This window comes from Tenrec ecaudatus, chromosome 12 (assembly GCF_050624435.1).
Source record: "Tenrec ecaudatus isolate mTenEca1 chromosome 12, mTenEca1.hap1, whole genome shotgun sequence".
NCBI lineage: Eukaryota > Metazoa > Chordata > Mammalia > Afrosoricida > Tenrecidae > Tenrec > Tenrec ecaudatus.
Genome location: NC_134541.1, coordinates 65,218,911 through 65,290,999, shown reverse-complemented (window position 1 = coordinate 65,290,999; position 72,089 = coordinate 65,218,911).

The window sequence follows — 72,089 nt, the reverse complement described above, 5'->3', positions numbered from 1 at the left end:
AATGCCTTCCTACTGTGTATTCGTTGAGCAACAGGTAGGGGGACCTCCTTACCAGCAAGTGTCAGGAGTAGAGTATGTGCTCTGGACCCAAATCCGTGCACAGTGAGCCTCCTGGATCCAGATGGCAGCTATTCCATCAGAGGAATAGGCAGAACCAGGAGCCAGAATATGGATCATAGTGGTGTACACCCTAAATCATGGAGCAAGCAAAGCTGAGTGCTTTTGTGCAGAAGGCTGGTTTGTGGAGTCGTGTGCCTCTGGACACTTAATTGGGAAAGTTGAACTTTTGGACCTACAGAAATGAGTGCCTCAGGGTTGAGGTTACAGCAGAGTTATGTGTCTATTTGGACATCTCTTAGCAGACCTGACACTTTGTACCGTGACCTAGTAAACAGTTACCTTGAACATTTCTCACTGGCATTACAACTTGATACATCCTTAAAAAAATTAATCCTGAATTTGTCTGTGAGTTCTGCATAGCCATTGCAATGGATATTATAACCTAGGGATTATGTATAGAAATAAATAGTAGAACCGTAATTAAGACAACTTAGGGTGTTGGTGCAAAATATGGAATAAAGCCACGACTGTCAGAAGAATAAACAAATCAGAAATACAAGTAGACTGATCCTTAGATATGAGGAGAAAAAGACTTCAGCTGGTTTAATTTGGACACATCAGCAGGAAGGACACATTTCTAGAAAATGCATGATCTTTGATAAATTAGAGGGTCAGGAAAAAGGCAGGGAAATTTTAAATGAGGAGGAGTGATAACAAAGGAGTCTTAACAATGAACTCAAGCATGAACAAGCCTGGAGAGGGCACAGAACTATACTCATTTATTTGGAAGGGAGGGATCAGTTTGAAAGCTACTAACAACAATAACAATACAACATCAGTATATCTGAAGGAAAATGTAAATGTAAAAGTAAAACTTGTTTATTCCTCATTCACTAAATTCATTTCTCCTTCTTTTTGGAGTCATTGCTTTAGTTGAAAAGGAATATTTTGCCATGTATGCTTGTGTTTCTAGCTATAGCTGAGCCACAGAGTTCAAGGGGAGTTTGCTTTGTTTTCCATGTGATTACATCATTTGAAAATATTTTTCCAGGCTAGGTTTGTGTATTTTTCTGTTTGTGTATGCTACAAATTAAAATATTTTCTATAGAGTTGCCTAATTATTTTGCCCACATCTAATGGCATTTACAAATGACCTCAGTCATTAACACCCATTATTCATAGCATTGATTTTCAGCTTTATAAAATGTAATTAGGAAAAATGAGAAGCTGATTCCAGGGGCTCAAGTAGAAAGAAAGTATTTTGAAAATGATGGTGACAGCATATGTAAAGATGTGTTTGACAAAATGTAAATATGTATGGATTATGATAAGAGTAGAGTCCCCAATAAAATAAAATTAAAACTAAAAAATGTAATTGGGAAATGGTTTAGAAGAGGATTCAGGACTCCTTCCAACAGGGGAAAGCTGAACTTTGAGCTTTTCTTATAATTTTAACCTATTTTTTTCTGAATGTATAATCATTCACCGCCAACGACTTAATTCTGACTCTTAGTGACCCTATAGAGCATAGACCCTATAGACCCTAACTGCCTCAGTGGATTTCTGAGACCTACATTTTATGGGAGTAGAAAGTCTCATATTTCTCCTAAATATACACTCGTTGCTATCAGAGAGGTTTAAATTCGTGACAACCCCATGTATGCCAGAGTAGAACTGTGCTGAATAGGGTTTCAATATTTATTTTTTTCTTCAGTAGATCACCAAGACATTCCTTTTAAAAAAAATTTATTGGGGGCTTGTACAACTCTTATCACAATCCGTACATACATCCATTGTTTCAAGCAAGTTTGTACATTTGTTGCCATCATCATTCTTAAAACATTTTCTTACCACTTGACCCCTTGTTATCAACTCCTCATTTCCCCCTCCACCCCCCATCCTATCTCCCTCCTGAACCTTGATCAAATATAAATTATTTTTCATGTCTTACACTGACCGATGACTCCCATCACCCATGTTTCTGTTGTCCGTCCCCCAGGGAGGGGGTTATATGTAGATCATGTGATCGGTTCCCCCTTTCTGCCCCCCCCCCCCTTTCCCTTGCCCTCCTGGTATCACTACTCTCATTATTGGTCCTGAGGGGTTTAATTGTCCTGGATTCCCTGAGTTTCCAGCTCTTATCTGTACCAGTGTACATGCTCTGGTCTAGCTGGATTTCTAATGTAGAACTTGGATCATGATAGTGGAGGGAGGAAACATTTAAGAACTAGAGGAAAGTTGTATATTTCAGATTACACAGGCTGGTGTGCTTATTTCATGTAGGCTTTGTTGCTTTGCAGCTAGATGGCCACTTGTTTATCTTCAAGCCTTTAAGACCTAAGACACTGTATCTTTTGATAGCTGTTCACCATCAGCTTTCTTCACCACTTTTGCTAATGTACCCGCTTTGTCTTCAGCTATCATGTCGGGAAGGTGAACATCATGGAATGCCAGTTTAATAGAACAAAGTGTTCTTGCATTGAGGGAGTGCTTGAGTAGAGGCCCAATATCCATCTACTACCTTAAAACTAAACCTATAAATATATGCACATAGATTTCCCCATTGTTATATATAAATATATTTACATATGTACATGCCTGTATTTAGACCTCTATAAATGACCTTTGCTTCCTATTTCTTTCCTCTATTTCTTTTTACTTTCCTCTTGTCGCACTATCATGCTCAGCCTTCATTTGGGTTTCAGTAATTCCTCTCGGTTACATTAACTTTGACAAGCCCTTCCAGGCCTCCTATACCCTCCTCGCCATCGATTTTGGATCATTTGTGGTTCCCTTGTCCCTGGGTTTGTTAACACCACTTCCTTTCCCCTGACTCCCCCTCTCCCATGGCCCCCGAACCATTGGTTAAGAGTTATGGCAAAAAATAGATATATGTACAACCATGTAATTCACAGCATTGCTCACAATAACAAAACAGACAGAAACAACATAAATGCCTATAAACATATGAATGGCCATACATCCTATGATGCATACACACAAAGAGAAAGGACACAACATTAAAGATAATGACGAATCTGCAAAACCTCTTAAAACGTGGATTCACCTGGAAGATATTATGCTGAACGAAAGGAGTTCATCACAATATAATATTTTATTGCGACTACTATTATAAAAAATCAAGAAAAGGCTTTCACCCTGAAAGAAACACTCTTTGAAGGGTGCCAGGGCTGGAGGTGGAAAGAACATTGAATTGATGGCTGGGTCTGAGGGGACTCTCCCACCCCACGCCCCACCTCAAAACAACAACAACAACAACTGGGAATTTTTGTTTCAAGCTATGTATTTGATTTTTTTTTACAAAGCAACTCTTTCACCTTCAAAGTACTCTCCATTACACTTAATACTTTAGTCAATTCTCTGATTCCGTTCTTGGAAATATTTTCAAACTCATCGCTTTGGATGGCTGACAGCACCTCCCTTGTTTTTACTTTACCTCTTCTACATATTCAAATTGCTGTTCTTCATTTCCCTTGTCATTTATGCTTAGATAGTTAAGGTTTATTGTGCCACCCTGACCCCCTTGCCCTTTTGGTTCCCAGGTCTCTTGTTCTCGGATGATCTGACCAGTGTGCAGTTGCCTTAGCTGGCAAGGCTCACTTCCTGTGAGATATCCCTGAAGAGAAGACACATGGATTTACCCTGATGCAGCCCTAGGTGCTGGAAAAGCCGCGTGGAGACCCCTGCCAGCGCTGAGATGCTGACACTGCCACTGAATTCGAAGACTTCCTACCCACTGGCCTGTAATCCTTCTGCATTCAGCATCACTGTGTGTTTTGTGAGTTTAAGGAGGACTTAGTAGACCAATGTCTGACATATGGGCTAAGTCAGACTTATGGGCTTGGACTGGACTGGGATGGGATACTTTCTGAATGTACACTCACCCTATATATAACTCTGTCTTATACATATATGAGCTTCTACGGATTTGTTTCTCTAGTTTACCCAGGCTAACACACACGGAAACAAAAGGAAGTCAAGTGAGCAAGGTGTGTAAAGCAAAAGAGGCATGCTGTTTTGCCCCAAACAGGCACATTGAGATGGATGTGTGAGCAGGTGCATTATGGTGGTGGCAAAACCAGTCCCCTGTCTGTCACTAATCAGGCCTTTTTTGGTTTCACATTGTTGTACAATATTTTCAGGAACCTTGATTAATAGTCTGACGTGGTGGAACAAACTCCAAATGCACTATGAGTTGACGGATGTCTAAAATGAGGTTTGTCATCAATTGACATTTCACTTTTTTTTGAAATGAGAAAACCACTTGTTAGCTTCAATTTTTCCCCTCCCACTGTCCTTTTAAGCTGTGTTCAACATCACAATAGTCTCTGTGGCATTCCACCTCCCATCCCCAAGCAGGAAACAAAGTGTCACACACACACTGCTCTCTTAAATTTTCCATCACAATAATTGAGGCTCCAGTGAAACTGCTCTTAAGAAAAAATTCACTCTGACTAGAGAAACCCTTCCCAGGCAATGCCACTGGGTGCACTAACTCAGAGTCAGCGGCTGGATGCTCACCTAGCTAGAAAAATGCATACTACGAAAGCTCCACCCAGTGGAGCTTTTTCCCTTTTTCAGGAGGTTACTAACTTGGATATATTTAAGCGGGGGAGGGGAGTCAGTAAAAACATAATTAAGGCCAAGAAAGTTTGGGAGGGGTACAAGAGTTAACAGCATAAGTGACAAAAACTATATAAATATACTTGCTTCAATAACAGTAAGAAAAATAATCTTAGTATATATGAACTCTGGCGGCATAGAACATTATGCATTGGTCACCATGAGGTCAGCCATTTGACACCAGTAGCTGCTCCTCAGGAGAAAAATGAGAATTTCCGCTCCCATAAAGAGTTAGAGTTTGAGAAGCCCACAGGGGCCATTCTACTTTGTCCTACAGGGACACCATGAGTCAGAACTGACCTGATCTCAGATCGCTTTCTCTGTTTGTAGATCTATAGATAGGTTTAAAATCTGAATATGTGTGGGAAGAAGATTGGTATTATACCACTGTATCATCTATATGTTAAGTGTCATCAGGTCAGTCCTGACTCAGCTCATAGTGACCTAGTGTACAACAGAACAAGACCCTTCCTCATCAGTGCCATCCTTATAACTCGGTTTTTGTTTGAGCCCATTGTTGAGGTCACTATGCCGATCTATATTATTGAGCGTTACATTCTCTCAGACAACACTTGCTACTTTTTCAGCTGCTGAGTTTGATCAGCCATGGCAATGGTCTCCCCGAACTTACAGACAATAGTCATGATGAAAGGGTTTGCTAAAGAAAATAACAGCTTGTGCAACACAGATAAGAAATGCTCAGGGTACAGTTCTTCAGTCAGGGCATGTTACAAATTTTCTTTAGGGCTGCTAATAAATGTGCAAAAGGCATGCCATTCTGCACTAAACCTCAACCACAAGGTACTGAGTTCAAGTTCTGTGGGTCAGCAAACCCAACCCAATGAATTAAATGCCCATAGGCAACCACATTGCAATAAGCCTCAGTCTGAAGGGACTCAGCTCCACCACCATGGAAGTGCAAGCCCAGATCCCCCAGTGAAGGGCTGAGAGTCACCCCATTCCACAGGCCAGCCTTCTGCCCCCAAGCCCTCAGATTTACTTGCTCAGTGAGCTGCAAAGCCCACCATTCTGATTCACGCTCGGGCTCTTGTTTCTGCTGTTGCTTCCCTGATGTCATAGCCATCTTCTGGATGCAGGAGGCTCACTGTGCAAAGATGTTTGGGTCTAATTGATGGTGGGCTCCACTCCTGGCTCTTGCTGGTAGTGATATTCCATCCTCCTGCTTCTCGGAGGACTCATTTTATACACAGTAAGATGGCAATCGAATGAATCATGTTAGGAATTACTCATATTTGAGTCCTATCAATGCACTCTTCCAACTTTTTTACCTAGATCCATGCAGGAGCAGGTCATTTGGTGGGAGTTAGACTTTAGCTATAAAGATCACATTGACTAATTCACTGCTCCTGTATAATTTTCCTCTTTTTCACTATCATCTACCAAGCATGAGTTCCACTTTGAGGGATTGGTCTCTCTTACAACTATTCCAAAGTACATGAGAAGAAGTCTCACCATAGTCTCTTCTAAGGAACAGTGTGACATACTTCTTCCAAGACAGATTTTTCTTTCTTCATTCCATGGTACTTCAATATGCTTCACCAGGATGGTAGTTCAAATGCATCAAGTCTTCTTCATTCATCTTTATTTAATGGCAAACTGGCGCATGTGTTTGAGGTGATTGAAAATACCTCGTCTTTGGTCAGGTGCACTTTAGTCCTCAAAGCGATACCCTTGCCCTTCTGTATTTAAAGAGCACTTGTGCACAGATTTACCTAATGCTTTACTCTAAAAGAATTTTTTTAAATTTATTGATTGCTGCTCCTATGAGAATTGATTATAGATCCAAGTAAGATGAATTTCTTGACAACTTCATTTAGATCTTCGTTTATCATGATGTTACCTATAGGTCCAGTTTTGAGGATTTTGGTTTTCTTTACATTGAGTTGCAATTTATATGGAAGGCTGCAGTCACTGATGATTTTCAACAAGTGCTTCGAGTCCTCTTCACTTTCAGTAATCAGGATTGTATGATCTGAATGTAGAAGGCTGTTAATAAGTCTTTCTCCAATCCTGAGGCTGAGTTATTTGCTGAACATACACATCGAATAATTATGATGCAAAGATGCAACTGATAAAAACTATGCAGTACTCCCTTGTTCAGGTCGAACAATGCCTCTTGATTCATGTCTGGTTTCTACATGAGCACAGTAAAGTATTATGGAATCCCCATTCTTTTTGGTGCTATGCACAATTTGTTATGACCCACACAGTTTTATGCCTTTGCATAGTCAATAAAACACAAGCAAACATTTTTCTGATTTTCTCTGTGACAAGATCCAGTGGCTGTCATCAATAATCCACCTTGTTCTGTATCCTCTTCTGAACTTGACTTGCATTTTAGGCCGCTTTCTGCTTTCAGCATTCCTGTCAACGCACTGCTGCACCGGTTGCTGAATGATCCTTAGCAAAACTTCACTTTCACTGTGGTATTGATCATATTGTTTGATAATTTCCACATTGCGTTGGGTCACCTTTCTTTGGATTGGATACAAATGTGGGCCTCTTCCAGCCAGTTGGTTAGTAGCTGTCTTCCAAATCCTTGGTATCGGTGAGTGACTGCTTTCAGTGCTTTCCGAGTCTACTGAAACCTTTCTGCTGGAATCCCAGCCATTTCTGTGGATTGTTTTCCCATGGCTTCCTTGAACACCTTCAGTGCTGCTTGGACTTCTTCCTCCAGTCCCATCAGTTCTCAATTATATGCTACCTGTTGAAATGGATGGATGTCAACACATTATTTTTGGTACAGTAACGATAATATTCTGTCTTCTTGTAATATTTCTGTCTGTCTTCTTTTGCTATCTCCTGTATGGTTATGTTGCCTATAGAATCTTGCAGTATTGCAATTCAAGGCTTAAAGCTTTCTTTCGGTTCTTTCAGCCTGATATATATGCTGAGCATGTTCTTTTTGGCGTACTAACTCCAGTTTAATGAAAATTATAAGACTTTACTTTTTCTTCTACAGTTTGCCCTTTGAAATTGTTTGTTAAGCTCATTTGCTTCTTCATTTTTTCCTCTTTTTATCTATTCTTTTTAATATCCTTCATATATTATGTTTTTTATTTTGTTTTTTTTTATGTCATCCTGCAGTTTGCTAGGTCTTCCGTCATTAATGTTCAAGGAATCAAATCTATTCTCGAGGTGTTTTGGAAATTCAGTTGGGACATATTCAAAGTATTATTTTTCACTCTCTTGGACTTGTTTTCATTTTCCTCAATTTCAACTTGAACTTGCATATGATGATTGGTTCCACAGTCCGTCTTTGTCTTCATTTGGGCTGCTGAGATCGAATTTCTCCATCATCTCTTCCCACAGATGTATTCAATTGATTTCAGGGGGTTCTGCCATTTGTCTTTGAGTTGGTCATAGTGTAGTCTAAAGCTGTGATTCTGGAAGCTACGTTGCTGGTATTTCAAATACAAGCAGGGTTACCCAAGGTGAATAGTTTTCAGCATAGCTTCCAGACTAAGAACAGTTTGTGAAGAACTGATAAACTATCTCCTTCTGAGGAATTAGTCACTGCAAACTTTACATAGTTTTAGCAGAATATATATACATGTGTGTGTGTGTACATATATACAGTTACCCCCAAATAAGATGGTGTCTTATATTAATTTTTGCTCCCAAAGATGAGCTAGGTCTTATTTTCAGGGGATGTCTTATTTTTCCATGAAGAAGAATATGGTACATATTTATTGTTTATTGTTTTATTAAAAGAGACCTCGCACTTCCTGTCTGCTCCGGCTGCACTGCGGCCAACAGTGAGCTGCGCAGTGGCGCCCGCAGCTACAGTCCAGAATCCAGAGTTACGGTAGCTTTGGGGGGCTTATTTATGGGGAGGTCTTATTTTAAGGGGATGCCTTATATTTCAGCGAGCGGCAAACTGTAAGTAGGTCTTGTTCGGGGAATGTCTTACTTGTGGGGAAACAGGGTACATATACATATATTGAAAATATATCCATGACAACAGTAGGACATATAGGGGACAGCGCTATGAAAACTTCTTAGCCCCAAACAAGCATTTGGAGAAGTGTGTCCCTTGGATTGAGGCCTCAGGACCATGGTATAATAAGATTATTTTGTTCAATTGACACCAACTAGTTCAAAAAGAAAATTTCTTACAACCTATTTGGTAGTAACTGTGATCTTCAGAGCAACCCTCTAACGTGCAGCTACTCATTTCTCCCTTTCCAGAGCGAAGAAATGTGAGGAAAATAGGAACCATATGGAAAATATTCGCTCCAAGAATGAATGGACCACAGGAACCTCAGCCCCCCCAAACTCTGAGACCCTAAGAAGTAGATAATGCCTATCACTTTTACTAACTCTTAAGAAAACGGCATTAGAAATCCACAAGGGCAATCAACTGTACCCTATCCTGAAGGTAACTATGAGTTGGAATCAACTCAATGGCAGTGCGTTTAGCACTATCAACCATTCAAGGTTGAAATGTCAGCATTTGTCCAATGACCAAGTTCAGACGGCAAGGGGGATTAGGAAAGAAGGAAGAGCGTAAACAGAAAGCAGGTTAAAATTGGAATAAGTGAAGTTACATTATGGGGATTGCTACCAATGGCGTGCCACAGAATCTGTTTGAATTGCTTAAGGGAACATCGATGTGTTATGTAAGCCTTCACCCAGGTTACCAGGCAAAGTTTAAAAAATAAAACCAACCAAACATAAGTGCTTCTGCTGGGTTCAATATGGCTTTCAAAGAAGTTGAAATCCAACTTTATCTCTACGACCTTTAACTATTAAGGAGACCTTTTATTTCTCCAGGGGAGAACGCGTCTCAGCTGGGGAAAGTTTCTCATGAGTGAGGGAGTGAGCGAGGACTGAATAGTGTGTGTCATGTTGGATGGATGCTGCTACTTTGGTGACCGAGAGCGGGGTGGGGACGATGTGTCTGTCTCTAAGAAGGTGCTTTTATAGATCCCGACCCACCCCCAGCCCAAGGGGTAGAATCTGCCCTCCTCTGTATGGCTAATCATGAAATGTTAACCAAGCTTCTTTTTAACCCTTGATGACCCAGCCCTCATATTAATAGGCTACTGATCTTTAGATTTTATCTTCTCCAGGTTTATTGCAACTACATAGGCTGCGTCACAGAATCTGGGTCAGGAAAGCCCACTAAGTATATCAGACTTTCCCTTAAACATCCCTGTTGCCGATTAAAGGAACCAATATGCTCCTTTGTACTTAAAATTGTAACAGCCAATGGGAAGAGGAGATCTACCACCCCAAGGAGGTGGACTTCGGAGTCATTGGACTTTGGTTTGAGGTTTCCCAATAATCGGCAACTTGAGACTACTATATATTTGCCATTTTCATATTTTTTAGCTTTAAAAGATGTTTTATTTCTGCATTGTCCTGCCGTAATGAATTAATGTTAATGAACTGGGTGTCCTGTGTCAAACCATCATTGTTTCTTAAACAGGATCCAGATTTTCAATATATGTAAATGAGCATACCTTTTATTTTAGTCTTAAATGCCTTCTCGTGTATGAGTAGATTGTTTTCTACTTTCTTTTGCTTTAAATCATTTTATCGGGGGCTCATACAAGTCTTATCACAATCCTCCTACCCATACATCCATTGTGTCAAGCACATTTGTGCATTTGTTCTCATCATTCTCAAAGCATTTTCTTTCTACTTGAGCCCTCTTGTTTCCCCTCTCTCCTTGCCTCCACCTTTTTTGCATTGTGACTTTGGGTCTTATTTTGTTATTGTTGCTGGTCTTTTTTATTTGTTTTTTTCTTTGGCATGGTTTTATTTATATGTAATCCAAGATAGATTAATCTGTAAAGAAATTAAGTAGATGAATAGTTTCTTAGAGTTATGGCAGGGGATGTTGGAGGGAAATGAGAAACTGATAACAGTGAGTACAAAAATGAAGAAAATATCCTAAAATTTCTTTTGATGTGGCTTGCACACTATTTTTAATATATTCAACTTATTGAATATATGGAATATGATTTATATGTCAATAAAACTGTTAAAATAAAACAAAATTAAGGAGTCTTTGAGATAAAATGGCTAAGTGCTCAGCTACACACTGAAAGGTCAGGAGTTTGAAGCTACCCGAGGGCTCTAAGATATGGGAGGATGCTTCTCTAAAGACTGGAGCAGTGACAGCCCCATGGGAATATTCCATTCTGACCCATAGGCTCTGTATAGGTCAAAATTGACTCGGCAGCAATTGGTAAACCTCTTTTCATTTTACAGAGCTCTTCCACATGTATCATATCACTAATTTCATACACTACATCAAGGGAACATTATAACAATATTGCAATTGAGAAAATGGAAGTTCAAGACAATTTTTCTCAATTTTATATAAGTAGTATGTTGTGGAGCTAGGATTTGAATATAGATTCATATATATGCATATACATATTCATATGGGCTTCCAAAATTCATGAAAATTTTATTATATTTAATTCCTTTTTCCTATTATTTTAAAATTCCCTTCATGTGCACATAAATATATTTTAATCTTCAAAATAATGACTATTCTACTCTATTTTACAGCTCTATATTTTTCTGAAAGTAAAGACTAGACGTAGCAATTATGTATTGACATCTAATATCCAATGGGTACAAAAATCTAATGAACACATCCTGGTTTTATGTTCATGATAAATATATGATCTTGGAAGCACTACAATTTAATGTATTGATCAAGTATTCAATAATGGTACTAGGAAAATAGCCTAGCTTTATCAGTAAAATATATTTGTTTGTCATATAAAAACAAACATCAAAATGAAATCTAAATGAACTAAAGACTTCAATTAAAAAATAAATTGTAAATGAATAATTATCCAGTCCCCTATGAAACATCTTCATGCTTCAAATTAATTGAGGGTATCTAAAGAAATCAATTGATATACATAATTATATAAAAAATGAGTTTATTTACCTCAAAGTCATAAACAACAAATAATAAAGTGAGAAATTATTTGAAACCTGTATGATGAGAAAGGGATAAGAGTCTTCAAATATAAGATGGATTTGTGACAGTGACTGTGACTATGGGCTTGAACATAGCAGAGTGTGTGAGGATGGAGCAGGAGCAGGCAGTATTGACTTCTATTGTACATAGAGTTGTTATGACTCAGAATGGACTCAATGGCACTGAACAAGAGCAACAATAACAAGACCAATCAGAAGTCTGCGTGATATATTAATTTATTTGTACCACCATCAAAAGGGATTGGCACTTAGTAGAAGGCATGAAGTTGATTATATGTTGGAACTAATCATTGGCTACAATTGCTCAGAATTAGTCAAATAAATGATAGTTTATTCATGTAACTAAATATATTTATTGAAATCATTTGGGGAAATGATATATAGGAAAATGCTTATTGGTGTAACATTTGTGAAGGAATCAACATACAGAATTTTACATGTAGTGTGATAATTATATGCAAATATATACATTTATATATATAGAAAAAAGACTGAAATGTAATAAAATGCTAATAGTAATTATTTCTTAGATTTGGAATTTTTGATCATTTTAATTTGCCTTTAGTAGTCTGGATTTTTTTAAAGGTTCACAGAAAGCATACATCACATTTAATTAAAATGCAAACGCACAGAATAATCTGAAAAGATTATTGAGGTAGTAAGATACTTCCTTGTGTTTGCAAAATTTCCCCAATTACCCTGCTTTATGCTTAATCAGGAAAAGGTATGTTGATATCATTATATCTAAAGATCAACAGTAAAACTTAGACTGGCTATCAGAAAGTCAAAATGAAAGATATCTTGATCAAAGTGTGCTGTTAAGAGCCCCGATACTTCACAATTCCCTGTATTCACTGCCCTTGCTATATAACTTTTTAGTGTTCTCCCACATTTACTCTGGGCCATTTACAATGGTTTATTAGCAAATATGACACAAAGGCAGAGCTTGAAATAACTTGCACTTTGGGGTCAGTAATTCTTGCCGTCGGGCTGCACATTGGTAACATATTCTGCAGTGAATTCACCTGAGATCAGAAGGACCATTCAACTGCTTTAGACAAAATTGCTGATTAATGGAGTTGAGAGGTTAGTAAATAATTATTATAAGCCATTGAATTATAAGTTAACATGCTACACAAACTTACTGTGAAAATAGGTACTAATTCATGGGGTGTAATTTTTTATTGACTGGAAAGGTCACAACAAAATCCTTGTTTGGGAACATGGAATTTAAACGTCATGGAAGTCTGCTAGAACCATTCCTCTTCTTAATCAACTTCCCATCACTTTGGTAGCTCTCACAGCCCATCAAGCACATAGGGCTTTAAAAAATCCTTTTATTAGAGGCTCATACAACTCTTATCACAATCCATACATACATCAATTGTGTAAAGCACAATTGATGCATTCATTGCCCTCATCATTCTCAAAACATTTCCTCTCCACCTAAACCCCTGGCATCTGCTCCTCATTTTCCCCCTCCCTCCAGACTTCCCCCTCCCTCATGAACCCTTGATAATTTATCAATTATTTTTTGTCATATCTTGCTCTGTCAGACGTCTCCCCGCACCCACTCTTCTGTTGTGCGTCCCCAGGAAGGAGGTCACATGTAGATCCTTGTAATTGGTTCCCCCTTTCCAACTCACCCTTCTTCCACCCTCCCTGTACACTTACACCACTGGTCCTGAAGGGATCATTCACCCTGGATTCCCTGTGTTTCCAGTTCCTATCTGTACCAGTGTACATCCTCTGGACTAGCCAGATTCATAAGGTAGAATTGGGATCATGATAGTGGGGGAGGAGGAAGCATTTAGGAACTAGAGGAAAGTTGTATTTTACATGGTTGTTACCTTGCACCTTGACTGGCTCGTCTCCTCCCCGAGACCCTTCTATAAGGGGATCTCCAGTGGCCTACAAATGGGCTTTGGGTCTCCACTCCGCACTCCCCGGCTCATTCACTATGGTAAGATTTTTTGTTCTGATGATGCCTGATACCTGATCCTTTTGATACCTCTAGATCGTGCAGGATGGTGTGCTTCTTCCAAAGCATATAGGTTTTATGAGGTAAAATATATCCTGAATAAAAGACCTGAGCCCTCTCATTCTGGAAAGAATCTCCATTGTGGCTTTTAATAAACTAACATTCAGGTCCATTTATTTTCCCCCTGTGAGTTAAATTACCATCAAAACGTCTCTGTGATTCCAATCAAATTGACACAATGGCAAGTTGTACTTCCTGGGATTAGAGGAGACACGTTAGTTGCCATTGCGTGGGTATAAAAGAACAATTGTTTCCAGCTCCGGTGATCATTGGCATGTTCACACTCATTTCAGTGCCATCTTACTAAGGTTTCCCTCATTTTTATTATTCCCACACTTTCCGCCACTTCACCAATGCTAATGCCCTTTGCTAGTGATTAGTCTTACCTTTTGACGTGTCCAAAGTGGTTGAGCTGAGACCAGACTTTCGAATATGGGCAGTGTTATCACTTTCAAGCAAAGAAGCAGCTGCTCTTTGTCGGGCTCTTGCTATAATTTCTCTCAATGTCATACCAAACACTAAACCAAGTGCATAATTCACAGCAGTGCCAAAAGCTAAAGGTGGAAATCTACTGCTTTTTTTATTTGTTAAACACCATTAAGTTTCTATCCGAACCCTGCTTCAGGGCCCTTGTCAGTTTCACAGACACATTAGCAAGGAACGTGCTCTATATAAATTATAAAAACAGTGATTTAAACAACTATTTATTGTGCACAGAAACAGTATCTTTAATACACTATCCCTGTAATATACATGGCACCATCATATTCCTCTAAGGTCAGCATTAGGTTCTTCATTTTATATAAACTGCAAAATAAACATATTAGCTGGGCTTTAGGGAAGTTATAAAATCACCTCAAATTACAAGCTGTTAAATGACAGAGCCAGGCTTCACATCGAGATCTGGGAGTCTCTAGTCCCTGGATCATTTCATGTCAATACCACAGTCTTATGGAAAGCAGACATCCTGGTTTCTATTTCCCCTGGAAGTGACCTTTACCCTAAAACAATCAATAGATTGGCATATTGATTTGAAATACACTCCAGTTTCTCATTAGCCAGGTTTATGTCCCAGGACATTTTCCATTTTATGTACAATGAAGACTTACTTATTTGTCTTGAATTTCATATCTAATAATCTTCAAACTCCTGAATGTGTAAAATCTTGCCTGTCAATCTGTAGTCACTTTAGTATGAGACCTTCAAGGAGAATGTACTTTCTTCAGTGGGTGCTAACAGACACTCCTTCTGATTCTGTTATTATAATATGATAATTGCAGATTCACATGCTGATTTCATTATAATGTTTACCGTGATCATGTTGGGTTTATGAATGTAAGAGAAGCATAATCCCCATACAGTTTATAAATCTTGGTTAACACCGGAGCAGCCCCAGACTTCCCTTGCTTCATCCATTTTTTTTCAATGTGCCTTTTGTTTCTCTGCCAAGACAACCTGTAGTTAAACAAGGCTCATTACAATAGATCACTCTGTGAAGAGCTTCCTTCTCTACCCCCTCCCATGTCTTATGAACAGAAAGTTATCTGTTGCAGACAAAGTAATAAACTAATCACTTAAAGATATTACGCAATTTAAAACCGTTTGAAATCTTACTACCTCCAGATGATATGGGTTTTAATAATGGCTGTGATAAACGTAAGGAAATGAAACTGGCATTTCTTTGCATCTTAGTACTAATTAAACACTTTTAGGAGATGAAATACTTTCGGAAGTACATCTTTCCCCAAAGCTCACACAGCTTTGTTTTTCTCACTGATTCTGTGTTTTCTTCCCCCCAAAACCCCAGTCACTGCCATTGAAATCAGTTCTACTGAGGGGCCCTATGCAGTGTTTCCAAGGCTGTGAATCTTTCCAGGAGCAGGATAGCCTCATCCTTCTCCCTCAGAGTAGTTAGTGGGTTCGAGTCAGCAAGCATGTGGTGAGTAGTCCAATGCTTTCCAGACAGCATCGTAGAGGTGCCTTTCTTAAACCAGTACTGGCAATCAATGTGGATGTGTGAAGAAGTTTGTAGTGCTTCCCAAAACCATGTGTGCGAATTTGGAAACCAAACTGGAATTCCAAGAGTGTTAATGAAACATTTGAATGCTTGTCTTCAAATTTGTTCCCTGCAATGGTATCATGGTCACATTTAAGAAAGGCATAAGCTTCTGTGCCTTAAGATACAGAGAGGCAAATATAAATACATTATAATTCATTTAATGAAAAATCATTTCAACCAGGGAATTTATGAACAGGAAATATTTTTCACACACGCCCTTAACTCCAACTCCATACCAAAACTCTATTATTCATAGTGTAGGCAGCTTTTTGTTGAATAACTGAACACATAGACACATATATTACATAAACACATATGTAATGATATGCACACAGACACAATCACACATACCCATGCAGACATGGGAATGGGACATACCCTTAATGGGTGGGGGATCGGGGTGGGTAGTTTATATATGATGTTTGCCATATTTTATCTTTTGCCTTTCTCGAAGAGTCTAGCAAGCAAAGGGACAAAATAGTGGAGAATCTTTTTTGTTCTTCAGGAAATTGCATCAAATTAATTGGAAGACTGATGGCTCAATACCCTGATGATACTTGAACTTAATCATCTAAGTGTTTTTGCAAACTGCTATTTAACTATCCTAATCTGTGTGGTCTACAAGTGGCCCAAATATTTTCTCTGAGAAATCAGTCTTGGAATGTTTTCTGACACCGTAGTCTCAGGTTAACTAGTGACCATGCACAGTTTAACTGCCTCCATAATTTTGTATTCAGTCATTTCTGGAATCATGACCATAGGAAAGTAATTTGGAATCAAACTAATTAGAACCTGACTCTCCCATCTCTTATCTCCATCCAATGCTGTGTTCATGTCAATTCAGAATTAACCATTTGCAGTGATCCCTGCTACCAAGTCTTCTAGCTTAGATGAGCATATTCCTGGGGAGAAATGTTAGCCCAGACATAGGATTGGAGACCACAGATTGGAAGACCTGGATTTGGCCTTTGCATAATTCTCTATTGTCAGTATATGACTATCAAGCACTTGGCTGAATAGTATGGAAGAAAATATTTCATTACTGCGACAGATCTCATCGAACATTTTAAAAGATCCGTTGGCTTTGAGTTGACAGCCCGTGTGTGTTGGGGAGAATTGCGCTGTGTGCAGTTTTCAGTGGATGCCTTTTTCAGAAGTAGCTCCCCAGCCTTCTCCGTGGACTTGACCACGGCGAGCTTGAGTTCAAGTTTTGTTACCAATTCATCGTTAGAACAGCGCCGGCAGGCCTATAGAGGAATTCAGTGAAATTCCTAGATGGTACACAGAGTTCCGGTGTTTGACTGGTACCTGAAAAGCTGACGGCACTGTTGTCAAGTCTATTCCGAATCACAGCGTTCAACTGGGCAGGAGAGAACTGTCCTTTTTCCAGAGACCTGAAATCTTTCCAGGCGCAGAGAGCCTCCTATTTCTCCCATGGACCCGTGGGCAGAGCTTGTGGTTGGCAGCTCTGGGCACTGCCCACGATGGCAGGGCTTCTTCCAAAGCAGTACCAACACACTGAAAAAAAAATCCCACTCAAATGAAATGAATCAATTAATAAGCAAACAAATACCTAAAACTGTAAAACTGGTGACTGTGTCAGGAAAAGGTCAGAGGATTTGGGTTTGGGTGGGGGTTGGTGGCAACTTTGAAACATTTTCTGTTCTCTTGCACTAGCTCAGCAGAACTATAAATTCCATTTGAGGTACGGTCATGCTGTGTGCTGGCCGTATGGGGTGCACCTTTGAGGGGGCTGAGGCAGGGGTAAGCTGGCACGCTTTCTCAGTTCCTTCCAGAAACAGATTGGCAAGGTACCAAGAGTTGTTTGTTTCTCTCTGACAAGGTGGGTTCAAAATGGGTGGGTGCCTCTGTGGCGAGTTGTGCATCCTGCCTGCCCTGTGTGCAAAGCAGTAAAAACCCGATTAAAACCAGCTGGAGTTTGAGGAAAGCGGCCAACAAAGCTGCGCTCCTAAGCTGCTCATCCTCGCACCCACTTTGTGGGCGTATTTCTGTTTTCAAATGGGTTGTACCTGGCAAGAGTCCATAGGCTTCCCACGGTGAGTAGAATCAATCCCGGTTTTTCTCTTTCTGGGAGCAAGGCAAATTTACAGAACTGATAACTCATCTAGTGTTTCATTAAGGTGACATGAAGAGGTGAGTCTGAGGACTGACAGACAATGGTTCTCTCATCCAGTGGGAAGCAACAGGTGAGGTGAACGGAAAACGTGTTCTTACTTATAAAGGAATGTGGATATCCTGGGATTTCAACCATAATGGAGTACTCTGCAAGTTCAAAGCGTAACATAAAAATATGGAGTGCATGCAATTTGTTGTAGATTCCTGTTTGATCCTGTGACCAAAAGAATTATTACTCACTCGGGCCTGTCTTTGAAAACAGAGAAAGGAAAGCAGCCAGGTCAAAAAAAAAAAAAGATTTTAAAGGCACACGTTTCCTTTGAGGTAACATGAAAGGAGCACATTACAAATTCTACTAGAGTTTACCCCACTCAGCTCTGTCTGTTCAGGATAATAGCTACCATAGGATCAGGTCTTCCAAGGTTGTTGCTTTACGTAGAAGAAAAATGTCTAATGCTGCTAACTAATGGAACCAAGGCAGGCTCTCTGAAGACAGGGAATTCTTCATTTCCATATATTGTCCTATGTGCTTTAAAAGACTTTAAAAATTGTATCACATTAGTGATTAAAAGATAAAATGATCAGATTTATTTATGGGTATCTCAAGAGACACAAACCATATTTTGATAAACTTTGATATTGATTCATAATAAAAACTTGCTAAAAGGAAACATTCTTACCAAGGGATTCTACCAATACTTATTTCAACATCATATGAAATTCTCAAATATTCTCAATATTCTCCTTACGAAGACAGGGGAAAAAAATCAGGAATATCTGTAACAATCCCCTCTATTCTTAATTGTTTTGGAAATCACACACAATGTAATACGATAAGAAAAGCAAACTGTTAGAGAAGAAAATAGACTTAATTACCAGTAATAAGAGAAAGTCTAATTTTCATAAAATAGACAAAATACTTCAAAAATTTGAATTTAAGGACATCAGTAATATTATAAATTTATTACAAACATTTTGATATTATAATTGTAATTTTAATATAAATGGTAATGCTTTAAATAATACTCAAACCCCACACAAACTTATAAGATAATCTAAGAAATCATCAAACAAAACCTGTGCAACATCTAAGTAGTAAAACCTGAAGCTTAATAAATACAAATAATAGTCTTAATATGATTATTTCTAAAATTCATATGGAATAATAAGAATCAGAAATTACCTAGATAATTTTGAAGATGAAAAGGAGAAGAAATTCTGTCTAAGAGGCTTAAACCCAAACCAATATTTACTACCATGATGTTGATTCTGACTCATAGTGACCTTATATGGCAGAGTAGAACTACTTGAGGTTTTGAAGACTGTACGTCTTTATTGGAACAAACTGGTGGATTTGAACTGCTGGTCTTGTGGTTTACAATCCACTACATAACTCACAGCACCGTCAGGGTTCAACTTCTATTTATAAATCAACCTTAGTGTTTATAGAGATTGTGTAAGAAAATGGTGACCATGAAAATTAATGGAGGGATTATTTAGAATATTTTATTATGCTAATTAGTAAACTATAACTTTACCTCACTCAAGACAAAAAATAATAATCACCTATGGTTTTCATAAAGAGAAAAGGTTAAAAACTTTTATAAGGAAAAATAAGAGTACATATGCATAATATCAGAGTAAAACCAAATTTCAAAAGATACAAAATAATTCTTAAAGGGAATGGAGATATATTCAACCACATTAAAATAAAATTTAAACATACAACAAATACCTGGCAATATTTGCAGTATTAGGCACAAAATTAGAATAGGAAAAAATTATCCATATAGTATATTGGTAACAAGGGTGAGTATTTAGTATATTTAAAGAAGCCCTTTAAAATCCACAAAATAAATATAAGAATACAAGCTGTGAAATAAAAACAATTGTCAAAGTTTTGAGCAAGGACTTTCCAGGACAGGAGATCTGAAAAGTTAACACATATATTAAGAGACACTCCGCTATAGGGTCTCACTTTGAATAGCTATGTAACTGCAGGGACTGATGAACCAGGAAGCAGGAAGCTGAAGCAAGAAAACAGGCTGGTAATGCAGTTGAATGGCAGTCCACTGATAGCTCCTGTGATTGGGAGACAGTATTACCGGTTACTGAACCACATGCAGGATTCAGATCCAGCAGGAATGAAGCTTTCCCACGGAACCTGCTTAAAAAGGAGTGGACCACAGAATCAAAAGAAGAGTCTTTCCTCTGATTGTATCCAGGCTGAGACCTAATGAAGGGGGTTGTATTCCATCACAGCTGCTGCTGGCTGCTCACAAAGTTGATTCCATTATGTTGGCTCTCATCATGGGAGATTGCTGCCTGCCTACTGAGAACCTGAACCAGCCAAGTTGACACAGAACTTGTCCCAGTCCACCCCTTGTCAAAATGACCACTGTACAAATCTTCGAATAGTATGCCAAATCTGTAAGCAAAGACAATGATAATGCCTTGGAAATAGGGAAAATACCCTTTTCTCTGGCGCCAACTTTCCTAGACCTCTATAGAATTCAGCAAGAAAGACTGCTTTGGAATCCCATTTCTCTCCCATAAGTAATGCCCATCTAATCTCCCTTTGGCAACCAGCATCAACCACACCACTCAAAATAGTCACACCTTTCTTTGGTTCAGAGGGACTAGCCAGGAGGAATTAGCTTCCTGTTCAGAGGACTCGGTGCTCTATCTCCAGGAGGCATTCTGGAGGTTGTAGGAGGACTCCTTCCTTTCAAACAGAGACCTCTAGACCAAAACAACATAGAGCCTCGGGGATAAGAAGTACCCCTGGAGGTAAAGCTATAGGTAAAAAAACCAACAGAGTCTGGGGATAACAAGTCCCTTTGAGGTAAAGATATAGGTAAAGAAACAACATAGAGTCTTGGGGATAAGAAGTACAAGAACTCTGCAGGGGACCCTACAAGTAATCCTGAGTGGTGCTACTCCCAATTCTACCTCTTAGTTCCTGGACTTGTGAATCCTGGGATTTAATAAATAGCACTATATATTGGATTCTGCTTAGAGCATACACAGCCTCCTGGAGAACATTGACCCACCCTGCAAGGTACTACCACCCAGGGAGTGCCATAATTGTGTCTGTAAAAGCACACGATTACATGGTAATTTACACGACAAACAAAGATCTTCACATTTTTGGACACGAGAGGATTATCTACATAGTTCTTTCTGACAACTCTATGTCAACAATGTTACAAACATAATTATTCTACATTCTTATCCATCAGTCAAAAAATTAGCCACAGCCTATTAATCAATATACAGTTGAATATTTTGCAATTTATCCTTCTCAGCAAAATTAATATCTTCTTCCACAGTATACCAAGGTAGGTCTGGTACTTCAACTTGACTTAATATATATCATATCACAACCATGCTTTCACAAACCAAACAAATAAACTATTAGATCATCTCATACCTCTCAAGTTGAAACACTGAATGAAGAATCTGTGCTTAGTGTGCCTATATACACAAACTGAAACTGATCCAACTTCATGTGTTTTGCATCATAATCCCACCCCAAAATAAGCAACAAACTCACTGCCATCCAATCGACACTGACTCATAATGACCTTATAGGGCAGGGCTAAACTGCCTCTGTAAGTTTCTCAGACTGTTACTGTTTATGGGAGGATAAAGCCTATAGTCCTCCAGAGGAGTAGCTAGTGGTTTGGAACATCTGGCCATGTGGATCACAGCCAAATCATAACCACTGTGCCACACTGGCTCCTCCGTCCACATCCTTAATAATCATCCCCACACATATTTTGTCTGCACCTATAGAAAACTCGAGCACGTCCTTAGTACTATAGCATACTTCTCTCTGGGTCACCAGCTTGTCTTCACCTTTGGGGACTTCCTGTGATATAGGTCTAGCTGTAGAAGCAGTAATAGGTGTTTCGTGGGAAGTTAAAGCAACATCTGGTGAGATATCTGCTTCAGGAAATGCTCCAGATACTGCTTCTGGTGCCAGATTAACATGCTCCAGCGGGCTAATTTCCCAGAGGTTGGGTGGTAGAGACAATAGTTTACTGAAAGTGGATTACTTTCTTCAGATGAGACTGGTGATTTTGGTGGCTGGAGGAGCTCACTAGAATGTAGGGGCTCAAAGTCCCCACATATCCCTATCTGAAGATTCAGAGACCCATTTCTTCCCATCAGTGCCCTCACCTTAACATGAGTGAAACTTCTCCATTGAGAATTATACTGGAGCTGTAATTCAGCCCTTTGTATAGACTCTGGATTTTGGTTTCATCAGTATCAGTTCTGTTACTGGAAGATTATATGGCTTTCCTTCATGGCAAAAGTGGAAAATTTGAGGTCTTTTATGTGGAGTTCGGATCATGCCTCTGGAACACAATTTACAAAACTTATCTTTTCCATTTTTTTGTCCATAGCCACTCTTGCTGTCAAATGTGTTTAGCTGGGTTCTAGAGAGAAGCAAAACCAATGGTTAGTATATGCGAATGTATATACAAAGAAATTTATATCAAGTAATGGCTCAGACAGTTGTAGAAGTTGCTAAATCCAATCTGGCTCAAATACTTCCATCATATGGTAATCTGGAAAATTGTCCTTTGTGAACCTGCTGTGTCTGATGAACCAGGAAGCAGGAAGACCAGTGTCTGGGGGATACAATTGAATGATTCCAAGTTTGGCAATTGTTTGATGACTCCTGGGGTCAGTGGCCGACAATCAAATACAGGATACAAATCCAACAGAAGTGAAGCTTTCTTAAGGATTCTGCTTAAGAAAGAGCAACCCACACACCAGAGGAGCCTTTCTTCTGATTGCATGGAGTCTATGACTTAATCAAGGCAGCCTGCAATCTTCCACAACTGCTGGCTGCTCACAGTCTTGACCACATGATGTTGGATTACTTCCAAACTTTGGAGAACTCTGGTCCAGCCAAGTTGACACAGAACCTCTTACAACAAGAATTATATGTTCATAAACGTATCCCTCACATACAACTAGGACATTTTCAAATAAACAGAAATTAAAGATATTTGTAAAAAGTAGGCCAACCCTACACAAAATATTAAAGTAAGTCCTTCAGACTGAGAACCAGCAGCAGACAACCTAAGATTTATATACATAACATCACCCAGAAACCAAACCCATTATAGAATTTAAAAAAATAATACAAACATGCAAGACCGAAAAAAAGGCAATGTGACATGTAAATTTGTAAATTATGATAACTACAAGAAAAAATAAGGAATAAATGATAAAGTTACAGGTCTTCCAAATGGAAAAAATATCCAGATAGAATGAATAGTTTTAAGACAATAACATATTATAGGGTAGCTAGCTGTAAAGGGAGAAAACAAAAGTTTTTCATAAAAAAATTCAATGATTCAGTAACCACTAAAATCTCAGAAAAGATCAAAATTACCAGAAAACATAAACAAAATTACTCATCACATAAAAATTATGAGGGAAAAAACCATCAAACACTGTAAAATGATAGCAATAAATTTATAATAATAAAAACTACACCAAATGCCAATGATTTAAAGCACCATTAAAGAGAAAGAATTTTTCAGAATGGAGAAGAAAACATGACTGCCTACTGTGTCTAATGTTTAGAATACAAAGATAAAAATAAGTTAAAACTAAAAGAATGAATAAAACCTATTTCAAGGAAATGGTCATGAAAAAAGAGCAATATTGATTTTAAAAATCATTTTAAGGTGAAAATCACCCAAAGAAATAAGAATATTATATAAGGGTAAAAGTGTCAATGCACTGAGAGGGCACATCCATGATAAATATCTATACATACAATGAGCAAGTTCAAAAACATAAATAGAATTTAACAGAATTGAAAAAGAACCCCACAATAATAGTATGAGACTTTAAATACACCATTTTTGACAAAGGATAAAACAAATAGAAAGAAACTTTTCAAAGAGTTAGGAAATCTAAATACTCCAATCCAATAGAACATTCTTACATATGCCACTCAGGGTAACAGCAGGATGATGCACGTCCTTCACCAGATCATTTGTAGCATTGTCTAGAATAGACCACAACTTGGGTGACAAAGCAAGCAAGGCTTGAGGAACACAATTGAAATTTTAAAATTTCCCTTAATTAGACTTTCTAAGATGTATTTCTCATATATAGACGAGCTTCCTAAGAGGAACCTAAAGTACATGACAACCGGTTTTAATGAAGTACCTTGGATGGAACTCTGGAACCGAATAAAAGGATTTAGATAAACATGTAGAATATCTAAATAGGGCATGGACTTTAACAATAATGAATCAATAATAGCTTATTAATTGAGACATAGATACCACACACATGATATTACAGCGATGGAAACTTGTGGAATCAATGTAAACTGTCATTTCCCTGTATTAAAAATAATAATATTGCATTACTTCTCCATTGCTTTGAAATAGTCTCAATTATTTTTTAACACTTCAATATAATTATATCACCATAGAGCCACTTTGTTCCATGCAGATGTTTATTTATATATAAATAAAAACACCAATAAGAGGAGCCCTGGTGGTGTAGATGTTATACCAATAAGAGGAGCCCTGGTGGTGTAGAGGTTACCATGATCCTCGTGGTCCGCAGTTCAAAATCACCAGCAGATCCAAGGGAGAAAGACTGGGTTTTCTATTCCGGTAAACAGGTACCATCTTGGAAACCCACAGGGGGTCACTATTCATTGGCATTTACTGAAGAGCAGTTAGAAAATGACCCCCCAAAATAAACCAATTGCCATAGAATCCACCCTGACCCACAGTGACCTGATAGGACATGGTAGAACAGCCCCACAGCATTTCAAAGTCTGTGAGGTAGACTGCCACATCTTCCTCTCACATAGCTGGTGTGGTCACACTGAGGACCTTTCAGTTAGCAGCCAAGCAGAGTTTCAGTGAGCTGTGTAACCAGGGTGACTTTGTCAATACGTGTTTATTTACTACCATCTTACAGTCGTGTTAAAACTGGTAATATGGGTCCCTCTTAATGTTGCTTTTTAAGGAATTCCTTGCCTGTGCTCACCAGTTTCTCTTTTTTTGTTGTTTTCTATTCAATTTTAATCATATTAGATATTTTCACAATATGACATCAGCATTATATTTGACTGAGTTTTGGAGGAACAAAACCAATGACTCTCATATGTATAAGACAGCATTTTATATCACGGATGAGGCCCAGCTGGATCGGATGCTAGCTACGGGCCCCTCCAGACTAACACTGCTTCTATTCAATGGTAGAAAGCAGAGGCTGGGAGATCACAGGCAAGTAAGTGGGTGCAAGGTCTCGTGGACTCAAAGTTGACAGGAACATCACAGGGCAGCATCAGCTTTCAGGCCAGCAGCCCACACGGGCCCCCATCACCAGAAGCCAGATGCAGGATCCAAGCCAGCAAGAAAAAATAGGGCAAGAGAGAGAGGCCATGCTCTACACCATCTCTTATAAATAGATCCTACCTCCAAACTACAGGGAACCCCAGACAGGCGAGATGACACAAATACCTAATGATCATATTTTTTATGAATTACATTTTTAGTTTCTTTAGAAATAATAGAAAATTTATCTGTTATTGAGTCTTTCTATGCAATTGTTTGTTCAAGTTTTGACATAACCCTTGGTAAAGTTTTAATATTAAACATTGTACATATTTCCTATTTGATATATTGGTATTTTGGGGCTAATATTGTTCACGGTATTTTATCTTGCTTTTTTTTTCCTCAGAGATTTTTGTTTGTTCTTGAACATTCCATATTCTTTTTGTATGAAATAATTTTATAGTCACCACCTCTTGTATTTTTAAAAGACGTCTAATAGTCTTTTAGTTAACTCTCTTGAAGTGTTCAGGTCTTTAGCAATTACATATTTTCTGAAAATTAAACCAATTTCCTTCTATTTTTCCATTAACCACTTCTATAATCTGGAGTGGTTGCTGCACAAGTATCAATATAGGTCTTGCTTCCCTATTACTTTAAGCAGTATTTTTTTAATCTTTTATCTTCCCTTTCCTGATTTACTTACTCATTTTAATTTGCACTTACAAACTACAGTAATTTTCCTGCAAAAGGTGTGGCAATATATATTTTTAAGACTTTGCATTCTAAAGTGTTTTATTTCTTTACACTAAATTCATCCTTTTGGAAGTGTGATAGGTTTTTTTGTGTGTGTGCCAACATGACACCTCTAAGAAGACATGGGTGGAGTTTAGGCTGTCAATCACATTGCAGCTTTAAGAACTTTGGAGGCGCAAGCAAGATAAATGGCTCTCTGCCCCCCCCCCCCCACCCCTCTCTGCCTTCACCTTCCTGCTGGCGAACCTTGCTGGGACCTTCCAGAGTCCTGTGCTGTTTTCACCACCATTGGATCCACAAGTCTTTGCACCCACCGGCCTATGATCTCCCAGCATGCTGCATCATTGCATGTGACGGAGTGACTCTGAACTAGACCCTCTTGATATAAAGCTTTCTCTTACACATATGTGTCTCACTGGATTTGTTTCTCTAGTTAAACTAGCCTAACACAGGTAGAGTAGCAATTTTCTCTTAAGTTGGATGGTATCTTTACATTGCTGTTTGCTTCTATTGTTGCTTTTGATAAGTTTAAAGCAATTTTTCTCAATTTGCATATGCAATGAATTTTTTATCACTCTCTAAACAAAAGTAAGAGACAGTAATCTACCAATTTCTAGAAGTATTTTCAGGAAACTTAGCCAGTTGAGCAAGACCAGCAATAGTTTGTGCTACATGCCCATTGAGGTATTTAGATAGAAGAAAGTTCACAGTCTCTGTGAATTGTAGTCAATTGTTTGGCCCTTTGAGCCCTAATTACCTTATGTGATATATCATAATTCTGGACCTTATACATCTGTAGCTATGTCCCCACTTTGGAGGACATTATCTGCTAACAGACAGGAACAGTGTGGAATTCAGATGGGACCTGAGTGGAGGGTGTGAACTGTCCACTCTCTATTTAATAGCTATCTTGGTTACGGTTACTTGTAATGGATGTATGAAAAGATAGGCTACAGCTGAAAGGAGAAAAGCTGCTTCTGAAGTGGCCTGGGGAAAAACCTGTCTGGTTATTAGTAGGGGACAAGTGACTCCTGGAACCATCCTGCCTGAGTCATGTGTGTATAAGATACAGTCCAGAGGTGGAGAATGGATTATTATATTTAGGCATTATTTTAAAAGGCAAACAATGATATGTTAATTTGATTGTACTATTGATCTTCAATGTAACTCCCATCAAACAACCTTTCCTTCCTGGAACTGGTAAGAAGATAGGAGAAGATACTGGTCGGATTCACCTGCTGCATACAAAATAAGCCTCCTGAAAGATCCCAGGGATCTCATCACCAGCAAGAGCCAGGACAGGAAGCATGCCCTCTAAACTTCGACTTAACTTTGGGATTTGGGACAGAACAACACCCACCACCACATGTGACATTTCCTCAAACTTTCTTGATTTGTTATGGGAAGATACGGTGATTTGCAGAACCAAGGAATGCGAAGGAATAGACTCCAGGGAGGAGTGGAAGAAAACAATGGAGCTCAATACCATCATGGAAGAGTGGACATTTGGGGTTAGTCTGGTATTAATTCTTCTAAAAGAGATTATTAATCTGTGAAATCTGTTCCTTCATTCTCCTCATAACCCACGCAGTAATGGTAAGGTTCTCATGTTTGTGCAAATGTTCCCTGAACATGCACTTCAAATTGTTGAAGAGTTGTCTGTGGCAAAGCTGGTCATCAATCATCCTCCACAGGGAAAGTGTGCATGCCTTCCAAGGAACTGACTATTATTTAAGAGGGAAAGATTCTATTCCTATAACCAACTTGCAGGCATCAGCCAAACTCCTTAGGCAACAGAATCTCATATAGCCAGACTGAAACAATATGTCCTTGCTTTAATATGTTGATGCTAGATGCCGCTGAGCACAGGGCCCTTTACTACTACCTAACCTCTTCCAGTCTAACTTCCAAGTGTCATGTTTGCCTGCTCCAGGACACCAAAGCAATTGTATAGTAGTCCTGAGAGGAACTGAGAATGTTATAGAGTATTGTGCCATAATGTATACTTAAATTATCTACTCCTGCATATATAATGGAATGGATTACATAAGAGGGAAAGAATGATCAGAAGAAACAGATAGTAATACAACGCTCACTCACAAGATTTTGATAACAAAGCAGAAGTTCTGCAACTGTGTGGTGGTGAGGGGTACCCACTAACTCAACATCTGATGAACATATACCTGTCCTTGGTAGCCAAACCAGAGCACAATGATCTAGTGAATGAGAGACTGAGTAATTGACCACTTTACATAACATACTATATTAATACATTTTACTGCTAGAGTCTGGTAGATCAAGAATATTGAAAATACCATGGACTGACAAAAAACACACACACACAAATCTGTCTTAAAAGAAGTACAGCAGAGTGCTCCTTAGGAGAAAGGGTGGTGAGAATTTGTCATGTACTTGGTGGGACCAGTTCCTGGAGAAGGACATCATGCCTGGTAAAACAGAGTGAAAGTGAAGAAGAAGAACTTCAACAAGCTGTGTTGACACTGGTTTCAACAATGGGTTGAAGCATAAGAGCAATTGTGAGGCTGATGGAGGACGATGTCGGGTTTCATTCTGTCGGGTTACTAGGAGTTGGAACTGACTTGAAGACACCAGCACCTTAACAACCAGAGGGTGACGGTGCCACTTCCAACACTGACCATACCAAACCAAGTAAAACAAAACCCACTGCCGCTGAGTGGGTTCCAACCCTAGAAGAGAGTAAAACTGCTCCATATGATGAGTAAAACTGCCACTCATTAAGAAATCAGACTGCCCATTCACTCCCATCAATGGTGAGTCTGAGTTGCTGGCTGTTCAGGTGGCAGTCCAGGGCTGGCTCTATTGCCTCATCCATGTTCCGCACACTGACCATTTATGCTCATAAGTTAGCTCATGAACAGCTTAGATAAATGCATGGAGATATTAGTCAGACCCTGCTCCTTAGAATTCTTAAGTTAGGAAGAAACGATTTCTGTCAGAAAAATAAGAAAATATCAAGGATAAGTTTTCCTAATGCATGTTATCATTTTTCATTACAAGATGGGAAGTGGTGGTTCTCAGGCTCTTATGAGGATGCCAGAGGACCAAACAGTGCTTTACTCTTAGATGGACTCAACTCAATGGCCATTAACAACAGCAACAATGTGATGGTGAGTAGGCTTCAAGAGAATCTCTAGACTAAGATGGACTATGAAGGAAGACTTGGCAACATACTTCTAAAATTAATAAATTAAAGGCTTAATGAAAATAATTGAATCCCATGATGTATGGAGTTGTCATGAGTCAGAATTAACTTGATGGCAATGAACAACAATAATAAACACATAATACCATTGTGTCACACATAGAGTAAGCATTGGTTCAGAATATGTAGAATAAATATTCCGGATGTCTAAACATAACCATTCATTACTTATATTAGAGTCACCATTGACTCATGGTGACCTCATGGAGCTCACAACACAAATGTTGCCTAGTTCTTTTCATGTGCATGATTGTTGGTGTGCTCAATGCCATTGTTGTGATCCCTGTGCATTGTGAGTATTTTTCATCCTAGGGGACTCAGAGTACAGCACTATTGACTGTAACTCTTTACAGGAGAAAGCCCTATATATTTCCCTCAGACTGACTGGTGGTTTGGCGCTGCTTACCTTGCAGTTCCCAGCCCAATGCATAATCACTATACTACCTGTATTGGACAACAAACTTATGATCCTTAGGTTGTTCACTGGCTCATTTTAGAAGTATGTGACCAGCCTTAGATTCCTGTTCTGACTTAGTCTGGACACTACCTAGTATCGGACTTGTGGACTTGATCTGGACTGGGCTGGAATGTTTTCTCAATATTCAATTGTTCTGTTTATAAAGCTCTTTCTTATACACATATAAGTGTCTATGAATTTGTTTCTCTAGTCCACACAGACTAACACAGCATTATAGTACCATGCAAACCACACAAACTGATACAAACATAAAAAATTAAACTGGTTCCCACAATTTAAATATTGCCTTTGTATTCATTTAAACTCTAGATTATCTCTAGTGTACTTGGGATATTTGATAACATTGTGCCCATGTTCTAATATGTGTCCCAATGCTATATTATGGATAGAAAGGACCCAGAGGGCACATATGTTCGTGTTTATGGTCTCTAAACGTTGACAGAAAATGGGCTAGTTGAAACTCAAGAACTTAATGATGTTGCAGCTTGGAATCAAGTCTAATGTCTTTCAGTGAACAAGGAGACAAACAGAAACTAGACTGAAGTGTCCAGTACAAATGATCACCTATCCTATCTAGATAACAGCTCTAAATGGAAGACTCTTCCAGCATTTAGGTTCTGGGTGGATTTGAACAGTTAAGCTTTCAGCTAGTACTTAAAGCCACCTGAGGACTTTCAGCAAATATTGTGATAATTCCTAAGTAAGTGAAATCCCCAAAGCAAACCTCTACTATCAAGTTGATTCCAACTCATAGCTACTCTATTGAGGTTTTTGAGATAGTCAATATTTTTAGAGGGAGACAGCCTCAGATTATCTCAGGGGGAGCTGTGGGTTTGAATATTCAACCTTGCAGTTAGCAGCACAACCAACAGGAAGTGTCCGCGTGAGTTATTTACATAAAGTGAAGGGGGCAGAAACATAGTTTTGTCTACCTTTGAACCTACTCCTGAGATCTCAATCAAGTTGTGCCAGTCTCCAGAAATATAACCTCTCAGACCTCTGAACCGAGTTCTTTTGTCGGACCATTCATTAGGCATTTTCTGCTGAGAGCCAGCGACTTGGCTCCTTTCCTGCCCGCACCGGAGAGTTTCATTTGTGCTGATTACCCTGACTTTCAACTAGAAGTAATTAAGAATTCTGTTTCAGTGAATAAAAGAATGTAAATGAGGCAATTACGAGCTCCGCTTACCTTTCTAACCCTGTGCATTGTGCGATCATTAATGCTTTCAGACGATCTGCTCATTGGAAAAATCAGGACGATGGAAAACCGTGTCAGGAAAGAAAAGAGTAGGGAGTTTTATTTATATTTGTTGTTGTTGTTGTTGCGGGGGGGGGTCCTTCAATTTGGAGGAGGCATTAGGAGGGGGTTAATGGAAGTTCTAAGAAGAAGAAAGAGACTATTTGAAAAATGACTGTGTATTTCTGCTTTTAGCTCCCCTTCCTTCTAATATATTAACATAATGTTACAAAGGTTTTCTCACAACACTTCACACTTGGAAGGAAGCATTTATCTGAAGATTTCTAAGTTCCACCCATGACTGTTTTCACTTAGTGGACAAATACACTTACCCACACAATATCTCCTCCGCACCTCTGCCTTGTGAACCTACTGCCAGCCTCTGGATAATACTGACAGGTCTCTCAAGGTGTCTCGTTTCTGCTCTCCAAGGAAATATGTTTGGGAGGCTTGGTCTCTAGAACTGAAGAACAGGTTCAGAGACTACTAAACAGCAAGCAATAGTAAACGTTTATTAGGAAATAGGGGACAGGACCCAATGCAGCGGGTAGGGACTTGACTGAGTTGCCACTAAGGGGTTCTGCTTAGAGATTTTCGTACTATGGAATAGTGGCGCACTATGTAACTTCACTGATTCACCCCTTTTTCTTGTGGGGGAAACAGGCCAATACGGGTTCTGATCATGCTCTGTCCATGGCTGGGTCTTTGATAGGTATGGAAAAAGATGTAAGCAGGTAATGGACATGCACTTATTTCAAAATTGTATTAACTGTCTAGAAATCCTATCACCCCTGGGCTTCTGGGGGCCATGGGGGGGGGGCTCTTTTCCCTCTCTGCATGGATGCTCTTTGTATCCAATCTCTCACCATTAGCATCCTTGATGTAGGAATGGGCACCACATCACCCAGTCTGGTCTAATCATATAGTTTCCTTCTTCTTAATTAAGTTCCGTTTAGCAGGTGGAAAAATTTTGTCAGTGTAGAGATCTGGATAGAAATGGCATAGGATGTGGTAGACAGATGGTCTTTCTTTTGGATTGCAAGCCATGCAAATGTAAACTTGAGACTGCCAGGGCCATCTTTCCGGACACAAAAAAGAATCTGATGAGAATGCTTCAGTGTGCAGACAGGAGCAGAGCCAAATGATAGACAGGGAAGAGTCAACCTCGTGGAAGCAGGTTTCCCAGCAATGAATCCAACTATGCCCAAAGCTTGAACCACAGTAGAGCTTTTTGGTAAAACAGGACAGTATAAAATAATAAAAATTACTGAATAGAGAGAGCTTTAAAACATTACGACCAGAATTATTCTCAGGATTATAGGAATTGGTACTTCCAAATGACTTAAGCTAAAACAACAAATTGTCCCTGTTTGGATGAATGTGTGCAGTCTCACATTTTGAGATGGATAATCGATCACCTTTGCCATATAGGTAGGAAGAAACCTTTAACACTGCTAGGTTTCTCTAACTTGTACCAAATGTCCTTCAGGCCAGATTGCTGAGTGCATAGTAAAACACACAAGATAGCAATGTTTCTAATGGCCTTTCATTAGGAAGGAATAAAAAGTATAAACACTGCCCTCAGCCGAACTTTAGAAAAGAAATAGTATCGCCAGAATTTTTCTCTCTTTTTAGGACTCCTAAAAGCCAGATGACAATTGAAAAATGTTTAATTAGTGGTAGTATACTGAAGTTGGTATGATCATAGGTGGGAAAACATTAGGAGATAATATTTACACTGAGAAGGTTAAGAAATGGGAGCGGCCAACTGCACGAGGCTTTGCTCCAAACCTCTTTGCGCATGGTGAATTGTCTGGTAGCCAGCATTCCCTCTGCACAGAATGCTATACTGTAGTCCTCGCTGTTGGCAGAGGGTAAATGATCTCTGGTGGCGTTACACCCTCAGCTGGAATCAATAAGGACACTATTAACTGGAAAGCCTAGCGGGGTGGACCAAGCTTTAAGATCTGCTGATAAATCATAGGCACTCTAGAACTTATGCTCCATGGTATTTCTGGTGTTGGTTAGCGATGAAGGAGAAAATACACCAGCATCTTCCTAGAATTCTCAGATATACATACTGGAATATTTCTCCCCAATTCTGGTAGATGAGGCATTTGACGGCAACTTCTGTATCCTCACTTCTCCATCCTCAAAGAGCAGAACTAGGATCAGCTAGAACTCCTTTGAACAACTATTTTACCCTTCTAATAGAATTCTTCTTTAGTCTTTCTTATTTTTTTAAAACATTTTGTTAGGGGCTCATACAACTCTTATCACAATCCACACATATACATACATCAATTATATAAAGCACATCCATACATTCTTTGCCCTAATCATTTTCTTTCTTTTCTTTTTTTACATTTTATTAGGGGATCATACAACTCTTATCACAATCCACATATATACATACATCAATTGTCATCTTTCTTATTTAATATACAATTTTCACATGTATACAAGGCAATTGAAAATATGATGGCTCTGGCCAGCTGAAAATTAGTCTTCATGGTGACACTTAAAAGAGGTCTTGTATGGCAGATTTACCCAATACAATGCTCACTTTCATTCCTTGGCTGTTGCTTCCATGAATATAGATTGTAGATGCAAGTAAAATGAAATCCTTGACAACTTCTATCTTTTCTCCAGTTATCACAATGTTGCTCATTAGTCAAGTTGTGAGGATTTTTGGTTTTTGAACACAGAGTTAGAATCCACATTGGAGGCTGCAATTTTTGATCTTCAACAGCAAATGTGTCATGTCTTCTGCACTTTCAGCAAGCAGGGTTGTGTCATTTGCATATTGTAGCCTAATAATAAACCTTTCTCCAATCCTGATCCTGTGTTAGTCCAGTGTAGTCGCATAGTCTGAGTTAGTCATATTGTTCAGTTGCTTTGATTACTTAGTCAGCATACAGATTGACTAAGTATGGCGAGAGGAGCACAATCCTAACACACATTTCTTGGTTTTAAACCACCTAATATTCCCTTGTTCTGTTCACACAACTGCTTCGTGAGCCATGTACAGGTTCCACATGATCAGATTGAAGTGTTTGGAATCCTTATTCTTATTCAAGGCTACCCAGAGTTAGTAATGATCTACACAATTGAATGCCTTCATCATAATCAATAAAACATAACTAAACCTTTATTTCCTGGTAGTTGCTTTCAGCCAAGATTCAATGATGTCAGCAATAATTTCTTGTTTCATGTCCTCTTCTGAATTCAGCTTGAATTTCTGACAGCTCCCCCTCATTGTAATGCTTCAAACATTGTTGAGTGATCTTCAGTAAAATATTACTTTCATGTAATAGTAATGGTATTTCTCAAAAATATTCAATTGTATGGGGTAACTTTTCTTTGGAATGGGTACAAACATGGATCTCTTCTGGCTAGTTGACCAGGTAGCTGTCTTCTAAATTTCTTGGCATAGACAAATTGGTACTTCCTGTGCTTCATCAGCATGTTGAATTGAAGCATTTCCATTGTTTTGGGCTAATGCCTTCAGTGCAGCCTGCCCTTCCTCCTTCAGTTACAGTTTGTTTATTATACGCTACCTCTTGATAAGTCTTTCCATCTTCTCTTGATGCTTCCATAATCATCCAAAAATTTGCCCAAAGAATCGTCCGTATTGCAACTCAAGGCTTAAAGTTTTTCTTCAGTTCTTTCAACTTGATAGGTGTTGAATATGTTCCTTCTTTTTGGTTTTCTAACTCCAGGTCTTTGCATTTTTCATTATAATACTTTACTTTGTTTACTTGAGCTTCCCTTTGAAATTTTCTGTTCACCCCTTTGACTTCATCATTTCTTCCATTTGCCTTGAATGCTCTAGGATTAAGACCATGTTTCAGGGTCTCCTCTGACATCCGCTCTGATCTTTGCTTTCTTTCTTGTCTTTTAAATTATCTCTTGTGCTCTTCATAGATGACTTTCACGGCAGCCCCCAGCTCATCAGGTCTTCTGTCATTATTTAATGAGTTGAATCTATTATTGACGTATGCTGGAAATTCAAGTGGAACTTACTCAAGGCTGTGTTTTGGCTCTAGTGGACTTGGTTTAATTTTCTTCCATTTAAATTTACATATGAGCAGATGATGATCTGTTTCATAGTCAGCCTCTTGTTCATGATATTGGACTTCACCAGTGTCTCTTCCCACATATGTAGTCAATTTAATTTCTGTGTATCCCATCTAGAGAAGTCCATGTGTATCATTACAACTTGTGTTGTTAAACAAAGGTATTTACTATGAGGAAGTGGTTGGTCTTGCAAAATTAGTTTGTTATCTTCAGTTTGCTTCTATCACTAAGGTAATATTTCCAACTACTGGTCTTTCCTCTTTTTCCAAATTTGTATTCCAATTGCCAATAATTATCAATGTTTTCTTGACTGTATGCTTGATCAGTTTTGCAATGAAGACAGTGATAAAATTCTTCAATTTATTCATCACTAGCTTTTGTCATTGTTACATAAATTGGCAAGATAATTATATTGACTGTATGACCTTGTACACATATAGATATTATCCCATCACAGAGAGCATTATACTTCAAGATAGATCTTGAAATAGCCTTTTTGATGATGACTGCAAAGTTACTCTTTTTTAGTTTGTCATTCTGGCACAATCAACCATATTATTGCCTAATTCAAAATCGCCAGTATCAGTTCATTTCAGCTCACTAATGACTGGGATATTGATCTATGTGAATTCCATTTCATTTTTATGACATCCAATTTTTCTTGATTCATATTTCATGCATTCCAAATTTTAATTATTAATAGATGTCTGTAGCTGTTTCTTCTAATTTTGTGTTATGCCTCATTAGCAAATTAAGGTTCAAAAGCTTTATCCATGTCTTTATGATCATATCTACTATGAGAAGGCAGCCCATCTTCAATCATATTTTGATTGTCTTCCAACCTAAGAGGCTCATGTCTGACATTATATCTGACAATGTCCTACTGATATGCATGCGGTTTTCAGTATCTGACCATGTTCTTCAGTTACTCATAAGAATTTCAGTGGAAAATTGCCCTGAAGTGGACAGCCTAGTCCTTCTTGGTAGGCTGTGCATAATCTGGAACTCTAATGAAACCTTTTGCTTTGAGTCACCCTGTTGGTATTTGATAAAGTAGTGACATAGCTTTTGGCTTCAGAACAATATGCAAGACTGATCACAGTATAACAAAATTAATAGATAAATAGTGGCCTAAGACTCACACGACTGTGATTAATTTAGATGTGACATGTGATTCATTTTTGGAAATTGTCTTTTTTAGGGGGGTGGCTGCAAAGAAACAGGATTTTTAGTTTGGAAGATTCCATGAAATTTTTCCTTTTCAAGAAACAAACAAATATACCATGTTCTTTCTGGACTGGTAGTATCTGAAGATTCATCAGGATATGAGAGCTGGAATTGCAGAAACCATCTCACTGCAAGTCTGAGGTTGATTCCACCCCTGAAGACGACAAAGCCAAGGAAATGTCATCTGGGTACCAGAGCATTATGACCAGCGTCTTGGTATGACGGAACTTCATATTCTATTAAATAATTAACTCTTGCTGTTGAACCAATTTCTTTCAGAATTTTCTTTTTCTTAATGCTGAAATATTTAAAACTGATGTGCTACCACAAAGTGTACCCCACTTCTACAGAGGGAGAATTCTTCTTTCTTTGATGTAGCAAGAGGCAATGAATTCTATTTAAACTACTGTTACTTTTCCATATGATAATTTAACTGTGATCATTTCCTTTTCTTGCCATTATTAACTACTGTGAACGTTAAAGTAATTCTTTCATTTAAAGTCCTTGGATGTTACAAGTAGTTTTCTCTAGAATTCTTACAGAAAGGGTTCAAACTCCCTCAGCAATTACAAATAAGACATATGTGATGATTTCCTTGTCTAACATGGCTAAGATAACCCTTCGGAGAGATTTTAAATCCTATAATGAATCGGGTTGTTATGAGTTGGAATTGAATTGACAAAATATTTGTTTGTTTCCTTTCTGTTGTTGTTTCCTAGAGTCTAGATTCTAGACAATAGATAGTTAGATTCCAAGGCACTACATCTAATCTTTATTTTATTTATTTTTATTGAGATTTAATATATATGTCATTCCAGAGTTCAGTCATATCAAGGAGAATTGTAAAATTGCTACTACAGTTTTCAGAAATTCTTTTTCTAAGTGGACTCCTTAACATCACCTCCCTTTTACCTCACTGAAACCCCTCTATCTCCCTAGCCCTGAAACCCTTATTCTGCTTGCTGTCCCTATACATATATGAAATCATGGGTTTCATCCACTGAAAAACAGAGAAGCATATAACACAATTTCAAGGGGGTGATGTTCAATGACATAACACCTAATATGAAGAACAACAACAAAAATGCAAACAAAAATACAGAAAATTTTGGAAACCAAATCAGTTCCAGCCTGCATCATAGGGAGGACTACTGACAAAGTTATAACTGTTCTGTTAGATTTATGCCTTTGATCTATACTCGTCTTTCCCAAACACTCTGTTTAGTGGCTCCTTGTCTCCCATCTCTCAATAGGAGAAAAGAGTGGGGATTCTCCAGAGGCTTACTTCCTATGTAGCTCCAGAAATGAATCTTGGGCTCCCATTGCCATCCATCACCTCTGCACACGGGATGGGATGCTCACACTTTAGGTTTTGATACTAATCTCTTCTTCAATTTTGGATTATATAGGTTACAATCCTTTGGTGATTGGTGGTGGGTGTGCTTCTTCCATGTGGACTTAGTTGGCATCTCACTTAGAAAGTTGCTTGTTTGGAGAAAAGCATTTAAGACCCTAGCCACCATTTTTTCCTGATAGACAGGTTGCTATAGCACCTGTATCTTCTGTGGTTTCTTCCTGAGGACAAGTATCTAGCAGAGCCATGCTATATGAACTAGTTGTTTGTGAGTTGGAGCTAGGATTTCATGTGAGTCTAAAACCCATTTCTGTATGTATGCCTTTTGATTTTTTCCTTTTAATTTGTTGTTATTTGGGAGTTAATACATATGCCACGTCATTCCTTAGTTCAAACATATCAAGCAGAATTGTCTGATTGCTTTCATAATCAGTCTCCAAACTTATTTTTCCTTCCTAGACTCCTTGACATCATCTCCCTTTTATTCTTCCCACCTACTCTGTGTAGGACACCTCCCCTCCCCATCCACACACCAGAAACCCTTGTTTTATTTGCTGTCCCTATTGGTTCATCAAAGCTGGGTTTCATTTACCAAAGAACAGGAAAAAAAAACACAACTTAAGAGGATGACCCCCCCAAAGGCATAACACTTCTGAGATACATCCTAATATGAACAAGGATAAACAAAATAAAACAGTATGTCCATCACAGAGTTGCCAGAATAATACATATCTCAATAGATCGTATAGGGCATTGATGTAGCAAGACCATGCTTGTCCACCTACCAACAGTTTAACAATCTTGATACAACCCTCTTCTGCTTCCTCAGACACCATGCATATTATGACTTAAGTCCTCAAATTACAAGCATGTGTCTGAGGTAGAGTTCAGTTTACCCAGTGAAATTTTCACAAGAGATCTCACTGATGTAGCCTCTGGAGCACACCAGGTGCTTCTAAGATCCAGGATCCAGTGTCTCAGCATTCCATGGACACCCAAGTTTAATGTTGCCCACCCACCACACACCAACAAAGACACTCCTCCACTAGGCTCTCCTCCCCACCACATGGAGGTCAGCCCTCCTTCCCCCATACCAATGGACTTGTACCTCTGATCCCCCCAAAGTGACCATTCCCTCCCTCTTCTCCTGTGCTGCCCTCCATCAGTAAGCCTCATCCTGCTAAAAGGGCCACCCCCCTCTCCAGGAGACATCACCACAGATTGACATGGCAACCGCTTAACAGACAACATCTCCCACTCCCCCAACCACTTGATCACAGCTGACCTGAGGTGACTTCGGGCCACAGGACTTAAGCAGTTGATGTATGGTTCATTGAGAGCACTGGCTAGGTTCTCTACTCATTCTTTTCTGAGAAGTGTGTCGTTGAGTCTCCAAGTGTTTGTTTTGGGTTTTGTTCTTTCTATGGTTGATTTCCAGTGTTATGGTGCTGTGGTCAGAGAAGATGGTTTGAGTGATTGGCATGTGTTTGCATTTTCTCAAGCCTGCCTTGCATTCCAGCTTGTGGTGTATTTTCGAATAGGAATCGTGTGCATTGGAGAAGATGTATATTGTTTTGCTATTGGTTGGAAAGTTCTGAAAATATCTAGGAGGTCAAGTTGTTCAATTGTGATTTTCATTGTTTCTTTATTGAGTTTCTTACCTGTTGATCTATCTTTCTTTGAGAGTGATGTTCTGAAACACCCTACTCTAGTTGTTGACCTTGTTATTTCTCTTTTACTTTTTCTGAGGATTTGGGGATGAATTTCAAAGTCTTTCATTGGCCACATACATGTTTATTATGTTTACGAATTCTTGATCTATTGATCCCGTGAGAATTATGTAATGTCCATTCTTATCTCTGGTTAGATCATGTACCTTGAGGTGTGTTTTGTCAGAGATTGATATTGCCACCTTTTTAAAAAATTGCCATTAATTTGGTAAATTTCTCTCCATCCTTTGACTCTCAGTCTATTTTTCTTTGTGAGATTGAGATGTGTCTCTTGAATGCAGTAGAGTGATGGATTTTTATGTCCAATCTAGTCTGAAGCTCTTTGTCTTTTCATTGGTGAGTATAGACTATTAACATTCAGTGTAATTAAATCTAAATGTAGATTAGTCATTGTCTTCTCATACTACTTGTGTTTGATATTTTCCTTTCTTCCCCTTTTATAGGGTAGTATGTATGTGTGAGGAGTTTATTTGTTTCTCCACTAGATATGTAATGCTTTTGGCACTGTTTTCAGTGTGCTAGTTTCCAGGTAGTGTTACTCCCTGTGGTTGTCTCATGTACGTATATTATGGTTTTTGGTTTTCAGCCCATAAAAAACCTGGACATTATTTTTTTGTAATGCTGGTTTTGTTTTTACAGATTCCCTAAATGTTTCCTTACTTGAGAAAACTTTCACTTCTTCTTCAAATTTGATGGAGCTCTTTGCTAGATAAAGGATTTTGGGATTGCATGTGTTGTCTTTCAACTTTCAGAATATGTTGCTCCAATGTTTTCTGTCCTGCATGGTGTCTGTGGAGAGGGCTGAGCTTATTCTTACCTCTTTTACCTTTTATGTGACTATTTTTTTCTCTCTAGCTGCTCTCGTGATTCTCTCCTTTTCCTTGTAGTTGGAGACTTTTACTTCTCTATGTCTTGATGTGTTTGGGGAGTGTTAATCTAATTGGTGTTCTCTCTGTTTCCTGAATGGTTATCACCTCCTCCTTTGTGATATTGGGGAAACTTTCTTCCAAGATTTCCCGTACAATTTTAACTGTAGGTTTATTTGTGACATACTGTCCAGGCACCCCGATATTTGAATATTGTTTTGCTTCTTGGTATCTCACATCATCCTCAGACTTTCTTCAGACTCTTAGGTTTTTTGTTTGATAGATTCTCTCATTTGCTGAATTGGTTACTTCGAATTTGCTGATCCAATTTTCCATTTCTTCCATTCTATTGTTCAGATCCTGTACCTAGTTCTTGATTTCTGCTACATCATTTCTTAACTCCTGGATTTCCCTTGGGTGTGAGGGTTCTAGAAACTCCATTTTTTCGTCTGCTTTCAGCATTGATCCCCTAATTTCTTGTATGTCCCTTACCATCATTTTCTTTTATCTGCCTATGTCTATCTGGCAGATCATGGACTTCTGTGTAATTCATTGGGCTTGGGTAGTCTTAAACAATTGACATTTGTTCCTCTTGATATTTTTTGATAGCTGTTGTTGTTGATAGTTGTTTATGTCACATCTTGGTTGAGCTGAACTTTCTACGTAGGCTTCTGGAATGTGTGTGTGGGGGGGATCGAGGCTGGCTATTTAGGTTAGGGAGGATCAGATAGGTGCTGGAGAACTCATTGTGTGTAGATGAGGAGGGTTAGTTGAGTGAATAAGAGGAATAGGCTATAAGTGCTTGGGGGTATATTTTAAGTGGTGGTATTAATCATAGGAAGTCCTCCTATTAAGTATAGTAAGTTTAATGAGTTGGAGAAGAGGGTTATATGAGATGTAATTTTACTTGCTAAGTGAAAGGAGTGTTAACTTATGTAAGTGGAGGAAGCAGGTTCTAGAGGTTATGGTGGTTGGGGTATGTGAGGGGTATATTTAATCTACCAGGGTCATTTATCAACCCTGTATATTATGTATGGAGAGTGTAGTCCTTCCATTATTGTGTCTATAAAGAAGGCCCCTTTATAGTGCATTTCTTTTTTTATTTTTTTTTATTTTAACAATTTATTGGGGCTGATACAATTCTTTTCACAGTTCATACATATACATACATCAATTGTATAAAGCACATCTGTACAGTCTTTGCCCTAATTATTTTTTTCTCTTTTCTTCTTTTACATTTTATTAGGGACTCAAACAACTCTTACCACAATCCATACATATACATACATCAATTGTATAAAGCACATCCATACATTCCCTGCCCCAATCATTCTCAAGGCATTTGCTCTCCACTTAAGCCCCTTGCATCAGGTCCTCTTTTTTTCCCCCTCCCTCCCCATTCCCCCCCCCTCATATGCCCTTGGTAATTTATACATCGTTATTTTGTCATATCTTGCCCTATCCGGAGTCTCCCTTCCCCCCTTCTCTGCTGTCCCTCTCCCAGGGAAGAGGTCACATGTGGATCCTTGTAATCAGTTCCCCCTTTCCAACCCACTCACCCTCCACTCTCCCAGCATCGTCCCTCACACCCTTGGTCCTGAAGGTATCATCCACCCTGGATTCCCTGTACCTCCAACCCTCATATGTACCAGTGTACAGCCTCTGTCCTATCCAGCCCTGCAAGGTAGAATTCGGATCATGGTAGTTGGGGGGAGGAAGCATCCAGGATCTGGGGGAAAGCTGTGTTCTTCATCGATACTACCTCACACCCTAATTAACCCATCTCCTCTCCTAAACCCCTCTATGAGGGGATCTCCATTGGCCGACACTTGGGCCTTGGGTCTCCACTCTGCACTTCCCCCTTCATTTAATATGATATATATACATATATACACATACACATATACATATACACATATATACACATACACACACTTATATCTTTTTTTTTTGCATGATGCCTTATACCTGGTCCCTTGGGCACCTCGTGATCGCACTGGCCGGTGTGCTTCTTCCATGTGGGCTTATTTGCTTCTGAGCTAGATGGCCGCTTGTTCACCTTCAAGCCTTTAAGACCCCAGACACTATCTCTTTTGATAGCCGGACACCATCAGCTTTCTTCACCACATTTGCTTATGCACCCATTTGTCTTCAGCGATCCTATCATGGAGGTGTGCAGTCAATGATATGATTTTTGTTCTTTGATGCCTGGTAACTGATCCCTTTGGGACCACTCGATCACACAGGCTGGTGTGTTCTTCCATGTGGACTTTGTTGCTTCTGAGCTAGATGGCCGCTTGTTTATCTTCAGGCCTTTAAGACCCCAGTCACTATCTCTTTTGATAGCCGGGCACCATCAGCTTTCTTCTATAGTGCATTTCTGAAGAGGTCAGAAATAACTGCCCCTTATTTGTGGTCCCAGGATGTTAACAGGCTACTGAAGTGGAAGCCCCATGAAGGAAGGGCTTATGATAAGAGGGCAATCTGGCTAAAAACTGCGCATCCCCATGTTTGAAGGCTTTTGTTCTTTCTGTTTCCTCTGTAGGGGAAAGGAGTTTTGTACTCCCCTTTTCCATAAGACAATATAAACAAATCAACAAACTCTTGGATACTGCTGCTGAGCTGAGCTGTGTTTCTGTCTCACTGGGGCCTGATCCCTCAATACATAGCTGGGTTTTCTCTCTAGAGAGCTGGGCAGCACATTTGGACACAATACCCCAGTTACCCGAGTCTCAGTCCTGATGTTAAATTCCATGCATTGGCCTGCTTTGGTGGTTGGGTGAGGCACCCACTACAACTGAGAGGGAGGTTCCCTGGTGTAGAGAAAGGGAGACTCAGCAAGATTCTGTTGCATCCTCTGTCGGTTAGAAACTTAGTGAGAAGTCTGAAGCAACCCTGAAGTCTCCTGTGTCTGAGTCCTGCTTCTAAATTCCTTGAATTGGCCTTCCTTGGTCAGGGAGAGGGAGCCCACCACAGCTAGATATGAAGGGGTTAAGGAGAACTCTGCGGGACTAAGCTAAATTGTTTGTGGACAAGAATCAGAGGGGGAAATCTGAACAGAATCCCACAGTGCCAAGAATCTATGCCCTGTGTCTAAATTCCCAGACATGGCCTCCTTACCAGTTGCTCTCTGAACTACACGCAGAGAGGTCTAACAAGAGCATTCTACCTCAGCACCAGCTTCCTGGAAATCTAATCTTAATATTAAATAGAAACATTATTTATCCTGAAATTTAAAATTGATCATAATGGAAAGAAAAAATTTAATCTCAGATTATCATATGAAAAAATGGCACACTTTTATAAAATTTACTATCTTTTGCTACACCAAGTAATGAAATATTATTAACATTGGAAGTGAAGTATGAAATATATGATATTAAATGCACTGCCAACAAGTCAATACTAACTCATAGTGGCCCACCTTTAGGTTTCTGAAACTGTAACTGTTCATGGGAGTTGAAAGTCCAATCTTTCTCCTGGCAAGCAGTTGGTGGTTTTGAACCACAGAACAAAGCCTAATGCATAACTTCTACACCACCAGGGCTTCTTGATTAAATTGAGTAAAAAGACAGTCTTTGTTGTTCTTCCTTTGGGAATGGTAAAAGAGAATGTGTTTGTTATCATTTATTATATTGTTTACCCATACATTATAAAATAAGTAACAGTTAAAATAGAAGATATTTGGAGTTTTAATCCAAATGATAATGTAGTTTGTTAAACTCTGTTCCTTAGGGAAACAACCAGTCCCCAGAAAATTCAGCACAGTCATACCCTCATTCTTGTCACTCTCAATCACAGACACAATCCTGGAAGAAACAGCTATTAAGTGAAGGTAAGTTAAAAAAAATCTCTACTGGGTGCTAGTCCATACATGAATAGATTTATTCCAAATAGCGTGTGCTTAAGCAAGACTCTATCGGTGAATAGCTATAGACAAGTTATCTCAGTAACATTTGCCTTAGTTTCACTGGGGTGCCTTCAAGTACAAAGATGACATGGATGCAGCGGTTTCTGAAGGGATCTACTTGATCAGTTAAATTCAAGGTGGAGAGGTAATTCTTTTGGGGGATCTAAAATGGGTAATCTTGGTAGATTTTCACCAAGAACAAAGGACAATCACAGAGGCTTATTATGAAGAAGTTGGTGAGAAAAAGACTAATAACTTTTTGTTGAGGAATATATTTTTACTTTTTAACCATGCCAGTGCATCTGCTCATTCTTCATGGGTGGTGATTTAGGTAGAGTTCTCTAGAGAAGCCAAATTAATTTTATATTTATATGTGTATACATATACACACATATGCAAGTATATTCATGCATACACAGGTATGTATGTGGGGAGGGGTCAACACACACACACACACGCACACACACATACAGAGAGAAAGAATTCACCATTTGTCAGCTTGTCATACTGCTGTGGGTTCTTGTGTGCTTGTGTGTTGCTGTGGTGCTGGAAGCTATGCCACTGGTAATTTTGAGTGCCAGCAGAGCCAACCAAAGTGACCAAGTTTCAGTGAAGCTTCCAGACTAAGAAGAGACAACAAAGAAGGAGTCAGCTGCTGTCAACCTAATGTATACCTTTGCAGCATTGTCAGACACTGAAAACCTAATGAATGGAGGTAGAACATTGTTGGAGACTGTGTCAGAGAGTGTTACTCTGGTTGGAGGGAACTCAAGATATAAGCCCAGAAGGGGAAGCTTTCTGGGAGTGGAGTCCTTTCACCATAAGTAATCAATCTATGTGCTGATGCTAAGCAAATCATCAGAGAATCTGACTTCTATGAAGAAAAATGTGGTATTAGGATTGGAGGAAGACGTATCAAAAACCTGTGATAACTTGAAGTACTTGCTGATGAAGATAAGGATTACAGCCTTCAGTGTGGATTATAGCTCAATGTAAAGTTGAGCCCCAAATCCTCACAAATGGCCCAACAGCTAGGAGCATGTTAACTGCCGAAAGGATTTTGTCTTGTTTGGATCCACAATCTATGCTTTTGAAAGCAATAGTCAAGAAATCAAAAGATGTGTTTTAGAAAGTAAATCTGCTGCACACGACCTCTTCAAAGTATTGAAAAGTAAGGATGCTACTTCAAGAATGAAGGTGTGCCTGGTCCAAACCATGGTATTTCCAGTAGCCTCATTTGCATGTGAAAGTTGGACAAGGAGTGGGGAGAACTAAAGAAGACTGTATGTGCTGGGATTGTGGTGCTGAGGAAGAACACGGAAAGTACCATGGGCTGCCGAAAGGAAAGCCGATCTGTCTTGGAAGAAGTATGGCCAGAGTTCTTCTAAGAGGGAAGAATGGTGAGACTCTCTTTTGTACACTTTGGGCATGCTGTCAGGAGAAGGATATTACACGTGGTAAAATAGAGGGTAGTAAAAAAGTGGAAGCTCCTTAACAAGATGGATTGACACAGTAGCTGTAATAATGGGCACAGGCATAGGAATGGGTGGTGTTTTGTTCTGTTGTGAATAGGGCTGCTATAGGTCTGAAACAACTCAATCTCAAGTAACAAAAGCTACATATAAAGAAAATAAATAGTTCATAAAGTTGTAGAAGTGGGCAAGTGTATGTCCACATTGATGGGTAAAATGTTAGGCTGGAGATGTCTCCTTACTCACAAAGCTGTAAGGGCTCATTAGCCCAAGATCAGTAGAAACCACAGGCTGATGGGTGCAGACACAAATGAATCCAAGGTCAGTAAATATTATGACAGGCCAGTGAGGACTCCCAGGCTCAGTAGGCAATAAAGAAGGTTATTGGCTCAAGTCTACCATTGGAGGTCAATGAGATGGATGCAGGATCCAGACTGAGCAAAACTCATGCAAATTCTCTTTCACACCATTCATTTACTTTGCAAGCAATCCAACCTTGCTGACAAACCATTGAGATTCTTGGCCCTGCCAAATTGATACCAAACCTACCCATTGCAGGTAGCAAGGGCTGTCCTGGGAGAATTTTGTTGATAAACTTTACCCCGTTCACCATGTAATTCTGATCATGTTTTACCAGGTTTCTTTTTGTTCTTCAAACTTAAAGAATATATAAAAGAAGAATGATTTATTTCCTTCAAGGATACTAAAACTTCCATTTGACATGGTGTAAATTGAGGAATTCAGATTTGGGGTGGAAGGGCTACAAAAATGGAACACTGCCTTCAGAAATTTGCAGATCTAGATGGAAGACACCCCAAGAAACAATAGTTTCACATTACGTTTTGATTTTTTTAAATTTAATGAAGGTTTTGTTTTGTTTCATTTTTATTAATTTGGTAGTGATACTTTTGATATAGCTTGATACCAGGATAAATCAAATAACACATTGATACATTGTTCCCTTTCTAGAATTGTGTGCATGGTATGAAGATATCCAAATGAAGTAAAATCAGTCTTTACTTGAGGATATTTTATATGCAAATATGTGAAGGGAGATACCCATTGATTTATAGTAGCAAGCCATATGGTATAGAACTGTTTTATCAGTCATCTTTTTTTCCTATATGGATAAAATGGCCCTTAAAGTAAACCCAACACACAGAGAAAAATAGAATGAGAAGAGAAAGAGAAATAAACTACATGATTGGGGGGTGCATATTCATCCTTCCTTAAAAGGTATCTTGATTTGATAATTGGAAACTGTGAGTGGTAAAGATAACTAATGTGCTCTGCTGTTTACCCAAAGATTGGAAGTCTGAATCAACAAAGAAGAGAGCCTGGTGAATTCTTTTAGAAAAATCAGCCATTGAAAACCTTGAGACTCATCGATCTACTCTGACAAACATGGATCATCTTTTGTTACATAGTAAATGGCAATAGCAATTCAATAGTTAAATTATTTACTACATAATATGATGGGGTTAAAACTCTTCTGATTTGGTTTATTTGAAATAAAAACATCTTGAATACTATACCTTCCAAAAAATGTAGGAGGACAAAGGTGAAAATAAGAAAATACTGATAAATGGAAGCACAAATGACATCTTATAAACTTTGTCCTCCAAAATCAGTGCCATAAATGGGACTTCTTTTTTCCCAAGATAACTACATATCTACCTGTTTGGTGTCTCTGCTGGAGTCAATGACAGGGGTCAATTACAGGGACCCTATAGGAAAACTCAGATTAAGAGAAATAAATCTAATGAAATTATTCCCCGCCTCCAAATATTTATCCTTTATAAGTTACTTATACTCACAAAGTACATCCACTAGCCAACATGGACAAGAAAATATCTTAAATAAATCTCTCATAAGAAATAAAATAATTTGTTATCCAATATATGAATAAAAAACAGTTGATGTATTTGATCTCAATACGAAAACTAAATTTGCAGATCAAAGATTGAATCAGATACTAGAAATTATATTATAAAGTTAAAGTACCTATCATGTAACATATATCTACCTCTGTCTCTGTTGTATGAGTATGTTACATGTCTCTGAAAAATCTATAAATTGGACTAGAATTCATCAAAAAGGAAGGAATTTTTCTAGGCCCCCATTTTTATCTGGGTTATGTAAAATAATATCTAAATTTTCTTTTGATAATATTTAAAGCTGCCATTTTAAAATTCCTTGTGTGGGTAATCAGTTTGTTTACAAAGCATAGTAATCACACAAGGTTTTCTTTCTTAAATCTGGTCCATAATGAGACCCCAAATTATCCTTAACCCTTAATATCCATTATTTTGTGACAATTCTATTGCCAGGGAAATTGTTGTTGAGGAAAAAGAGTCAAGAGATATGTCAGTGCTTATCATAGAGACTCATTTATATCCATAGAGATGTTATTATGCACTTACTCCAAACTAGACGATCCTGGTGCCCCCTTTAAACAATGAAAATAATGTAAACTCACTGCACTGAGTTAATTCTGACTCATAGCAACCATATAGCATGGAGTACAACTCCTTAGGGATGCTGAGACTGTAAAGTATGATGGGGCAGACAGTCTCCCCTTTCTCCTGCTGAGAAGGTGATGGGTTCAAATGGTAGACCTTACTATTAGCAGGCCAAAATTGAACACATATGCATTAGGGCCTCATTTTATTCCAGTTACTTATCTAATTATTAATCTGCTTCCCATAGCTTGTGTGAATTTTCTTTATCGTACCATGCTTATTAGGTGTGCGCCAACGTAACATGTCACTCATGTATGTTACAGCCATGTCTAATAGTTCATTTGCCATACAGTCTTTCCCATCTCATCATTGTTGACTAAACCGTCCTTAGCTTTATTTTCCCAGCAAGAAAACTTAGGTTTATTATTCAGAACATGTTCTACATGACACTTTTTGAGTGATGTCATCTACTCCTTCCAATTAAATCAGATTCTATTCTAGAATTATGTTTCTTATTCTCATATGGTCCATTTCTTATTCTTATATGGTCCATACCAAATAATAGTGAGATTCATTTATTTGCATCACACTAACTTGTAATTCACTCTATGCCTAAGGGATTTGAAAAAAATGTTTTTTTGTGTGTGATATTGTGTGGTATCTGGCTCTTAAAAGAGACTTAGTGAAGTTTGCTTAAAGAATGAATTACTTCAAGATGTTGAGGAATACATAGTGTTTGGAGAAGAGATGAGGAGGTATAATTAAAGCAAAGGAGGTTAAATTTAAAAAGCAGGGGAGAACATACAGGCACACTCTGTAAACATTGTAGTTTCGTTTGCAGACCGCCACAAAGAAGTGAATATCAGAATATGATGGGGCCCGTGGCTTTTTTGTTTCCTATAAATACAAAAGTTATGTTTACATTATACTGTAGTATATTTAATATGAAATAGCATTATGAAAAGTTCAAAGTATTGTTGAGAACTAACAAAATTTCACAGTATTATAAGTCATGAGCTGCTATTGGAAAAATAGTGCCAATAGATTTCTGGAATGCAGAGTTGCCATAAAACATCAATTTATAAAGAATGTAATACTTTTGGTGTACAATAAAGTGAAGTAAAATAAAATGAGATATGGCTTACAAGGGGAAGAGAATTGAGAGCAAAGTTAAATATTGTAGGAATTCACATCATCAAAGATATTAAAATTTCATTTATTGAAATCTACTGTGTGCAAGGTATTTTATTTGTCCTAAAGTTTTCATCTGACAACATTTAAATAGTATTGTTAATGCTGTCAGGTGCCATCTACTTAGTTCCACCAGATCCACAACAGAATAACACACTGCCTGGTTAGACGTCAGCCCCCTGTGCTTGAGGTCATGCTTGCAGCCACTGTATCATGAGGGCCTTCCTCTTTGTTTTTAGTGTAGCTTCAGCTACTTCCTTCAGAGCCCTTGGTTCTTGCTCATATGCTACCTCCTGAAATATTGGAATGTAGACTAGTTCTTTTTGAAACATGACTCAGCGTATCTGTTACATCTTCTGTTGATGCTTCCTTCAACACTCAGTATTTTGTCCATTTCATCTTTCCATATTGCAACTCAAGACTTGAAAACGTTCTTCCTTGGTTTCTTACAGTTTAAGACGTGCCGAGAGCATTTTTCTTTCTTGTTTTCTATCTCTAGGTTTTTCCACATTTTATTACAATAGTTTGCTTTGTCTACGCAAGCTGCCTTTCAAATGCTCTGCTGTGCTCTTTGACTTCATCCTTTCTTCCCTGTGCCTGAGCTACTATTTGATTACCTTGTTCTTACAAATTTCAGAGTTCCTCTAACATCTACCTTGATCTTCTCTTTCTTTCTTGTCTTTTCAATGTCTTGATGAAAGATGTTCATGATGTCCTCTCTCAGCCCATCAGGCTTTCTGTCATTGGTGTTCAATGCAGCAAATCTGTTCTTGAAATGCTCTGAAATGCTGGTGGAATAGACTCAAGGGTGTATTTTGACTCCTGTGGATATTCTGTGCCTTCAGCTCAACCTGACTTTACATATGAGCAATTGACAGTATGTTGCACAGTCAGCAATTGGCCTGGTTTTAGCTTCATATTTTCAGCTGTTCCATAGTTTCTTCCCACAAATGCTGTCACTGGCGTTCTGCTTATTCCTTCTAGAGAAGTCAAGGTGTGTAGGCATTCTTTGTGTTGTTGGATAACGGTATTAGCTATGAAGAAGTCATTGGTCTTGCAAAGTTCTATCATGTGATCTCCAACTTCATTTCTATCACCAAGGCCAACTACTATTTTCCAATTACTGCTACTTTCTCTTTGTTTCCAACTTCTGCATACTAATTGTCAACAATTATCAATGTATCTTGATTGCATTGTAATCAACTTTCGACTGAAGACATGGATATAATTCTTCAATTTATTCATCACTAGCTCTCATGATTGATGCATAAATTTGAATAATAACTGTATCGGTTGGCTATACTTGATGGTGAATAGATATAATCCTGTATCTAGACAGCACTGTACTTCAAGATAGATTTTGAAATGTTCTTGTGGACAATGAATGGTATAGTAAATCATGATTTTCTGATTCAAAATGGCTGATAGAAGTCCATTGCAGCTCACTAATGCCTGGGGTGTCAATCTTATTGCATTGCATTTCCTTTTTGGGTGATTCGCAAGTTTTATAGAATCATTATTTGTGCATTTCAAGTTCTAATTACTGGTACATTTTTGCAGCTATTTCTTTTAATTTTGAATTGTGTCCCATCAGCAAATGGAAATCTCCAAGTCCTACTCCCACATGCTTTTCTCTATGCATGTCACCATGGTTACCTCTGTTTTGCAAAAGCAGCTCCCTCTTAATCACATGGTGAATATCTTTTGCGTCAAGGGGCCCATTCTCTGGCCCTAACTTGGAAAATGTTCTCCTTCCATTTATTAGACCTTTGGTAGCTGACATTGTTTTGATGTTATGCATAAGGTTTTCAGCAGCTAATTCTTCTAAAGTAGGCAACCAATGCCTTTTTTTGTAGTCTGTGCTTAGTCTGTAAGCTCTTATGGATCCTGGTCACTGTGGGTGACCCTGCTAGCATTTGAAATGCCAGTGTCAGTTTCTGGCATTGCAGGCATACATGATACCACAGTATGCCAATCTGACAGGCACATGATGGCAAATTTTATTATGATAACCTAATAACCATCGATGATATTAAATTATATATTAAATGATACAGTGAGTATACTAGAAAACAGTGATATATTTTCAAGGCAGAGTTACAAAAAGAGGACTATCGCCAGAATAAATCTTCATAAAGGTGGTAGAACTTGAATTTCATACCGAAGTATGCATAAATTTAAATAGAATCATTAAACATTTAGCAATCAAGTTGGAAAACCTTGTATGGTCATGGAAATGCTTCATGTGTTGTTTTCCATTTAGTTCTCATTTTCTAGCCTAATACTAGGACATGCCATTAACATGGTAAATACTTATTGGGTGTATTAATGGATGTCATTAGCTTAAAGTTCTTGTTTTATCTGAGCATAAATTAAGTTCTGAAAAGTTTGGGTTATAAAAGTTTTTAACCTAATGGGTAATGACAAACACTCCAATGTTAGTGTCTGGGTTTAAAAGATGACTTTCAAAAAAAAAAAAGACTTTTCTAATATTTAAACTCTAAGCCTGTTTTTATTCATAAAATGAGGGTAATAACAGTACTATTTCAATAATTTGAATGCTTTCACTATAACTCAACGTGCATTGAGTTGATTTTGACTCATGACAACCTAGTGTCTGTTATAGAGAATTGTCCCATAGAAGGTTCAAGGGCTGTTTCTGTTGTTTAAGTAAATCGCCAGGTCTTTTTTCCAATTTACCTCTGGGTAGACTCCTATCTCCAAACTATTAATAGCCAAGCACTGAACTGTTCGCACCAACCACTGCCTGCCTAGAGGATATAGTACGCGCTCAATTAATACTGTCTACCCTAAGGTCAACACAAGTCAGAATCATCTCAATGGCAGCGAGTTTGGAGTTTGGGGGATTGCGCTCTTCTCCTGTAATGAGTTACACTCAGCAATCCACAGGGCGAGGGTTGCCCTGTCGAACAGGGTCGATTTTAATTGGCAGTGAGTTTGATATTTGATTTTTAAAATTGTAATAATAATAATTATGTCAGGAATTGAACTAAAATACGGGTCTTATGATTTCTAGTTCAGAGTTATTTCATAAGAAAGTTTGTTTCGAATGAGTTGAGTGTTATCTACTGACACGTTAAAAAACCCCTTTGAAAATCAGTGAATGTAACAGTTCATTGACTACATATTCTACCATCTATAAATGCAATGGCTCTGGTTCAATTCCATTTATGTCAATTCATTTCATCTTATTTCTGTCATCCATACATTCATCACCAAGGTCACAATGGCATATGTACAGTCATGTCGCAAGAATAGCCATCTTGAAGGTGGCCTAGAGTAAAACTTGAGCTGAGGTGAAGAATGGGAAGAAAAGGAACCCAAAGAGGCATGGTGATTTGATTTTTAAAATCTCAAGATCCCAAAGAACTTATGAACTCAGGATTTGAAAGAGCATGGGTATTTTGCACCTATTGTTGTAAGTATTGACATATCTGACATAAGCAAGAAGGGTGAATTAAATTTTAGTCAGAAACGCCAGCAGAAAAGTTAAGATAAATGAAAAGAATCTCAAGGGAAAACAAAACACCAAATAGTTTATACATTTCTGGAAATACATTTTATGGAAGGTATATTAGTGTATTTTAAAATTATTACTAAAATTTTGGGCTATGCTCACTTTGCATTATAAATGAGATAGTAAGCACTCTGTGATTTCCTGTTTGTTTGGTTTTTATTAAGAGAAAAAATAAATTAAGCTCATTAAAAGGCAACCTATTCTAGCTGGACATCGGAAAGCTCCTGAAAGCCAAATTTTTGATGATTCAGGCACAAATGGATCAGAAATGTGTAGTTGCAATTTTCTTTTAAGGTGAAAGTGCTCATGGCAAAACACATTTTGCAAATCTACTGGACCAGAACCTCTAAAAAAATCCTCTAAGGAACAAATCACCTGCAGCTGTGTTGAAGGAGACAGCAAGATTCTGAATGAGAGGAAGTGAGAGTGGGGAAGATGTACTTGCTTTTCAGTCAATTCTGTGACCAAGAAACTCATTTTAAAGATAGCTATTCTTCCACCTGGCAGAGATGTGACAACATAGAATTATTAGTCATTTAGCAATCCCGTAGGAGCAATGTTTTGAAGAGAGCTTTGGAAAGTGCAAATTCTTAGAAATGGCATTTTTACACTAACATGTAAGTGGGCCGGGGCTCGTGTTACCTTCAGCTTTCATAGGATTACGAATATAACAGCGTCAGCTAACTTCAAATTGGTGTTTTAGACTATTCAGAAACAATTTGTGCAGTAAGTATAGAAGACTTACTTAAAGGTACTGGGAGTCCTCCACTAATTAGCCAAACTGGGAATGGAATTACTAAGGTTTTCATTTTCTTCTTCCTAAACCGATCTCAGCTTTCACCAGCAGCAAAGACATTGTACTCAGGCGCATGCGGTACTTGTTCTAATTGGATTTGAGTATGATTCAAACCAAGAAACACATTTTCCCTTTTAGGAGCCTAAACTGCAGGGAATTGCAAAGGACTGAGAATACATACATTGAAGTGATTTTTTAACACAGACTCAAGGCGATTAGTATTAGCTTAAGCCCTCTTCTCCATACATTGTTTGAATGATTTATATAATGAAATCGGGTCTCAAAGGGCATCTTAATTTGCTAGTAATGGAAAACGACAAGGAGGATAAGCCCAGCTCTTTGACATTTGGACGGATTTGCTAGGATTGGTCTTGTGAGTTAGATGTTAAGCTATTAACCCAAAGATCTGTTCTTCATGGTAGACAGCTGCTCCATGGAAAAAAGATAAAGTTGTCTGCTCCGGTAGAGATGTATAGTCTGGGAAATTCTATATCAGGCTGCTATGACTCAAAATCAGCTTGGTAGCAGTGAGTTTCATTGGTTCAGTACAGATTAAAAATAGTATCATAGGACAGATACCATTCCAAGCCAGTTTTCATCAAATGTTAAAATTAGTTTCTGATAAGGGAAGGTAGGAGAATGTTATTCCAGTGATGAGTGGGCAGGAAAAGGAAAGTAGATCTAAGGGTCAAAATTCAAAACACAAAAGATAGATATTTTAGAAACAAATCTAATTTCTCTTGATTTCTGGATACTTACATTATTATTTGGATTATCATTTGTCCTAGAATATGAAATCAACTTCTCCAAAGTATCCTAGAGCCAGTTCCCATTAATAGCAGCCTCATGTGACATGATAAAACTTCCCTATAAAATTTTCTAGACCGTAATTTTTATGGGAACAAATTGCTAGGTTTTGTCTCTAAGAGACACTGGGTTAGTTTGAATCACCAACCTCTCAGTTTTCAGCAATGTACTTAACTGTTTGTGCCACTAGGAATTATATTTAATGATGGAGCAAGATCAAAGTAGAGAAAACAAAACTTTCCATTTTAATGAAAGAAATGGAAGAGATAGCTGTCACCAAGCCATGGCATTGATAGATTATTACAGGATATATTAGAAGTAAAATAGCATCTCTTTTTAAAGTTTAATATGACATATTTCTTATTTTTTATACGAGAGACAAAATTCTAAATATTCTGACTCTGGTTGTTACATAATCTGCTGTAAATTAAAGAATTAAGAGTGAAGGGGTGGAGTTTGGCCTGTCAATCAGTTCACAACTTGATGGATTCATTTGGAGGTGCTAAGGAGATAAATAACTTGCTGGAGGTGGAACACACACTCACTCTCTGCGAGACAGTACTGAGAAAGATGGAATTATGCTGATGCAGTCAGAGCCCTGGGGGCTGGAGGAGCCACGGAGAGACTCCTGCCAGCGCTGAGATGCTTATAATGCCACTGGATCCACAAGACTTTCTACCACTGACCTGTGATCTTCTTGCATTTGGTGTGATTGCATGTGTTGCGTTAGTTTGAAGATAAATTTATAGATTAGTATCAGATATATGGGCTAATCTCAGACTTCTGGACTTGATCTGAACTGGGCTGGGATGTTTTCTCAACATTCAATTGCTCTTGTATGTAAAGCTCTTTCTTATACACAGAATTTGCTTCTCTAGTCTACCTGGACTAATACACTGACATTTGAAATGTAACTACAACAGGAAACTAGAAACAACCGAATTGGATTTCAGTAAATATTTCATTAGACAGAATGAATTTTAAATTATATTAAAATGTCATCTACACACATGTAAACTCACACACACACAGCGAGCATAGGCAAATGGATGACACAGTGAGTGAGATATTGGGTACAATTTCCAAGGCCTTCATCTACCTTGGTGGTGATAATAAAAAGTGTTATAGAAAAGAATGGATAATTTACATTGACACTAGGCTCTAAAAATGTGGATTTTTATAGTGTAATTATCTCTATTTTCCCCCATGCTGGATTAATCCAGGGTGCAGTCTCTTTCTAGTTTAGCAACTATGAAGCATTTTCATTTCAGAGAAGTATATAGCGCAATTTATAATACGGTGCCACTGAATCCACAAGGAAACTCCAGGAACACAAACATTTTATCTTAAAAAAAATAATTTCCAACTTTCTCCCCAAATTGGTGTCAATATTTGACTACCTACTTTCACAGAGAAGAGGAAGGTATAATTATCCTAAAGTCAGCTATATTTGGTATTAGAGTAGAATGACCACTTTTCATCGCTTCCCTTCTTTTTTGTGTATTTTTTGGTATAATATAAAATAAACTGTGGTTACAGGAAACATATGTAGATTGGATTGCAAAAATAAAAATGGTATAGTATTAAAATTTTGCAATAGATAATCTATGATGTAGAAATTTTAAAATGGTTATTATGACATTCAAATTTGGAGAAAAGTTTTGTGCTCCTCTTATGGAAATTGGGTTTGTTAGTTGACTTAATTGGGAATCTTCTAGGGATATCAGAGAAACCTAATCATGGTATTCTAAAATTTAGCTACTCTTTACTTTCTCAGAAGAATTGAGTTTGAGGGTTTATGTCATTTTTGTTTGTGTTGTGTTTTGAGTTAGAAATCAAGCCAGCAGCTATCCAGTAGAGGTACTGGAAAGTACATCTAAGGGTTAGTACATTGGATCATACAAGATAAATTATAGCAATGCAATCTTACTACCAAGTTCCACATGATTATTTTCCCTAAAAGGATCATCTTGCCCTGATTTCTATAGCATTTATTGTTCTGCTTTAGATGCTGTGTTATTCTTGATAAAAGAAAGTAGAGCAAAATCGAGATAGCTAGACCAGGGACAGAGATGGAAGTGGTTCCTCTGTAGAACACAGTGGGACAAGAGCTCAGAGAAACTCTTAGAATCAGTCCTTCTCTCTTTCTTAACAAAACCTCCAAGCGGTTTTTCACAGATATTGTCTCAAAGATTAAGACCTAGGACCAGTCTGTGACCTATAGTCCCCAGAATCCCTTGGATCCATTGTCATCTATTGAGGAAAGAGCAAACTTGGACTGAAGTTCCCAGAGACCTTCACACCCATTGGGAGCTGTTAAAAGTCCTCCGGGAAGAAATTAAATTTTCTCAGTCATACTAGTTAAGACTCTATCCTACTAGTATCCTAGCATTGTCTAATAAAATTCTTCAAAATTGCCTATATGTCTGACTAGAGTAATCATTTTTCTTGGTAAAAGACAAGAACCTAACTCCAGTAATACTATATTTTGGTGAGCCAAGCCAGGAGAAAGAGGTGATGTTGCCAAAAGATACACCCTTCTCTGCTTAGAGTCCGGGCTGGAATATTAACCAGGCAAGGAAAGAAGTGACCAAGAGAATTCTTTTTAATCCTGTGTTGCTGTGCCCATTGTCTCATGTGCTATCAAGTTAAAGCTTCCATCAGGCCCAAGTTAAACTCAAGTTGGCCAAGTTGAACTCTTCTCAACTGAGCAGAGTAGACGGAGGTATTGGTTACACAGTAAGCACAAGTTAGCTCTGGAAACCCAGGTTGCAGGTTTCACAGTAAAGTCTAGTTAGTTTTGGAAAGGTTTTAGCATCCTAGGGTATTAAGGAAAAGGCGGTGGCATTTGCCAATGAAGCACACGTCCAAAGTGGTTATTTATTGGACTACGTTCCCCATAGGCGACAGTTCAAAACTGCTAGCAACTCTGCAGGAGAAAAACCAGGATTTCTTTCCCCATAAACATTTGCTCTCAGAAACCCGCAAGGGGTTGCTAAGAGTCAGCATTAAATGGATGGCAGCTAGTTTGGTTGGGAAGGCCAGATACAATATTGTAAGCAAATCCCCACTGCTCTTCAGATTCAACAGAGGGGAGGAGCCAAAGGACCCCAGGCTCTCTGTCCTTCACAAGGAATGAAACATTTTCAAACCAACTAGCTAAGACAAACTAGCAGTCATTGTCCAAGGGCTTCAGGAGAATCCAATGACATTCTCCGAAAGGACACAGGAGTCCGGAATTAAAACTACCAGCCTAGACTCTGAGGTTTCGGTGGGAATTTTAAAATACGAGTTGATAATTCATTCTGTCCTAGACATCAGACAGAAATGTTAAAACTTATATATGGGTCCAGGACCCAATAGATATCTTTAAATATTTTGAGGGAGCAAGGAGGAGTGTTTTACTTACAGGAAAAAAGTTTAATAGAACTCTGCCTGTTTAGCAACAAACTTGCTCCTTGCGGATTTGGGGGGTGGGGGGGACTAAAGTAGTAAAATATTCCTTTAAATTGAAACCAGACCCAGGCAAGGAGGACTATCCAAAAGTCATTGAACTCATCAAGGCTCGACATTAATCGACCTTCATCTGTATCTCAATTACTTCCAAGTTTGTACAATAATTGATCATTTAGGTTTATCACCCGTTTTCCATCTACCACCATAATCCTTGCTTATTATCGTCTGCTTTAGGTCATACAGATTGTTATGTCTTTGTAAATAAATTTTAAAAATGGCTAACATGCTATAAAGTCACAGGGCATAAAATCCTGGGTGTATCTTTTTCCGTTAAAGAAGACTAAAGTTCCTGATTGGGTGGGCAAACCTGTCAGTCGCGACCCCTTTGGGGGTCAAACAACCCTTCCACAGGGGTCACCCAACTCATAACAGTAGCAAAATTACAGTTATGAAGTAGCAACAAAAATAATTCTATGGTTGGGAGTCACTGCAACATGAGGAACTGTATTAAAGGACCGTGGCATTAGGAAGGTTGAGAACCACTGCCCTAGAGGATTGAATGAGAAATTCAGGCACCTTCCTAAACCAACCATGGGGCAATCTCGCTCCTGGTGGTTGACTCACCTGAAAGTACAACTTTATTGTAAGTTGTTGCATCTCTCAGTCAGTATTGATAAAGTGCATTTAAGATTATATGGATGTTCTATTTAGTTATCCTTTGCCATAAAGAAGATGGATGCTTGGACAAAGAATGCTTTTGTTGGAATGCCACATTCATACCGAGTACTCAATCTAACACAGTGTTGGGTTTGGGCACAAGAAGCCCCATTTGGTTACTGAAAACTCTGACCCTTCTGGATTACCCTGTTTTAAACTATAGTTTAATTCTGCCTCTTATTTTAAAATTGAACAAGATTTTACCTTGTTAAATTAAGATTAAATTATGAATATCCCTATCATTAATCCAACTATTTATAGTACCATGTTTTAATCTCACTTGAGACTAGTTAAATTATTCATTATGTGATATCCTGTTACTAAACAGTACCCTCATTTGCCTTGTGGCGAAATAAAATATCTTGCAACAGTGTACCCAGCTTTTCTAGAGATGCTGAGATTTAGGTGAGTGATAAGGAGAATGTTATGATGAGACAGTTGAAACTATAGCCGATCACCTGTCACTGCTACCTTCTGATGATGATAATGAAGGATGGAGTCAGTTCAGTAATGTAGCATTGCAATTGGGCAGACTATATACTTGTGATAGCTCCTTAATGGAACCTTGACTGTCCCATGCAACTATTTCTATATGCTTAGGATCCACAGAAAGAGTTCCGTGTGCCTCTTATGGGGACATTGTACCTGTATAGAGGATCCAATTATACCATTTTCAATAACCCAATCTGTGTTCGTGTAGGTTGACTAGAGAAACAAACCCAGGGACACTCCTATGCATGTAAGAGAGAGCTTTATATCAAAGAGCCATTGTATATTGTGAAAACATCTTGGCCCATTCCAGATCAAGTCCATAAGTCTGATATTAGCCCATATGTCCAATACTAGTCCATAAATTAATCTTTGGACTCCCAGAGCACATGCTGTGATGCTGAATGCAGGAAGATCAAAGGTTGGTGGGTACAAAATTTTGCCGAGCCAATGGTGATGGAAGCATCTCAGTACTGGGGCGGGTCTCCATGTGGCTCCTCATGACTTGTTTACAGGAAGGTGAAAACAGAGTGTGTGGCCCGCTTCCAAGGAGAAAAAGAGGTAGTTCCTAGAATCTGCATTAGGTCATGCCCACAAGGAAGCATCATCAAGCTATGACCTGATTAACAGGCTAGACTATACTCCATCAATCTTAATATCCTCAAGTTGACAGGAAATTAGGTAACTACCTATGGACCGATTTACATGGACAATCACTTGCTTAGTTTCATGGTGAATGAGTGCACAACATACTTTGAAAACTAAGGGATTACCTTTAGTTATTCATAGTAAAATGTTAATAAGTACTGGAAGATTGGTATCAAATCATCCTATGTTGTGAAAATGGCAGTCAGGAGGAGCCCTCTGTAGTCCAACACTCCAGTTAGCTTGCTCATTTTTCTAAGAGATCCAATCCCTAATGATGGTATAGTTGAATTAGAACCGTCTTTGAGGAATTTACCAGTCACCATGGAACAAAGAGCAGAGCAGAAGGTCATGCAGAAATAAGGGCAGCACAGCTTTCCTAAAAAGCTTTAGCCAAAGTCTCACTGACAACTGAGTGGCTTTGGGGTTTCCTAACAGCACAGGAAAGTGGACTCTGTGAGATCACCAATAGTTCTCAATGCACATTGATAAATAATACAGGGGGAGTACAACAGGATTAGAAAGCAGCCAAATGACTATACACTTTAACATGATGACAGCCACCACTTATTTGACTGGCTCCCATTAGGAATAGACATGTGAGCTAGGTCAGCTTTTAAAGGGATAGTAATAATTTTAATTTGAATTCTCATCACAGTATGCATAGTCAAACTTATTTTTCACTACTGCCTCCCATGTGGTAGGGGAAAAAGAATGACGTGAACCAAAATGATGTGCATAAGGCTCTGATTAGCACTGTACGGTACCTGATGGAGACCGTGCTTACATTTCAGTCCTGGTGATGAACTGGAGAGTATCTGATGAAAAGTCTGCACTGTAAGTTTAAAGAACCCGGCGCGACTGCATGCTCGGCCCAGCGAGGTTCAGCCTAATCATCAGTGTGCTACCCTCAAGCTCTAATCACAAGGAAGAAATGAATTAGTTCCAGATACAAAAACACATTTATACTACAGAAATGTATAGCCTGCTAACAGAGCCCTATTTCCATCTCTAACCTTGAACCATCCAAAGCCAACTGGAGTACTATATCCACTTGTTACTACTAAACTACAAAGGCAACAGGACAAATCCCGGGAGGCAGGGAGGAATCGTATGCCTACAGAAAAAGATAAATAGGGGATAAGTCAACGAAGATAGGTACCTACATAGACTATCAGGAAGCTCACCATAAAAGTGTCATTCTCAGACTTAGGACATGTAAGAAGGTAAAAGTTTAGTGATATGTGTTGTTCATATCATATCATTCTTGGGCAGACATAATATTGTTGGCGTACCCATCCATTTTATATACTTTCTCTTTCTATCATTATTTTAACTGTATGCATTTCTTCCTTGTTTCCCAGCTTCTAGCAACAAGCTGATGATGGACTGGAAGCACTCACTCATTTATGCCAGGAAACTGGAAGTCAGCTATGTGGCCAACCAACTGGAAGAGATACATACTTGTACCCATTCCAAAGAAAGGTGACCCAACAGGCATCTCAAACTCTAGGACAATATCACTGATGTCACATGTCAGTAAAATTTTGCTGAAGATGATCCCACAGTGGTTATAGCAATAATTGGCAGGGATCTGACAGAGATTCAGGCTGGATTCAGAAGAGCAGGTGGAACAAAGGGTATCATTGCTGATATCATATGGATCTGGATGAAAGCAGAAGATACCAGAAAGCGGTTTGCTTACTTGTGTTTTATTGACAATGCCAAAGTATTCTATTGTGTGGATCATAATAAACTATGAATAAACTTGAGAAGAATGGAAATTCCAGAACATTTTATAGTGCTCCTGGGGAATTTGTACATGGATCAAGAGGCAGTTGTACAAATGAAACAGGGGACTATTGCATCATTTAAAATCAGGGAAGGTATGCATCAGGGTTGTATTCTGTGATAGTTATATAATTCTCAATTTAAGGATTAAGCATGTAGAGGTGGAGTCTAGCCTATCAATCGGGTCATAGCCAATGAGGCTTCTGTGTGGGCATAACCTTCTCCAAAGGATGCTGGGAATTCAAGCATTTTCCTCTTTGGAGGTGGGAGACTCTCAGCTCATACCCTGGGAGACATAGTAGCTGACAAGACACATGGACCCACCTTGATACAGCCCTGGGTGCTGGAGAAGCCATCCAGAGATACCTGTCGGCGCTGAGATGTTTCCAATGCCACTGGATCCAAAGACTTTCTGCCCACTGGCCTGTGATCTTCCACATTCAGCATCAGTGCATGTGTTTTGTGAGTCTGAAGAGGACTTTATAGATTGATATTGGACTTATGGGCTAATATTGGACTTAGTGACTTGATCTGGACTAGAATGCGTTGTTTTCTCAATATGAAATTGCTCTTGTATATAAATCTCTGTCTTACTCACATATGTGTGTTCCAAACTAACACATATCCTCTCACCATAATTATTCCGTTTGTATGCTGCACAAATCATTAGAAGTTGGGCTATAGAAAGAAGAATGCAGCATAAGGATTGAACCTGCGATATGCAGATGACATAGCCTTGTTTGCTGAAAGTGAGGACTTGAAGCACTTGCTGATGAAGACCAAGGACTGCAGCCTTCACCATTGAGTACAAATTAATGTAAAGAGAACAAAATCCTGAAAACTGGTTCAATAGGTAACATCATGATAAATGGAGAAAAGGTTGATTTTGTCAAGGACTTTGTCTTGCTTGGATTCATAAACAATACCCATGGAAGCAGCAGTCAAGAGATCAGCAGATGAGTTGCATTAGGTAGGTCTGCTGCACAAGCCCTTTATAGAGGATTGAAAATCAAGGGTGTGTTTTGAGGACTAAGGTGCACCGACTCAAACCATAGTATGTTCATTTGTCTCATACACATGTGCATGTTGGAAATTGAATAAAGAAGGCAGAAGTGGAATGAATGCACTTGAATTGTGCTGCTGGAGAAGAATATTGAAAGCACAAACCAATCAGTCTTGGAAGAAATCCGGACAGAGTGCTCCTTAGTGGCAAGCATGGCAAGATTTCATCTTACACACTTTGGACATGTTGTCAGGAGGAACGTGTTCCAGGAATTGGACGTCTGTTTGGTAGACACATAGATGGTGAGCAAAGGGGAGGCAGGATCTCAAGGGGCTGGACTGCCACAGTGGCTGCAGCAGGTGGCTCAGGCACGGGCTGGAACTAAATGGAACTTACCAACCCAAAAGTGTTTTAACGTGATGGTTGCAGGATGTTCTGAAATCACAAACCAAGTCAATTCTGAGGGAAACAGATGAGAACAGAAGCAGGTAAAAGAAAGATCTGAGCCCCAAACACTTACATTCCACATCCCTAAACTTAGACCAAATGCATGAGTAAGCCTATCCTTATGCGCTATGTACAGCCTTTCTTAAAAACAAAACAAAACACTGAGGTCAAGTATTTCTTCACCTGAAGAGTTTGTTCCCATTAATGTACAGCAGATTAAGCGATATTTCTATTCAGGTAGCCATGGTGATGCACCACCCTGTAAAAAGTTGCTAAAGGAGAGACCTCTGGCCCTGACCCCCAAAAGAATTATGGGTATGAAAGCTCTCAGCATAGGAAATGAGGCGGGACACAGAACCAAATTAGACCCAGCTAGAACAAAGACAGAGGTGTAAATAGTTCCCTTGTAAAGTTGAGTGGGGTATGAGCTCAGAGAAATTTCTAGAGTTTCAGGGTTTTTTTTTCTGTCTTAACAAAGCTTTTCATGTATTTTTGCACAGATATTGCCTCAGATGCTAAGAATCAGCCTCATCATACACAGTGTATTATCCAGAATTCCTTGCACCTGTCATCATCTAATGAGACAAACCATCTTTAAACTCAAGTTCCCAGAATCCCTCATACTCTGAGGGAATCCTGAAAAACCTGAGAACACACATGCTCAGGGAATCAGCCAATTCTCTTGGCTGAACTAGCCATGGCTACACTTCCTATGGGTCCCTGATCAAGTTCTCCAGGATTGTCTCTGTGTCTGAATGGAGTAATTCTTTCTCTTGGTAAAAGGCAAGGATCTAATTTAGTAACACTATCTATTAACAATGTCCATTAAGAAGTCATCTAGTCAATGCAAACCAGAACAAAACAAAAAACACCTGATAGCTACAGAAATTCACTGGCGGATAGGTGGAGGTCGAATATCTTCACTGTCTAGATTATAATGTCTATTTATTGCCTCATCCCACACTTAACTGTCATTTTGTTACACATGTTCCTGTGATGCCAGAGGGTATAACACTTGCATTTCAAATATCAATGGGCCATGCAAGTTAAACGAGTTTTAGAGGATGTTACAGGCTATGACTAACTAGACTGATCTGTCGATGTACTTCTGTTAAAAAAGAAAGAGAAAGAAAGAAACCTGTACAAATGTTTAAAAATTGCAATAGAAGGCTTTCTGATGTAACGGTGGGAGATGAAGCCATCTGGTTCGAAGGGACTCAACCTATCACGGGGAAAGCTGCTTCTTCAAAGAAGAGCTGGCTTTAATGGTGGATAGGGAGTAAGGCGTTCAGGACCCTTCTTTGCTGATGTGGCAGGACCAACAATGAGAAGAAACAGCTGCAAACATCCAGTGAAATTTGGTAACTGGAATGTTCAAAGTATTGGTCCAGCTGTGAGTTTTATTGCTTTCTCTATGCTGAGGTCTAATCTGTACTTTCAGCATCATTACTAAGAGCTTCAAGTCTTCCTCACTTTCATCAAACAAGGTTATATTCTGCCTATCACAGGTTGCTAACAAGTTTTCCTTCAATTCTGATGCCAAACAAAGGTCTAATTTCTCTAATGATTTTGAGTTTTGTTCCACTGTTTCTCCTACTTTACAGGGCTTTCTAAGGTGGAAATTTCCAGAGCTATTGAGCGGCACCATCTAGTTCCTCTAATCTCAGAGTTGTAGAGACAGATGTTTGTGTCGCCTATTTGTCTATTGAACAACTTGTTCCTCTATGTCTTTCCGTTTTCATCATCTTCTTTCCTCTGGATAGGAAGAGCCCACGAGTTTGACTTTATCTGGCTGCTTGAAACTCTAATTTCTATCCCCGAAAATAGGATGTAGAACATTTTTGTTCTGTGTGTGTGAATCATTTTAGCAGTTGACCTTGGCATCCTTGAACTATGTTACTGGGTCCCCAGGTCCAATGATTCCTTCCTTCCACATGTTTGGTTGAGTCTGTGAAGTTTTTATCATCTTACTCCCCTTTATGCTACCAGACCTATGGATATGTTCACTACAGCAAAAGTAAAAATGCACATACCAATATCCTCTGTCAAACTATATATATTTGTGGGCATATCCCCACTCTTCCACACCAGTTAAGTATGCAGTCTTTCCATGCATCCACTTGTAGGTCCCCATTATTGCAGGACTTTTACCCAATACTATTAGTCTCTGTTGCCTTTAATTCTTGCACACCACCAAGAAGGTCCCCACCCCCACCATTTTAATCCTTTGATTGTATATTACCATCTCCTCAGCCAAAGTAACACTTGTCTAATCTCTTATCTAATATTAAAAAGTAATGTGTTTTTCTGAAGACTAAATATGCCTAACCCAAGCTATAGTATTTCCAATGATTTCATATGTGTGAATGATGAATAAGGAAAAGAGAGACTACTAAAAATACCAGGGGGTGAAACTAGAAGGCAGAAATCTGTGTTAAAAAAAAAAAAAAGAACAACCAGAATTCTCCTTAAAACTGAGGATGGGAAGACTTCATTCATCTCACATATCATCAGGATGCACTAGATGGAAGATAAGGAATTCCTGCTTAAAATAAGGGTCAGTAAAAATGAGCAAGACTTTTATAGGATGGATTGACAGTGGCTGCAACAATGGGCTTTCACATAGCAGTTATTCAGGATGGCAGAGGCTAGGACAGCTCCATTCTGTTGCACAGAGTCACTTGGAGTGAGAACTAACTTAAGGGCAATTAACAATAATAGTTCCCCCAAGATTAGATACCCAATAATATGTATTTTTACCATTGTCATGAGAAACCAGGAAAACATCCCCAAACAAACCTAATTTTATTTCCTTGTGCAAATTCCAAATTAAAATATTAAGATTTGGTAGGACTTGCAGACTAATTAGTCCTGCTTCCCACTTTGGTTGTAATCACTTGATGGGATGTGTAGACAGAATGCTGAAAACAGCACTGCATACCCTAGGTAGCGATTCATGGCAACGGAGAAAGTAATCGGTACGTAGTTATAGGCGGCTATTGGCTAACTCAGCAATAAATTATTGTCTTGTTCCTGTATAATTTATCTTCATAATGGGGAAAATATCTTTTACTCAACTTTCAGTATTAGACATCCCATTCATATGTAAGTATTGCCTGCTTTTATTTATAGCTTATCAACATTTATTTCAGCATTAATTCAAAGACAATTTGTAGTCGAAATGCTAAAAAGTCTACAATAATAAATACAATTACATGGGAAGGATGTAAAAGAAAATTAATTATTCACCAGCTATGTAGGTTATCTATTTCTTAGAAAGAAAAACCAAGACTTCACTAAACAATGAAAGTTATAAACCTTCGGAAAGAGTACACAAGTAGAAACTTTTCAGGAGACCACAAGGCAGCAGTTCTCAACCTGTGGGTTGTGACCCCTTTGTGGGTTAAATGACCCTTTCACAGGAGTTGCCTGATCCATAACAGTAGCAAAATTACAGTTATGAAGTAGAAATGGAAATAATTTTATGGTTGGGGAGGTCACCACAACATGAGGAACTGTATTAAAGGGTCAGAGCATTAGGAAGATTGAGAACCATGGCCATAAGGCATAGATAAAATCTCACCGAATTCACAAATTTGCAATAGGATGTAGATGGCTGTAATAGAGAACTTGTCATGTCTCTTAGATGACTTGCTTAACAAATTTTATGTCCGGGCCATTTCATTTTAATTTTGTCCACTTTAGTTACTATGCACAATATATAAATATATGTGTAAGTAAACATATATTTAAGTGAAATCAATTAAATTGGCCTGTTGTTAGGGCTCAAATCCCAATGTGCTAGCTTTGGAGGGAAGTAGTGTGTGAAGGACGAGCAAGTGTAGAATGAGCCTGGAAAGCAGAGAGAGCTATTCAACAAAACTTCCCAGCCAATTAACATTGACATTTATGGCAAGTAAAGGAGATAACTATTCAGCACCAGGAACGTAAAGAACCACTGTTTCTAGAGGGGATTCTGACTCATCATGACCTCATGAGTGCCACAGTAGAACAGTGTCCCCTAGGCTTCTTCTTGATTTTTAATTGTATTCTTGTCACAGCTGGAGAAAACAAAGCAGATCCGCATCTAACATTTTCTACACATGTTAGTTACATTCTTCAGTTTGTGTCAACACTCTCGTTACAACCATTATTGTTATTCTACTTCCATTAATTAAACATCCCTGTACCCTCACCTTCCCACCTATGCTTTAGAGGATAACAATTGGCCACTTGGTCTCATATGGATAACTTTTTATAAAAGTACTATTCTCAAGGGAGAGATTCTTAGCCATTTTAGTTAACCTGGCAGTTTGTTAAAAAGCAATTCCAGGAGAGAGTTTAGTTCAAGGTTGAAAGAATACCTCAAGACAAGCACCTTAGGGAGTCCAGAAAGTCTCAAATCCTTGAGAATGTGTAGGTCTGTCCACATTTCTATTAGGACATATCCTCTGTCATCCTGATTAGAGGTTTCATAGTAGTAGCTAAGCACCGCCTAGTTCTTTTCGTCTGATGGTAGAAGGGGAGGTCTCCTGGAGACAATTAGTTGTTTATTGTGGTTCCTTCTCTGATTCATTCATTATTGTGGTTCCTTCTCTTTCTGCTCTTTTACTCCAGGTACAGAGAAACCAAAGGTTGTATCGTGGATGGCTGCATTCAGATTTTTAGGAGGTCAGATACTATATCTTATTTTACCATTTTAAACTTGAAGTTTATGAAACATGCTATACAAAGTGACACTCGGTTATAATGCTGAGACTTCAAACCCAAACTAATGGTGGTGCTGGTCCACGGTGGATGCCTGGTCAGAAACACAGGATCCCTTCCATAAATCAGAAAAAGACAAAACAGAAAACCCCGGCACCCTGGCAACTTAAAGAACAACTTACACCTTAATGAATTGAACTTTCTGCATCCCAGAGACTGTAGAAGTGGACAGAGCTGGGGAAAGAAAGAATGAGGTGACATAGGAGGTGCTCAGCATTGTCCCTTGGCTTCTTCCCAATATCCCTGCCTGCTCCCTTTCTGAAATTGTTGCCACTACCATGCTGCTCCCTAACCAGCGATCACTGGCCAGCCAGGTGCAACTCTAAATCCGCCCCCACAACAGGCTACCACAGCTACTCTTGACTCTGGTTGCCCCGTCCTCAGAGCACCACTCCTAAGCCACTGTTCCTTCAACCTCCCACTCCTGTGGGTCACAGCTGCAGCCATGGCCACCAACCAGGGAGAGCCACTATTCCTAAGCCCACCAAGAGGTTTCCACTGCCTTTGCCGTACTGCATGTGTTCCCACTGCTGCACAAGCACTCAACAGAGTCATTGATGCCCGCAGGATTTAGATTCTCCCTCACCCCTGACAGCTATGTTAGAGTATTATGGAGACAGCAGAAAATATCAGAACACAAGAACACAAGAAAAACAGACACCAATAAGGGAACCATGTGCCCATCCAAAGGAATTTTCTGAAGAAAAACAATGTTATGGAATTATCATAAAGATAATTTAGAATAATGATGTTCAGGTGCTTCCAATGACTAGAGAAAGAGATTGAAGGAGCTAACGAAAACAGGAAAGTTAGCAATACGACACCAAAGGAGCCAAATAGAAATCCCGTAGTTTAATACTAAGATAAAATAAATAGACAACACTTGAAAAGAGCAGAATAATAGAACTGAAGAAATGAAAGGCCTCATTAGTGAGCTTGGATACAAATTTCTGAATACCACGGATGAGAGAAAAATCAACAAAAAGAGCAAAGGAACCCCAGAAAGTCTAAGGTGTATGTGGCAGACTGTCACATGGAGCAACCTACCTCCCATTGGGGTTCTGGAATAAGAAGGAAAAATTCTACAGGGAAATAGTATAAGAAATTATGGAAGAAAACTCTCCTAACAACCTTAAAGAGGTGAAAAATAATCATTCAAGAAGCCAAGAGAACCTCAAACAAGAAAGACTGTGACATATTGTCATCAAACTCGCTAATACAAGGACAAGGAGAGAGTCTTGAGGGTAGCGAGGGGAACAAGCGCAGAGAGACACATGGTAAAAAATAAGAATAAGCTAGGATTTTTCAGCAGGTACCTTGCTGACAAGAAGACAATGGAATGACATATATAAAACTATGAAAGAAAAGAAATAACAATCAAAAATCTAATGTCCAGTGACATTATCACTCAAGTATGAGGGAGAAATAATATTTCCAGAAAAGAAGAAATTTGTAAAAATAAAACCAGTATGTTAGAAAATATTAATGGGAGTACTCTAAATCTGAGCTCAATATACAAGATGACATCACCCAGAAATCAACCCACTTAAAATAATATTTAAACCCATATAAAATATAGGAAGAATGAAGAAACCAGTAATACAATACAATGATAGCAACAAACTAAGACAGATCAATAAGGACACTGAACGTTAATGACCTCAACACATCAGGCAAGAGGTAGAGATGAGCAGACTGGGTAAGAAAACAAGATTCATCAATATGCTTCCTATAAGAAACATAGCTTACACTAAAAATCAAAGTATGGAGGAAAATATATCAAGCTACTGGCAAGCAATAAAGAGTCACAGTATTAATTTCTGATAAAAGACCTCAAGGCAAACTCCCTCATGAGAGACACAATGAGCATTAAGGAATAATTAAAGGAGCAATCGAATAGGAAGGCAGAACCAAAACAAATGCATATTTACTCAATGAAAGACCCCAAAATACACTAATCAAACTCTTACTGAACTGAAGACAGAAATGGACAATACGCTAAAGATAGAAGGAGACTTCAATCCACCACTCATGTGGAAGGACAGATAATCTGGGGGAAAATCTCAACAGAGCTGTTGTAGAACTAAACAACACAAATTCATCAACTTGAAATCCTGCACATATACAGAGCACTCCACTCAACAACAATACAATATGCATGCTTTTCCAATGCATGTGTACTATCCTATATTGACCATATATTAGGACACAAAGTAAGTCTCAATTTAAAATACTGAGATTATAAAATCCATTTTATCAGACTACTGTAATATAAAATTAGAAATCAGCAAAAGCAAGGGAAAGAAATCTACACGGAAACTGAACAACATATTGTATAAAACTACTGGGCATTTGAAGAAATAAATGAAAGTTCAAAATTCCTTGAAACAAATGAGAACAAAAACACAATACACTAAAATCTTTGAGACAAAACAAAAGCAGTATGCAGAAGGAAATGTACAGCAATAAACATAGACATGAAAAAGAAGAGAGAACCAAAATTAACACCCTAACCCAGCATCTTCAACAACTGAAACAAGTGTAGCAAAATAAGCCTTCAACCATGAAGGGAAAATAAGTCACAAAAGAGCAAATGTAATTAAATCAGAAAAAAAACAGTGCAAGATGTTGGTTCTGCAAAAGTATTGAAAAACACTGGGGAAAGTTTAAGGGAGTCCTGTGATGGAGTAGTTATGTCTTGGGTGGCTAACCACAGCTCAGCAGTTCAAAACCACCAGTCAAGGGGGAGAAAGGTAAGGGTTTCTACTATTGAAAACAATTAGTCCTGGAAACCCACGGGGCAGTTCTGCTGTGACCTGTCAGGGAGCCATGAGTAAGAACTGATTGATGGACGTGAGTTTGGTTTTACTTCCCAAATTTAAATGAGGAAAAACAAGAGAAGAGGCATAGTTCAAGGATAAGAGATGAAAACAGTGACATCACAACATAATCAGAGAAAATAAAAATTACACATCACTACAAAAGCTGATAATCTAACAAATTTGAAAACCTAGATGAAATGGACAAATTTATAAAAATGCACATTTATTCAAATTAACCCAAACTGATATAGCAAACCTCAACAGACCAATAACAAAAAAAGAAATAGACCAAAGCATTTAAAATATTTCAGCAATAAAATGGTCCAGGTCAGGAGGGTTTCACCAAGGAATTGTCAAGCACCCAAAGAGCTGACAGCAATTCTACACAATTACAGGACATAGAAAATGACTGCAGACTCCCAAAATCATTTTATGACGTGAGCATAATGCTGATGGCAATACCCGGCAAAGACAAAGATAAATGCTATATACCACCAAGCCAGTTCTGACTCATAGCAACATTATATTCAAAATAAGGAATCACTGCATGATCCTGTGCCATCCCCACAATTGTTATAGTTGATCCTATTGTTGCAGCGACTGTGTCAACCCACTTAGTCCAGGATCTTCCTTACTTTTGCTAACTTTCTACTCTATGATGTCCTTTTCCAGGTCCTGGTCTCTCCTGATAGCATGCCTACATAGTACAAAGGCATCAGAATTCCTGCGTCTAAGAAGCTTTCTGGCTGTACTTCTTCCAAGACATATTTGACTGTTCTTCTTGCAGATCATGGTACTTCCAATATTCTTTGCTAAGACCATAAGTGAAATGTGTTGATTCTTCTACAGTCTTCCTATTCAACATCCAAGGTTCACATGCATTTGAGATGCTTGAAAATGCTTTAAAGAAGTCTTGTGCAGCTGATTTGGCTAATGCAATACTTTGATTTCTTGACTGCTGCTGCCATGAGCATTGGCTGTGAATGCAAGTAAGATGAAATCCTTGGCAACTTCAGTCTTTTCTCTGTTTAACATGATTCTGTCCAATGGTTCAATTGTGTAAATTTTTATTTTCTTTTCTTTGAATTGCATTCCATACTGAAGGCTGCAGCCCTTGTTCTCCATCAAAAAGTCTTTAAAGTCCTCCTCACTTTCAGCAAACACTATTGTGTCATCTGCATATCACAAGTTATTGATTAACCTTCCTTTAATCTTGATACTATGTTCTTCTTCACATAGTTCAGCTCCTCCTACTTTTGCTTAGTATACAGATTTACTAAATATAGAAAAAGTAATGCAACCCTATAGATCTTGTATGTGATTTTAAACCACATAGTACTCCTGTGTTCTGTTTTAATATCTCTCTATTTGTTTATGTCCAGGTTTTATGTGAGCACAATATAGTGTTCTGAAATTCCCATTCATTTCAATATTATCTATAGTTTCATATGATCTACAGTTGATAGTTTTGCATGTTCAATTAAACATAAGTAAATATATTTCAAGTATTCTATTCTCATGTGCATTCAGCCAAGTTCCCTTT